This window comes from Rosa chinensis, chromosome 3 (genome assembly GCF_002994745.2).
Source record: "Rosa chinensis cultivar Old Blush chromosome 3, RchiOBHm-V2, whole genome shotgun sequence".
Lineage (NCBI taxonomy): Eukaryota > Viridiplantae > Streptophyta > Magnoliopsida > Rosales > Rosaceae > Rosa > Rosa chinensis.
Genome location: NC_037090.1, coordinates 43,379,103 through 43,444,055, shown reverse-complemented (window position 1 = coordinate 43,444,055; position 64,953 = coordinate 43,379,103). Strand labels below are relative to the sequence as shown.

General features: G+C 38.3%; 2 protein-coding genes and 1 long non-coding RNA gene across 9 annotated transcripts; 1 reads left to right on the top strand and 2 right to left on the bottom strand.

Moving 5' to 3' along the window:
- Window positions 1–15,585: 15,585 nt before the first annotated feature.
- On the bottom strand, window positions 15,586–20,533 carry LOC112191740. 5 transcript variants are annotated; one of them, XR_002933095.2, is made up of 10 exons: window positions 20,103–20,533; window positions 19,228–19,341; window positions 18,927–19,016; window positions 18,806–18,852; window positions 18,459–18,594; window positions 18,042–18,085; window positions 17,471–17,745; window positions 17,210–17,306; window positions 16,965–17,095; window positions 15,586–15,755 (listed from the first exon to the last, which is right to left on the bottom strand). It is a non-coding gene; the product is annotated as an uncharacterized LOC112191740 (long non-coding RNA). The 5 variants fall into 5 exon arrangements; XR_002933093.2 differs by lacking the exon at window positions 17,210–17,306 and adding an exon at window positions 16,588–16,693 and having other exon boundaries at window positions 20,103–20,527; XR_002933094.2 differs by lacking the exon at window positions 17,210–17,306 and having other exon boundaries at window positions 18,024–18,085; window positions 20,103–20,526.
- A 12,554-nt stretch (window positions 20,534–33,087) lies between these two features.
- On the bottom strand, window positions 33,088–41,370 carry LOC112194870 (transcription elongation factor SPT6 homolog). The gene is made up of 17 exons (XM_024335115.2): window positions 41,192–41,370; window positions 41,017–41,112; window positions 40,737–40,854; window positions 40,348–40,420; window positions 40,071–40,221; window positions 39,854–39,974; window positions 39,490–39,736; window positions 39,225–39,410; window positions 39,031–39,144; window positions 38,554–38,940; window positions 38,366–38,476; window positions 37,480–38,259; window positions 36,923–37,064; window positions 35,680–36,845; window positions 35,300–35,509; window positions 34,369–34,858; window positions 33,088–33,845 (listed from the first exon to the last, which is right to left on the bottom strand). The coding sequence occupies exons 1-17, from the start codon at window positions 41,220–41,222 to the stop codon at window positions 33,367–33,369; spliced, it is 4,902 nt and encodes a 1,633-aa protein (XP_024190883.1). The 5' UTR covers window positions 41,223–41,370; the 3' UTR covers window positions 33,088–33,366.
- Window positions 41,371–58,831: 17,461 nt separating this feature from the next.
- On the top strand, window positions 58,832–61,190 carry LOC121052127. 3 transcript variants are annotated; one of them, XM_040516188.1, is made up of 4 exons: window positions 58,832–59,201; window positions 59,323–60,247; window positions 60,347–60,397; window positions 60,754–61,190. In XM_040516188.1, the coding sequence occupies exons 1-4, from the start codon at window positions 59,194–59,196 to the stop codon at window positions 61,003–61,005; spliced, it is 1,236 nt and encodes a 411-aa protein (XP_040372122.1). In that variant the 5' UTR covers window positions 58,832–59,193; the 3' UTR covers window positions 61,006–61,190. The 3 variants fall into 3 exon arrangements, with proteins under 3 accessions (XP_040372122.1, XP_040372121.1, XP_040372123.1); XM_040516187.1 differs by having other exon boundaries at window positions 58,836–59,201; window positions 59,323–60,250; XM_040516189.1 differs by having other exon boundaries at window positions 58,838–59,205; window positions 59,323–60,250.
- The last annotated feature ends 3,763 nt before the right edge of the window (window positions 61,191–64,953 follow it).

Here is a 64,953-nt window from a genome sequence, read left to right as displayed (position 1 = left end):
CTGCATCACCCAAACCAAAATAGAGAGAGGTTTGTGCTATCGAATTTTGTGACGGGTAGAGATGGGTGATATTCAGGGAGGATAGACGCTGAAACAGGTGAGAGAGGGATCTGGGTTTTGAGCACAGTGTGGAAATTTCTACTTGGTAGGTTTCAATGTTTTCTGTTTGAATTTTGGTGGAAATTTGTGATTACATATATCATCAATATATGTGTTGGCCTCTCTGTCATTTGTGTTGAAATCTCTGTTATCGGTACCGGAATTTCTGGTCTCGGTGTTTTTGGGTTGGATTAAAAATGTGTTATTTTTGTTTTTAGGAAAAATTCACCAATGGTGTTTGGACACTTAGAAGACTTACAGAATTAAACTTACAAAGTTATCAATGTGATACCTGAACTCATTTTTCCGTATCAATGTCGTACCTACGACCAATTTCCTTCACGGAGCCGTTAAATGCGATGCACGTGAGTCACTTAATGAAGACAAAAAGACCGATTTACCCTCAAAAGTTTATTTGAAAATTTCATCAACGGTGTCTGGACACTTAGAGGACTTTCAGAATAATACCTGAACTTACAAAGTTATAAATGTGATACCTTGACTCATTTTTTCGTATCAACGTCATACATACGACCGATTTCCGTCACGGAGCCGTTAAATTTTGCACAAAGACCGATTTACCCTCAAAAGTTTTTTTTTTTCCTTTTCTTTTCTTTTCTTTCTTTCTTTATTTACTCTTCTTCTTTCTTTCTTTCTTTCTTCTTCTTTTTCGGTCTCTTTATTCTCTCCTTCTCTCCTTGCCAACACCACCGCTTTGGGAGAACTCACCATCGAATATGCAGGAAGAAAAATGGGGGAGAGCCACATGCAACAACCTCCACCACCGAGCAACGACGTCGTCCTCCGCTGCTTCTCGATTGGGTTTGGGGATAAGGACTGCTTCTTCCTCCACCGCCAGCGAAATCGTGGAGGTTGATTTTTATTCTCTCCTTAACTCCTTGCCAACACCACCGCTTTGGGAGAACCCACCATCGAATATGCAGGAAGAAAAATGGGGGAGAGCCACATGCAACAACCTCCACCACCGCGCAACGACGTCGTCCTCTGCTGCTTCTCGATTGGGTTTGGGGATAAGGACTGCTTCTTCCTCCACCGCCAGCGAAATCGTGGAGGTTGATTAACAAGAAACCAGAAAAAAAAAAAAAAAAAAAAAAAAAGGAAAGAAAGAAAGAAAGAAGATTAAAGAAAGAAAAGAAAAGGGAGGGAAAAAAAAACTTTTGAGGGTAAATCAGTCTTTTTGTCTTCATTAAGTAACTTAAGTGCATCGCACGTGCAAAATTTAACGACTCCTTGACGGAAATTGGTCGTAGTTACGACGTTGATACGAAAAAATGAGTCCAGGTATCACATTGATAACTTTGTAAGTTCAGGTATCATTCTGAAAGTCCCCTAAGTGTCCAGACACCGTTAGTAAATTTTTCCCTTTGTTTTTGGATGTTCTTAAGTTATGTTAGATTCGAATGAAACTGTTTTGCTATTATTGTTTTCTGAATTTTTATGTGGTGCAGTTTTTACGTAATTATCTGCTGTTGTTAGTTTTCAAATTATGTGATTTGTTATGTTCTCCAAATTTTGTTTGCCATTTAGTTTGATGTGTGTAGTTCATTGGAGTGGGATAGCTTTTGTTTTTAAGGATTTAAAATTTTTCATTAATTTGTATATGCTTTTCATCAATGTTTTCACTATGTAGACCTGATTAGTTTCCTACTATGCACTAATGATGTTGTCTTCAATTTTGTTCGATTAGAATCTCGGGAATATGTGATGATAATTGTTTCTTTGTGTTAGGAACTATTTATAGCAATTCTATTTGATTAGAGTTCAGTGAATCAAAATAGTATTTGATTGGTTCAGACTTACAATTTATAATATCTAAATATTTGTTGTTACCATCATATCTTTGATGGTGTTAGTCTTAGGAATATGATTTGATCTTTTCATGATATTGTTAGACCTCAGAAAGTGAATTTAGTTTAGGCTTGGCAGATTCAGTGTTCTTTTTGCTTTTGACTTGATAATTACCTTTTTGATTAAAGATGTATATTCTGTGCAGTAAATTGATTGTAAATTCATGGAAAAAAAGAGCCTTCGGTTTGTATTTCTTCAAACAACATTTAAAAGATTCAATTCTTTCTGTACAAGTATTTTCATTTGAATGGTTGGCCAATTTATCTTCTTTTAAGCATTTGATGAAGTTTGTGAGTAATCAAGATTCTTTTAACAGTATTTGAGTTTATTTAGTTCTGTTTAGTAGGTTGCTGAGTTTAAAGTTTGCAAAGTAAGTGTTTTTTTTTTGGGTGTAATGAGACTGTTTTGATTAAGGTGATTAAATTTCCTTTTTTTTTTTGTTTGATTTCAAGGGACTGTGTTTCAATTAAGTTGGCCCGTTTACTTATCAAGGAAAGGATCGATCAAGGTAATACTTGAAACTCGAAGTTCTATATCTGTTCTGATATCTTTTAGCAAGCATGTTAGACTTTTAATAGAGTGTTTTTCTATCTTGGCAAACTTTGTCCTTAAAGTTACCTCCTTGAATATTGTATATAATATACTGAATTTGTAGGGATTCAAAATCTTCAATGATAGGTAAATTCCTTCTGTGAAGAATGAAGAATAGATGTTCTTTTTTGTTGTTTCGTGTCTAAATTACATTGTGTTTTAAGTTGTTGATGAACATCACTATATATACAAATTTCTCTTCTTGTCTTTAATTTCTTGCCAACCTCAAAGTAAATATATATTTGCTTCAAAATCAAATCAATCTATATGGTATTTCTCCTCTGTCAATGTTGTTCTCTTACTGAATATTGTTATACCAGTTTCAGAAGGAGTACATTTTTATTGATTTTCTCTGTGGATATATATCGGTTTAAATAGCGGTAAACCCTTTAGGAGCAAACAATGAATCCTTTCCCTAATAACCCTTTAGTATTTGTTTCATCTTCTATGTTTGTGAAGTATCTAAAACTTCTCTTATAAAGAACAGGGTAGGAGAGCCTATAAAGGGGTAAGTGAATTTAGTTGGTCAGAATAGAATACAGTACAAAGCAATTGCTTGAGTATCTGGGTAGTTTGAAGAAAATGTTTGGGTACTTGGGATATGTGAAATTTATTACACTTTGGAGAAAATGTTAAAAGATATAGCTTTTTAGTGCAGAGTTTTATCCCTATTATATAGTTCCTTTTGCTTCCACGGAAATCTACCTCTGATGTTGTTGAACTGAGGCGACTAACATGCGACTAATATTACTGAACTGAGGCAACATGTGTGTATGATTCTATGACAGATAATAGCAACTTCCTCATAGTTTGTTTTGCTTTCTTTATGCTTTCAATAATTGGAGAGTAGTGCCTGAACCAATTTAGTTGTCCATATGAGGATAATCTCCCGACTAAATGTAGAACAGAATTTTTTGAGTGATCAGCACTATCCATAAACTTATGTATCTCTCTCCACTTCAACCAACAGATGATCTGAATTTAGTAAATTTATTTTGATAAGATAAAGTATCTTCAGTTTTGTTTGTTTTTTAGCATTGTAATTTTTTGTTTGCCTTTTTTTGGTGTTACATATTGATAATTTGTTCTGTTTAGCATTGTAATTTCTTTTTCCTTTTTTTTTAATTAATAAGTTAGATTAATGGCCCCTGGTGTTTGTTCTTAAAAAAAAAAAAACAGGGAGTTTGAATATCTAAGCTTTCTTAGAGAAGTAATAGAAGGAAAGAAGAGCAAATATAAAACATTTTGTATGTTACATTAGTCTATATCTTCATATGCATTTTGTTTATTTTTTACAGATTTGATGCGAAAAAGTTTCCATATCATTGGTTTGCCGCTGTTCCTTATTCTGCTCTTTATTGGAAATGAATTACTCATTCGGATACTTGCTTCAGATGAAATCGGAGTCGGGAGTCGCCTGTACACGCAACATGGGGTTGTATGAGTTGTGTTACGGTGTTCGAAAGGGCGGGTTTTTACTCAAAATTGTCGTTTGGTCAGTTCCTTTCTTTTATTCAATTGTTTCATCATGCGTTTACAACTTTGGCAGAGGAGGAGATACAACTCTTGGCTGCGCTACTGTGGTTGAATTGGCATGAACGGAATAATTGTTATCATAAGGGGACTGTTGTGCCTTCTGAGATTATATTTGCGAATGGAGTTGAGTTTTTAAAGAGGTATAAGGATGGCCTATGTCAACGTAAGAGAGTGGAGGTTGTACATGGTGACATGGCAGTGGGTCTGGCTAGGAGGTGGATTCCTCCAGACCGGGGTTTTTTGAAGGTTAACTGTGATGGGGCAGCAAGTGATGGTGAGAGATGTTATGGTGGTGGGGTGACTATTAGAGATGAATTTGGTATGTTACTTGCGGCAGCAGGGGAGAACTATCAGTACCAATGCTCACCTTTGGTTACTGAGCTACTTGCAATTAAGTTGGGTCTGGAAGTAGTTGTGGAAAGGAGGATGAGAAATGTGGTGGTTGAGTCTGATTGTTTGGAGGCAATTCAATCGCTTAATTCTAAAGATAGATGCTTGAGTGCTGAGGGTGGAATCATTGAGGACACCCAAAGTCTTATGGCTCTACTCAACATCCCAACCATTCACCATGTTCGTCGTGAAGGTAACAAGGCTGCTCATGCAGTAGCGAATCATGTAGGCCAAGAGCGAGGGCGTTTTATTTGGTTAGAGGATGGGCCTAATTGGCTCATGTCCATTATCAGTAGCGATATGCCTTTAGCCGGTGTTTCTATTAGGGACTCTAGTACTTCTCCTCCTGTTAGGGAGGCTCTTGGGAGTACATATATTCATTCCGATGGTTGTAATCTTGTCAATTAAGGAATAAAAGTCTTTCCCTTCTCAAAAAAAAAGGTATAACCCTTCAGTTTTTCTTATTTTGATCTTCGTTTTTTATTCAAATATAAAATTTTAGATGTTTTATTCTGCTCAAGACCTATTTTTCTTGGTGTTTAGCGGGCTGTGATCCCAGGCCGTGCTGAATATGTACCCCAGGTATATCACTTTATCACTCTAATTATTATGATGCTTGCTTACTGTTACACTTTCTTATACAATCACTATTAAACGATCCAGGTATATCTTTTTTCAATACATGATTTCAGTATCAAACAAAATAACTGAGAGTTTTTTTATACCAGTATGTGATTTCACTATTTTTACACAATCACTATTAAAGGTTCAGATCTGTCAGCTGACTGAACACATTCCAAATTCTATCCTTCTCAAGGTTTTATACTGCCACTGTAAGTATTGCAATAAGATGTTTTCATACAGAACTTTGCGATTTAATTCTCAAAGTTTTATATCTCGATATTTATGATTCTAATTGACGCAGTCGGATTGATAACTAGGTTTACCAGCAATAAACCTAAAACAAAAATTTTGGAGTCCACCAGAGATAAAAGAGAAAACTCTCAATTTTGATTGATAATATGATAAAAGATAGTTCTGCAGCCGTTTAAGGTTGCTTATATATGGGAAAGAAACCCTAGGGCGACTAACAATGAAACCCTAAAGCCCACAGATTAAAACAAAACAAGTCCAAAATAAACTAGAAAACCTAAAATAAAAAAGAATGTAAAACTAGCCTAAAAATATGAAATCACGAATCGGATAATTAAAACGATACATTTTGGCTTAAATATGATAGGGCTCACTAAAGTGAGTCTTGAAGATCTCGTCGTTCCCATTCTGGAAAGCTATCATGCATCTCAAACGGACATTCTGGCCAAAAACTAGTCAAATCTGATTCAAAATCAAAACCTGACTTTTCGCACGAGAAACCCGAAAAGTCCAAAACCAAATCTTCTTGAATATTCCAGCAGCTAGTAACCTGATTACGCGTGAGTTACCTATTTTCCAATCACTTTTCTTGATTCTATGCCGCTTCTTTACTTTTATGGTTTTTCGGCTAAACTGGGTCCATTCTCGTCCTACATCACTAATTATACCAATTTGATTCATTGCGTTACAGATAATTCCATATCAACAACATGTTCTTCACCAAGGCTAAGGGTTCAACTTTTCTCCTGCCAAACGAGATTACAGATATCAGCAAGATTCATGTAAAACATACATTCCTGATTCTACCTCTTAATTATCAATTCTTGGATCGATTAACTAAAATTTTGATCCAAAACTATTTCATTCAGTTATCTCAAATTTGGATCAACCTCTCTCTTTCCAACTTGGCTTTAACTGATGCTGAGGTCTTCTTTACCTCATTCAAGACTTCTAATTCATTAATAACACTAGATCCCGCAGCAAAGCGCGGGCAGCTATTGCTAGTCTTTCACGAAAAAGACTCATCAAACCTACCTGAGTCCCTGGTTTTGATACTTACTGCAATAGCAGATCCCAATTCCTAAATCAATCACATATACACTGATTTGAAGTAGGCCTCATCATTTATCCCTTCGGCCCTAAATCCGCCAGGCCCATAGGGCCAAATCCCTACCCGGACCTTGCTTTAGGGCGGGCCGGCCCTACCCTTTCTCAAATAGGGTAGGGTAAGGGTCATGCAAATGAAACCCGACCCTACCCTATGGCCTGGCCCGTTTGAACCCTTTAGGGCCAAGCCCTACCCGACCCTTTAAGCCCCCCCCCCCCAATTAAGCCATAATAATTTTCAATTTTTTAAATATGTTTCTCTTTAGTCTATAACATACTACTTATCTCTTTTTGGTAATCGATTTCCTAAGCTTTATTTTCTTTAATTTTTGTTTCCTTTGTTAAACAACAATTAATTTTGGGAGATTTAGAGAGATAGTTAATTGAATATAACCATCTTAACTAATATTTATAAATATTATAACTTATAAGTTAATTTCAATATATATATATATATATATTTTTTAAATATGATCAACAAAAAACAATGAGTCTTGTATTACCTATATAACCATTTAGCCACATTTTGAGATAAAAAATAAAAATAATATATTTCTTTTTGTTAAACAAATTAAGGCCCATCTAGGCCCTATTTGGAAGGCCGGCCCTTTCGGCCCTAGTGGCTCGGGCCTTTCGGGCGGGTAAGGGTTAGCATATTTAAGTTCCATCCCGACCCTAAATTTTGTTGACTTTGACTAGGCCCGGCCCATGATGACCCCTAATTTGAAGAAATCAGGTGAAGAGTTCACAGTGAGGAGAGCAAGAAAAGGGAAACAAAGGGGACTGCATGAACCAAATAGAAATTCGCAGATCAAAAGCAAGGAATGATTTGTAAAACCATATTCATGCTCACAATCATATGCATACAAGCTCGACAACAATCACACAAGGATCAAGACTTACCTTCAGCAATTACTGGCATGGATTCCATCTCTGCAGCTGCACAACAATGATCACTTGAAGATAGCCTTCTGTTACTTACCAACTTGCTTCTCAATGGACAGAACAATATGCAAAACGTGGTGGTAACAGGGACCAAGTTCATCTATTTATATAGGATAGTTAACCCTTGGATTCCTTCCATGAAGGTAATTCTTAAGGGACAAGTCTCCTAATTAGAATCCTAATGTATCACAATCATGTGGCCTTTCTTGTAGACTAAGCAATGGATTACTATCCTTAATGAATTGATACACTGCTTCATTAAGTTACTAGTATTGATTTACAGCTTGTATCCATGTTAAACTAGGATTGATATTAAGCTAATCATCATATACATTATGATAACATGTGACAAGTCCATACTTGATTCTAACAATCTCCCCCTTGGACTGACACATGCTATACTTGATGATTTGCACCAGAAAATATCAAAACTAATTTGACTTACCAAAGTGCGCGCCAGATAACAAACTTGAATCAAAAATTCATTCCAACATGGTCAGATCACAGTTACTTAAGCAGAGCAAGAAACAGTATACATTTTAACAAAATGCAGAGTCTCAAAACCACCAACACAAGCTTCTGCAATCCACAAATGTCCAACCAGAAGTGATACAATATATGTTAATGTGTATCAACAAGTAAACATATATTAGGTCCTACTTTATGTTTCTAAAACCAGAAACTCAAGCAAATTTACTGAACACTGATGGCTTAAAATTATTGCGTGAAACTTAACATCATGTTATACACGATTTAAGCCATCTGACAGCAAGTATAACTTTAAACACAAAATCAACAATTTTCATAACATTCAATAAAAGCTGCAGCAATAACCAAAGTCTGAAAAAAAATACCTCAAATTTTATTTATAATAATAAACTGTCTTTACAACCAAGTTGTGATAAATAAACTGGAAATCCACAACTCAAAGAAATACAAGAACTCAGAAACCTTAGAAATTTAAATTGCTCCAACTGGAATAACTCTCTACTAAACCTAAGCATCTAGATTAGCTAAAACTCCAATGCTTGATGTATGTTTCTGGAATGCTGCTACTGACAAGGCCTTGGTGAAGGGGTCTGCTAGTTGTGAATTCGTGTCAATGCTCAAAACAGCTATTTCACCATGTTTTACCCTTTCTCTAACACTATAATACTTTAAATCAATATGCTTGGAATTATTTGATATTTTACTGTTCTTGCTAAAGAAAATAGCTGCTTCATTATCAAAATAAATCACAAGTGTGCCTGCCACAATGTGACTTAACACTTTGGTCTGCATCAAAAAATTCCTGATCCAAAGTCCTTCACACACTGCAATAAATTCAGCTTGCATGGTGGAAGTTGAAACAAGTGTTTGTTTTATGGTCTTCCAAGCAATAGCACCTCCTGCAAGCATGAACACATATCCACAAGTCGACTTCTTGAAGTCTGGATAATTTCTTGCAAAATCAGAATCTGAAAATCCAACAAGTTTCAGATCCTCCACTTGCCTATACACTAGCATGTAATTCTTGGTTCTCTGCATGTATCTCAACACTTTCTTCCCAGCTACCCAATGCTCATGGCCTGGATTAGATTGAAACCTTGATAAAATCCCTACTACAAAAGACAAGTCTGGCCTAGTGCAGACTTGTGCATACATGAGACTTCCTACAAGTCTAGCATAAGGCTTTGACTCCATATTCTCTTTTTCAATATCACTTTTGGGACTTTGCTTCTTGGTCAGTTTATCTCCTTTGGACATGGGAACTTCTCCAGCTGCACACTTTTCCATACCAAATCTCTTTAAAATTTTGGTAACATAATTATGTTGAGACAAACCAAGTAGTCTCTGTGCCCTATCTCTTTTAATCTCAATACCTAGTACATAAGATGCTTCTCCTAAGTCTTTCATGTCAAAATTCCTTGACAGAAAGCTCTTGGTATCTTTAAGCAATCTTAGGTTACTGCTAGCCAAGAGTATATCATCCACATAGAGAACTAGGAAAATAAAATTGTTCCCAACTATCTTCAAATAAACACGCTCATCAACAAGGTTTTCTGTAAATCCAAAAGTAGAAATCACATAATCAAATTTCTTGTACCACTGTCTAGAAGCTTGTTTTAGGCCATAAATTGACTTTCTTAACTTGCATACTAAGTTTTCACTTCCATCTTGTACAAATCCTTTTGGCTACCTCATATAAATCACTTCATCTAATTCACCATTCAAAAAAGTTGTTTTAACATCCATCTGGTGCAGCTCTATATCAAAATGAGCCACTAAAGCCATGATTATCCTAAACGAGTCTTTTGTAGAAACTGGAGAAAAAGTCTCAGTAAAGTCAGTGCCCTCCTTCTGTGTAAAACCTTTGGCAACTAATCTTGCTTTATGTCTCTCTACATTGCCATTTGCATCTCTTTTGGTTTTGAAAACCCATTTACAACCTATAGGCTTTTGTTTGGGGTCAGGTTCAACTAATTCCCAAACTGCATTTTGACTCATGGAATTAATTTCTGCTTCCATTGCCAGCTGCCACTGATGTGATTCATTACTTTCAATGGCCTAATTAAATGTAGTTGGATCATTGTCCTCTGCACAGTCTATTTCGATTTCTGCCTCTTGCAGATAAACAATGTAGTCACTCTCTTCTCTCCCTCCCCCCCCCCCCCCCCCCTCTTTCTCCATAAGTTGATTTTCTTGCTCTCTGTGATCTTCTAAGCTGAGGATTTTTAGGATTAGGTTGAGGTACTTTAGAATTTTGAGGTTCTGCATCAGGGATTGGTTCAGGTAAAATTTCTGGTTCAGCTTGATGATCATCAAGATGCATTTCCTGATCAAGTGCTTGATCTTGTGCATCTTGATTTTCTGTAACAGTTTATGTTGCTAATGGTTCTTGTTCTAAAGGCAATGCTACATTTATATTCTCATCTGACACAATTTCCTCAAAATCTGAGGTTAAATCCTCAAAGTTTGTATTGTGAACTTTTTCACTTAGAAACTTTACTTGATGAGTTTCAAAAATTCTAGATGAATGATGTGCAGAATATAATTTATAGCCTTTAGATTTATCTGGATAACCTATAAAATAGCAATTAACAGTTTTGGGGTCAAGTTTATTCAAGCTTGGATTATAAATCCTAGCTTCTACATGGCATCCCCAAAGATGGCAGTGATGAAGACTAGGTTTCCTGCCACACCAAAACTCAAAAGCAGTCTTTTCTATAGCTTTGCTAGGTGTCCTGTTGCAAATATAATTTGCAGTCTTTAAAGCCTCACCCCACAGAAATTTTGACAAACCAGTTGTACACATCATGCATCTAACCATGTTCAAAAGTGTCCTATTCTTTCTCTCTGCAACACCATTCTGTTGTGGATTATAGGGTGTTGTATATTGAGCTTTAATTCCATTGTCTTGCAAAAACAAGGCAAATGGACCCTTTTGTAGGCCGGATTCAGTGTACTTACCATAGAACTCACCACCTCTATCTAATCTTACTGTTTTGATTTTCTTTTCTAGTTGATTTTCTACCTTAGACTTAAAGATTTGAAAGGCTTTCAATGCTTGTGCCTTTTCTGAGAGTAGATAAACATAACTGTATCTAGAAAAATCATCAATGAATGTGATAAAATACACATTCCCACATATAGTTTGATGCCTAAATGGACCACATATATCAGTGTTATGAGTTGTATTAAATTTTGGCTTCTATATGCAGTCTTCTTTCTTGTATTGGTTATTTTTCCCTTAAAGCATTCCACACACCTCGCCAGGAAGCAACCTTCCCGGCCTTGCCAAGTTACCTTCACAACATGCTTTCTAAGACTAGAATAATGGTTTTTCATCCCACATTGAAGAAAATGTAAAGAAGATGGGTTCCCTTACCTATAAAAGGGACCCCTCCTCACACTTAAACTCCATCTCATTACATCTCTTGTAATCCCCTTGGGTCGCAAGGCCCAAATACACTAGTTAAGCTTTCAAGTGGATGTAGTCTCCCTCTAAGGCGGGAGACAAAGCACTATACTTCTTGTGTCTCTCTTACTCTCTCTCTAATGTTAACTAGAGGCTTCAGTTGTAACATTAACAATGACTATCTACGTGTGTTTGGTTGCACATGCTTCCCTTTCTTGTGTCCTTTTAACCAAAACAAAATACAATTTAAGTCCAAGAGTTATCTGTTTCTAGGATATTCCCTTGATCATCAAGGGTATCGTTGTTTGGATCTTACTTTTGGTCGTGTTTTTGTGTCAAGGCATGTGGTTTTCAATGAACATACTTTTCCATTCCAACATGCCATGCTCACTTCTCCTCCACCTGGATCGTCCTCACCTACAGATCACCCCATTGTTATCTCATCTCCAGTTTCTCTCCCACCATCAACTATATCACCACCTCTGCAACCTTTACCATTACCAGCACCACCATCTCCGTTGCCTTCATCATCTCCACCACCTATATCTCTTACCTTGTCCTCTCCTCCCTCTATGCAGTCTCCCAATGTGGAGGTGTCTCCTCTTACATCTAGTCAAGGTACGTCCATGTTACCATCTACTGAAGATACTCGTATTATTACTCGTTCACAACATGGGATTTTCAAACCTAATCCAAAATATGCTATGCATAGTACTTTACAGACTCACACTCTTGAACCTAGTTCCTATAGACAGGCTGCACAACATCCAGAGTGGCAAGCAGCAATGGCATCTGAGTTTCACGCTTTCATTTCTTCTGGAACATGGGTGCTAGTTCCTCCTTCTCCAGCAATGAATATATTGCCAAACAAGTGGATTTTTCGTGTGAAGTGTCGTGCAGATGGTACTATTGAGCGTTTCAAGGCTCGTCTAGTTGCAAATGGCTTCCATCAACAAGAAGGTTTCAATTATTCTGAAACCTTTAGTCCAGTCGTAAAACACATGAATATTCGAGTTGTTCTTGCCTTGGTTGTCCATCATCAGTGGGCGATTCGTCAACTCGATGTACAAAATGCTTTCTTGCATGGTTATTTATCTGAGGATGTCTACATGAAGCAGCCAACAAGTTTTATTGATCCTGAACTTCCTAATCATGTTTGCAAATTACAACGTTCTTTGTATGGCCTTAAACAAGCACCCCGTGCTTGGTTTAAACGTTTTTCAGACTACTTAGAGGTGCTTGGTTTTTCTGAGTCACATGCTGATTATTCTCTCTTTATTCTTGATCGAGATGGTGTGCTTTTGGTGTTATTAATATATGTGGATGATATCCTAGTGACTGGAAATAGCTCTACTCACATCATGCAGCTTATTAAGAAATTGGGACAATTGTTCTCCATGAAGGATCTTGGCTCTCTTAACTTCTTCTTGGGCATTGAAGCTGCAACTAGTGACATTGGTCTTCACTTGACACAAACCAAATACACCACTGATCTGTTGGCCAAATTGCAAATGGAAAATGTTAGGCCTGTTGCTTCTCCTATGGCAAGTGGTAAGAGAATAAGTCTACATTATGGTGTCCCATTATCTGATCCTTCAACATATAGGAGTGTGGTTGGAGCCTTACAATACTTAACCATCACTCGTCCTGACATTTCCTTTGTTGTCAATCAAGTGTGTCAATTCATGCATTGGCCTACTATTGTCCATTGGGTAGCCGTCAAGAGGATTTTACGCTACTTGAAGTATAGTTTTGATCATAGTCATGTCTATCGCCATGGGTCCTTGCAACTAGTGGCTTATTCTGATGCAGACCATGCCGGCGATCCCGATAACCGTTATTCAATTGGTGATTATGGCATTTTTCTTGGTCCCAATTTGATTTCCTGGAGTTCGAAGAAGCAAAAGACTATCTCTCGCTCTAGCACTGAAGCCGAGTACAGACAGTTTGCTTATACAGCTGTTGAACTCTCATGGTTGCGGTCTTTGTTTCGTGATCTTAAAGTTTTCCTTACCCTGCCACGTATTTGGTGTGATAACCTTAACTCTATTGCTGTTGCATCTAATCCTATCTTTCATGGTCGAATGAAACATGTTGAAATTGATTATCATTATGTGAGAGAGAAGGTGATACGTAATGAATTAGTCATTCGTTATGTATGCACAGATGATCAGCTTGCTGATATCTTTACAAAAGGCTTGCCCATGCCTCGCTTTGCTACCTTGACACCCAAGCTGACAGTTCGCAGACGCCCTCTCAGCTTGAGGGGGGATGATAAGCATAGTCCAACAGCAAAGCTTAATCTCTCAAAGACTCCTGAACAGAGTGCAACACTATCCACCAAGCAATCTGCCGTCCGTGATCTAGCAGTCTCCTAGATAGAATGCATATCTACTGATATATATATTACTTGTTGATAGCTCATCTAGATTCACTCTGTAATTATCTAGTTTGTTAGACAATAGTGTTTGATTTCCTCTCACTTGTATATGTTTTACTTCTGCTGTACAGAGCTCTATATATAGAGTCATGTAACTAGATCATTTAATATACTGAAATCATTCTGGCCGGTTCCATTGTCTTTTAGATTCTAGGAGTTGTGGAGTCGACATTTTGAGGGTGGAGTTTTGTCATGACTAAGGTGGCGTCATAATAGTTTGGTACGTAGTTATTTTCCACGAATGGTCTTGAAATTTGTGACGTTCGCTTGGCGTTCCTGTTGTGGGTCGTCCTCCTAGCAGTAGATGCATGCATGTGGCCGGTCTTCCTCCTAGCATTAGATGCATGCGTAGATGATAGTGGCATCTTACTTGCTAATTGTCTTCATCGTGGGATTGCATGTGGTAACGTACTCTGTGCAGAGCACGGTGACTTCTCTTGGTCTTGTTCATCTATTGGTTACGCTTCATGCCTCCTAGTAGTGATAGTTGGTTAGAGCGTCTACCATGTTAGGGATTTTCTAGAGTTGAGTATAAATGTTATTTCGAAAATTATTACTTGATAATTACTCCATAATACTTTTCTTTAATGGTATATAAATGTCTCATGCACGTAGAACCTCCCCTCCCAATTTACTTGATGTTGCTGCATCCTGCATGCAACATGCAGATCGACCATTACTTGACTTCATACCTTGCCTTTGTTACAAGACCCAAAGGGTTTCCAGTGGAATTGGAATTGGAATCAAAAGCATGAACAGAAATACTGCTAAAAAACCTAAAGTTAAAAACAAACCATCTGAAAAATATAAACAGATCGAGATCGATGAAGATGGCAGTAGCTTCATCTAAATCAATCTGTCCTTCTAGATCTAGTTTTATACCATGACCTCAAAATCATCATCTTTGGAGAAGAGATGTATTTCAACTACCATGGACTCATCCACCATGTTGGCACGGATGGCAGCAGCTAATTACCACCATTTTCCTCTCCCCTACTCCAATTTCCTCAACTACCAGGCCAGTCTTGTCATGCGACTCAGGGGCCGAGTGAGAAGTTATAGGTTGGGGGGGAGCAACAAATACTCAGTTTTTTTTCGCTAAACAGCTAGCATACTTAATCTTACACATACAACTTGTCCAAAAAAAAATCTTACACGTACAAATGAAGAGAATTTTTATTTTTTATTCTTTGTCTCAACTCATAATACAAAGGGAAATTTTTGTTTAAATCATAAATAGTTTCGTGTTTTATTTTCTTTTCAAATGCTGTAGTAGTCGAATTTGATTACCCAAAAAAGAAACATTTAGTTAATTAATTGTTTTCTTCTTTCTAAAAGAGTATTTAATTTGTCGAAAAGAATACTTAATTATTATTAATTTAATTTCAGAAAAATTTTATTGTGTTCAAGTAAAACTCTAGTTTGTGTTTGGCCCAAACTCTAAGTTACTTGCTCTAGTGGTAATAGGGTTAAATTAGAAGGATTTAGATTCCTATTCAATGTACGATTACTTTCCTTGTATGATTGAGATTCTATGCATTGTAATCCTCTATATAAAGAGACCCCTATTATCAATGAGAACACACAGCAAATTCCTCTCAATTCTCGTTTCCCTAAAACACGTTATCAGCACGAAGTACGTCCTAACCCTAAAACAAATAGCCAAACCCTGAAACAAATAGCCAAACCCTGATTCAAGAAGCTAAAAACCTTGAATCCGAATACAAAACTGTCACACCCCAAATCCGAGACCAATATTATATTGAAATATGGTACCCGAATTCGTGATGTGGGTTGTTTCAAATAAAAACTTCCTCAAAGAATTAAAGTAAGAGAATTTGTAAATAAGTCTGAATAGTACTTTTATTAGGAATTGAAATTATTATTTTTACAATACTGAAATTGAACAAAAATATATTACATTATTTTTCTTGAAATAGTAGTAGAAAATAAAACATTCATTTATTTAGAGAATCACCCCACTTTCCCCAAGCGTCTACTCGTTACCTGAAAACAAGAATGTGTAGCATCATGAGCAACACAAGCCCAGTAAGTACACAACTTACATTCTTATATTAATGTGTCTTATAAGAAATCAAAACTGAACAACCAATTAAAATGTACCAAGAACCATCACTACTAAAAAAACATGATTTAAGGACATTGAAACAGTGTCCTTAAATACATACAAGGACTCTTTAAAAAAGAGTCCTCTATCTGGGAGTCATCATAAGTCCCAAATAAGGACACTGGAAATGTGTCCTCTTATCTATACGAGGACACAGTTTGTGTGTCCTAAAAACTTTAGTCTCGGTGTCCTTATATCCATAAGAGGACACCTAAATTGCATCCTCATATTATCTAATATGTATCCTCTTTTCTATACAAGGACACACAAATTGTGTCCTAAAAACTCTGAAAATGGAGTCCTTAAATCCATAGGAGGACACAGAAAATAAACTCTCATATGTGTCCTCTTTTCTATTCTAGGACACACAAATTGTGTCCTCAAAGATTTGAAAATGGAGTCCTTAAATCAATAAGAGGACACAAAATATACATTCTCATATGTCCTGTTTTCTGTACTAGGACATAGGAATGCATAATTCTGTACATTTCCATCAAATTTGCATACAAATGACATATCAACAAGTCCTTATAATATGAGAACTGATATAGAAAAAATCCAATACAAGTAATCTACAAACACCATAAGTCCATCTCATTAAAGGAGATTAAAGATCCAAAATCTCCCTACTCTATTGTTTTGACCAATTTAATTCAAAGTTGTTGCTACACTAAGTAGGCTTCAAATATATATAACTAATCTGATTCATACCAGAAGTAAACAATCTGCATATACATATGCTAACTATTTTAGTTCATCTGCACCAAAATCCATCAACCTGCTCTGCCCACTCTACTCGATAAACATCTCCATGGCACTACATCATGACCAATTTAGTACTATTAATCTAAGTACTAAGGAAACAACAGCAGTACATAACATCAAGTAAATAAGCTCATCAAAGAATTTGAACTGAAATTGAAAGACTTGAAGTCCTGACAGAGAATATCCATAAATACAACTGAGAGGTTTGAAACTATATAAGAGACACTGATATTCAATGACTGTTTTATTTTCAGGTTGAATCAAACCTAAGTACTCTCAAATCATGGAATAATTCAATTCAATAGATTTATAGATTTTCACACCTGAAGCAATCCCATTATGTCTTGTATTGGTGTCTAAGAACTTCCATTCTCCAAAAAACTGACCCAAATATAAGAGCTGATGCAATTGACATTCTTTCCTGAACTTTATTTGTGGGTCCATCACGAGAAGCCTGGTCAGTTGTTCAAAGGCCATTAGATAAAACAAGGAACTTGGATTATATTTATGGAACTACAACCTAATTCATTATGAAAAGCTACCATACTAAAATGCATATCCTCTTCACCTTTAAGTGATAAATTGTTACTTAAGAGTGTGGATGCTACTGTTCATAATGAGTTATACTGCTCTTAACCTTTGTCAGAAATGGTAAAATAAAGTGGCTGAAAATAATCAACAAATGAAAGTGAGTTAAAAAAACGTCAGAATAATTGTTTGAGATTACCAAATCTTGTCTTTCTCACATATGTACATCAGCATAAGATATTAGTAATGTTGAATTCTATTTTGATGAAAGTAACTATGAAGCATGCTAGTAAAAATTTACCTGTATCCACGCAAGCCTTAGGAGCAACCAGAATTGCCTCCACCAACCTCCCTTCTTCTGAACTCTACTCTTCCTGCTCAACCCGGTGCTGTTCTTGGAGATTTCCCTTAATGTAATCGGAGTTGCATACAGAACTAGTGATGATGTTGTGAAAATGATTCAACAAGAGCATCTTTCTTTTCTGAGAGGAGTAGACACTTTCAGTAGAGCTGTAGTCAACAGATATAAGATCAGCTAAAATCTCAGCGGGGTTCTCACGATCTGGGCAATGGTACCTATTGCAAAATCAATGATTAGTCAATACTTTCATAACTTTACAGCCCCAGGTTGAATCATGCTTGGTGGGCAACACAATTTTCCACTTAAAAGAGCAACAAAATTTTTCCAACTAGCTTCATATATATGCTACAAGATACACATTATAACTATATATAAGTTCTGAAAAGCTAAGAATACTATCAGTTAACAAACACATGATGACGCTAGCCATATATAAAACGTGATATCTAATGGCATTATGAATAAGTAAAAGCTACTGTCCAGCCGAGTAGACCTTTTAACATAATCTAACCTCCCAAACTTGGTCGGGGCATGCTGCATAAGAGGAGCAATTACCTGGACATAAAGGAAAGCATCAGCAACAAAATTACTTGGGAAACCAGAATCAGGAATTGCAAGAATGTAAGGTAGGCTGCGATGCAACATGATCCCAGTGAAAGATGCAAGAAAATGAATCTATATATGGCCTCAATGTTTTGGCTAATTAGATGAAGAGAAACAACTAATATGAGGTAACAGAAATCTTTTATACAAACTTTTTGTTGAGAAGCAAGAAACTTTATTAAATCAAACTTTTAAAAGTACAAATATCTGTAGGAATGTCTTGTTTTATTTACTCAAAACATGAAACCACCAGACCAAGGCATGATATCAAAGATCTCTTCTTTTAGATTGTAATGGAAAAGGCAACCAAGATCAGACCACATACAACAGATTCATCTAACCAAGAATCAGCTATAAGGTTCACTGAAATTGTTTGTTCAATTCACAGAAGTTTTACTGGTAACACCAAGAGCCAGCCACCATAGTCCAAATTGGAGATAACGGATAAGCTCCTGCATGTGCTGCACAGAGATTGAATTATTAAATGACTAAATTATAGTCCAGAAATGCGTACAAACCATCTGATCAAATACCACATTCAATAATGGTACAAAGTCCTACAATTCAATAGAAAAACAATCTTATGTAATCAGCAATCTATAATATTTTTTCCTATCTAACAATCTAAAAGCAAATGTGAAAAAAGAGACTTGTATACTTGAAAGTTAATACCTTTTCATGAGGTCCGCCAATTATCATAGTAGCAATTCCTATACCTCCTGCTAGCATAATAACAGCACAAATGAACCACCAATTTCCATAAATCAGGAAAAGGAAAGCAGGCAATGTATACCTTACTGCAGCCCATATAATCATCAATGATGACTAGTGGCTTTCCTTCAGACCCAACCCTTTTTTATTCTGAAAGAGGTAATTCAAAACTCTGAAAAGGAAAGAAAAAAAAAAGGTTAACTAAATACAAATTCAGATTATTGATACGATACAATTTCTGAAAGTGGTAATGTGATAACTTAATGGAGCCTAGCTATATAATCATTAATGATGACTGGTGGCTTTCCTTCAATCCAAACCCCTTTTTAATTTTAAAACAAGAAAATCCAAAATTCAAAGTACTGATAATCTGTCTTTGCTACCTCTAAGGAGGCAGATGGGAAGTAATCCTGCTGAATAGCATCAAGAAGCCCTTCCTCAGATACTTTAGGTTCCACTAAAGTTTTCACAGGTACACCATTGCCAAAGTCCACCTTCTAGAACCAGTATAAACCAAATTTAAGGTTTAGCAAGATCTAGAAGATATAATGTATAAAAATCCAAAGTATTGATACTTAAACTTATTTCCACAGTACCACACGTGGCGGCAGATGGAAAACAATCATGCTCGACAGCATCATGAAGTCCTCCCTTAGAATCAAACAGTATTTAAATCCTAAGTCTCACACATATTCAGCTTTGTGATTATGATACCATCAATTTGCCAGAAATACAATTTTGATGCTAATCATTCTATAATCGTTCACCGCATGTTAACTCAAAGAACCAGCAGGTAAATTACAGTAAGACAAGGATTCTCAATAGCCATAACTAATGACATAAGGAAAACCATTACAAAATCCATATAAATATAGGGCATTAAGATAAGCAACAATTCCATCTCTGCCTACCATACCAACTCATAGATTGAATTAAACAGCAAACGCATTGTAAAAGTTAAGAAGAACCAGAAAGTAATATACAATTAACATAAACATTGCTTCACTACTAGAAATTTGGCCAAAGGGCTCCGATAGAACCACTGGATACAAGCAACACCACATACGATGGCATAAAACCACCAACACTAGATACGATGACATGAAATCACCAACACCACAGCTTACAATAGCTGGAAGTCACCGAGTACAGAACATTCAACCCAACAATAGCAAAACAAAACAAAAAACAAAAACAAAAACAAAAACAAAACCAAAAGAAATTTGGGATCGAGCAACCTCTAATCGTGTAACCTCACCTTGTATTGAAATTCTTGCCAAAATCTGTCGACCCAGAGTATATCTCACACCGAGTAACCTCACTATGAGTTGAATCAACTCAAATAGTCACCGCCACCTCCACCGAATCGAAACAGATCGAATCTGTTTTCAGCTCCAGTTTCTTTCTATTTTTCTATTACAACTAAAAGCTGAAAAGAGAGTGGATGAAACATCTTTTCTCTAATTGGTGAGGTTTTCGATTGAAGAGGGAAGTCGAAAATGGGGAAGGAGGGAAGTGAAATTTGGGGAGGGGGAAGTGAAATTTCGGGAGGGAATCGAAAACGCCAAGTACTGCAGCTCCCCCTTTTTTATTTCAATTGGATTTCAGTTTTGGAGCCCGATGAGGACACAACATAAATGGTTTAGGGTGTCGTTAAAAACTGTCCACCCACTTAAAAATTTCAATTTGAAGCTGTGTGTCCTTAAAAACCTTCAAGGACTCCACATAAATTATGTGTCCTTGTTTGGTGTCATTGTATGTGTTTTTTCTAGTAGTGCATTTATATGTTCATACAAATTCTTAAATATGTATATATATACACACAATACATACACACATATACACAAATATATTCATTCGTGTGAATAGTTTATGAGACTGGTAATAAATCACATAGTCACATCTTCTTATCAAACCAACAAATATTGTAGTATTAATATGTGAAATAACATTAAAGCAACACATGCTTGATTTTCTTTTTACTAACACCTTCACATATTCAAAATATATCATAGATAGATATTTGATCAAAATAACACAAGTACACTTCTCTTTTTAGTGAATTTTTAGATTAACTGGTAACAAATCATAAATCCACGTGTTAGGGTCCATAATACCAAAACACGGGAAAACCAGGTTGACTGGTAACAAATCATAAATCCACGTGCTAGGGTCCATAATACCAAAGCACGGGAATCCACATACTAGGGTCCATAATACCAAAGCATGGGTAAGCCGCAGCATACCAAGGACAATACCAAAGTATGTATACTCAAAGTAAGCAACCTTCCTAAGAGTATAATAGTGCACTATCTGAAGGGACTAGGGCCCACAGCTTTAACGTCATCATAACATCAAAACACATTTACCAGTAATTCACTTAAGCACGGGGTTGTTGTAATCACCCGGCTTCACAATTGTACTTTTCAGACATAATCAAATTCACAACATACAATCTTTATGAATTATAGATCGTAAAATATGTATATGTACACACACATATAGATACATATACTTAGGAATAATCTCATATGAAAACATGTATAACATAATTGTATATCACAAATAAGTAAATTCACTAGCAAACAACATAATTAAAAAGAAGCTTGTACATAATTGAAATCAAGTAAAATAGGTAATAATAAAGCACAAGCATTAAATAACTATAAACAATTTAACAAAATTAAATTATAGTTAGTATAAACATTAAAAAGAAGCTTATACATAATTGAAATCAAGTAAAATAGGTAATAATAAAGCACAAGCATTAAATAAGTAACTATAAACAATTTAACAAAATTATATTATAGTTAGTATTTCAGTCCTTATGTCCAAATCCATTGAAGTTCATCAACCATGTTCATGTTTCTCCGATTAGAGTCATCAAACTTCAAAATGTGTTATGTTGTCCATCACAAGTCCGAATTAGTCAAATGAGTATACCAATTCAAAGGGTTTTTCACAAGGAATGCAATGGAATAAGTCATGTAGTCCAAATCAGAGTGATATAGTCCAGAAATGGTGAAGAACCATAACAGTGCAGAAACCGATATTTTTGATACTGTCCTTTGATATCTAAGTAATTACGTACTGTGTATTTTACCATTACTTCTCAAACTTTCCAGATCATAAGTAGAGGTCTTAAGCTTCAAATTGATATAAAGTTTGTAGAAAATGGATAAGAAATGAGGGAGATATGAATTTTTGAAGTTGTGATGGCTGTATGAGATTTCCAGCGAGTTTAAAAGTTGAAAACTTTGATTAGCCATAACTTCTTCATTTCTTAACCTTTTTTAGTGATTCAAAAGCCTAAATTGAAGAAATTTTGATGAGGAATTTAATACTGTAAATAGTTTTGACAAAACAGATTTTGTTATATACGAAAATACTGGTTTGCAGCAAAGCAGATCCTTTTCCATCTTATCATTGATTATGTAGTTTGATAAATCTTAAAGACAAAGAAATATAGAAATGTATTCATGTACTTACTTAAGAAACTCAGGGGTGAGGTGCAGATTTTGGTCTTGAATTCAAGCTTGGACTTCTTTAAGAAAAACAAAGGGGGCTTCTAAAGAGAAAAATGATTTGTGTGGGAATCTTGAGTTTTCTCTACAACTAAGGAGGCTTCAAATCAGTTTTGCACTTGATTTTTAAGCTTGTAGGAAATATGATAGAGTTCATATGCTTAAATAGGCTAGAAATAAGCATAAAATAAGTAAGTGACAAATTATTATAAGGTGAGTGACTAATTACTATTTATGTTAAATGATTAAAAGGATAAAATAAAATAAAATAAAAAGTAAAAAGAAAGAAAGCATAAATCCACTTGCTAAATATATATATATATATGCATATATATATATATATATATATATATATATGTATGTACACATACACATCCATATGCACATTTACCCAATTAATAAGTAAAGAACTTTAGTGCTTTCTTAAGGTAAAAAAAATTACCTATATAACTTGTAAGTATAGCATGTGGTATCATCGGTTTCTAAACGAAAAAAAAATGCTTAGAAGATACTTGAATTATTTCTAAGTTTAAGGTATCTTAGAGTACTCTACAGTTATACTAAGTTTCGGGTTATTACAAAAACCTTGAAGCCTTTTCTGCCTCCACCTCACACCTTGAAGAACTCGATCCCAGGAGTCCAGAACCGGCAGCCCCACCTCAAGAACCTGCCGGAAAACCACCGAACCGGCCACCGGAAGCTCTATACAACTAGCAGTAAATATTCCACCGGTTCACGATCTTTCGGACCTCCAATTTCCACCAAATTATGGTAGCAGAAGCCTCTCAAGCCAAAGATTCAGGAACCGGAAGAACAAGTGAGAAAACTGGCCTAAAAGTGCGTGAACCGGCCTACTAAATCTCCTACAGAAAACCGGCAGAAAAGAAAAGAAAAGAAAAGAAGAAAAAAAAGAAAAAGGAAAGGAAGCCCAGAAGCCCAAGAAGCAGAAGCCCAAGCCCATGGCAGAGGCCCACTGCCACGTCAGCATCAGTGCCACGTCATCCTGCCGGTCAACTCCCAGTCAACTCCCGGTCAACAACTTTCCGGCCACTTTCCGGCAACTTTTCCAGCCACTTTCCGACCATTTTCCGGTAACATTTTCCGACCACTTTTTCCGGTCAAATGTTTTCGTCGACCTATTTCGAGGTATTTTTTAGGGTTAATTACAGTTTACTCCCCTGAGGTTTGGGGTATCATCATTTCACCCCCTCTACTTTTAATTTTGACTTTTTACCCCCTAAACTTTCCAATTTCAATCAGCCGTGTCCAATTTCTCCTATTCCGTCCAAATTGGACGTTAAGTCTGACCCTTGAGGACTAAAATGGTCATTTCAACATAAAAAAATTAATAAAAATAAAAAATAAATAAAATAAATTTTTTTTTCTGTTTCTTTTTTTTTTTTCCTATATTTTTTTTTCCTGTATTTTTTTTTTGTTTTGGTCTTCAACCTATACACCACAAGTTATAATAGGTTTATAAAAACAAAAAAAAATACTCTAGGTGGTTGAAAGCCGCTCGCTGGTCTACGATATTTGTAATATATCTTCGATAAAGTGAAGAATTTAGGATATATATCCCTAATAAAGTGAAGAAATATCTGTAAAAAATAATTTTACACTTTATCTGTAAAAAATGATTTTACACTGATATTTCTTCACTTTATTGGGGATATACAAATATTTATTCACTTTATTGGGGATATATCCTAAAATTCTTTAATTTATTGGAGATATATCACAAATATGTAGACCAAAAATGATTTTACACAGATATTTCTTCACTTTATTAGGGATATACAGATATTTATTTACAGATAAAGTGTAAAATTATTTTTTACAAATATTTCTTCACTTTATTGGGGATATATCCTAAAATTCTTCACTTTATCGGAGATATATCACAAATATCGTAGACCAGCGAGCGGCTTTCAACCACCTAGAGTATTTTTTTTATTTTTATAAACCTATTATAACTTGTGGTGTATAGGTTGAAGACCAAAAAAAAAAAATACTCTTTAAAAAAAAAAAACGAAGAAAGAGAAAAAAAAAATTTAATTTAATTTATTTTATTTTTATTTTTTATGTTGAAATGACCATTTTAGCCCTCAAGGGTCAGACTTAATGTCCAATTTGGACGGAATAGGAGAAATTGGACACGACTGATTGAAATTGGAAAGTTTAAGGGGTAAAAAGTCAAAATTAAAACTAGAGGGGGTGAAATGATGACATCCCCAAACCTCAGGGGGTAAACTGTAATTAACTCTATTTTTTATTAAACGTTCCCGTTTTTAGAGTTTTTAAATTCAATTTCTCTTCTTTTTCGGGGACTTGTAACCTCCCTTCTTCTACCCCCCTTTCTTCATTATAAGGGAGACCAAATTAAGCCGAACTGTGGGGGTTCGTGCTCACTCCAAGCTTAGAGCTTGTTGAGATCTCCAAACTTAGAGTTTGTAGAGAATTTATGATCGACCACTTACATCATTGTTTCGATCTAATCCAATATCTCTTGGAATCGAATTTCTTGGAAGCGACTACGCTCGGAAATTCCTAATTTCTTGGAAGCGACTACGCTCGGAAATTTCATATGTTTTCGTGGTAGCCTATTTCGCTCCGAAACTAACCTTAATTTCTTGTTCTCTTTCAAGATGAGTAACCTGAACAAAGTGGACTTTGCTCCATTGGGAACGACTGGCTCTGGATATCACAGGTGGGTTTGTGATATCTGCCAGCATCTCAAGGCTGATGGAATCCTGGATATGATTCTCGAGCCTAGCCAAGACGTGCTAACTGTTGAGCAAGTTCAAGCTTTGGAAGCAAATAGAGCAGCCTTAGAGGCAAATAAGGCGAAAGCCATCATCCTAATGACTCGTCATATGGATGATTTACTCCAGTACGAGTATATGAACGAAGAAGACCCCAGAAGGCTGTGGGTCTCACTCGAAGAAAGATTTGGCAACGTCCGTGACTCCTTGCTTCCTGACCTAGAAGTGAGATGGCATAGCCTCCGCTTCTATGATTTCAAGTCAGTTCTTGACTATAACTCGGAAGCACTTCGCATTAAATCCTTAATGGAATTCTGTGGTAAAGAGATCACAGATGCGATGTTGATTAAGAAGACTCTCTCTACCTTCCCCGTCTCTGCATTGATGGTTGCTAAGAACTATCGAATCGATGTTAATGCAAGACAGATCACAAGGTTTCATGAGCTCATTGGAGCTATGAATGTCGCTGAAAAGCATGACAATATCCTTGTGAAGAACTATAATTCGAGATCCGTGGAAACAGAGCATATTCCGGAATCCAATTATAGTCGCACCTCTAAAAGAGGGCGCCAAGAGCGAAACTCTAATCTTAGGAATACTTCTGGACATTCTGATCCATATAATCACTCTACTTGGGAAGGTAACTGCCAAAATAGGCGAACACGGAACCGAAGAGGTAAACGCGGAAAGAGAGAGGGAGGTAACGTCTCTGGCCATGTTGGTGGCGCCACCAACACTAAGAGCCATCTAAATGATGCTTTCAAAGCGCCTCAATCAATGGAGTTCGAGCAAAGAGATGTATGTTCTCGATGTGGAGTGTTTGATCATTGGGCACACATTTGTAAAGCTCGTGAAGAACTTGTCACCGCCTACAAAGCATATTGTGAAGCAAGAGAAGCTCACTATATGGAACAAGAAGATCAAGAAGATGATCTAGAGTGAAGGGTTGAAGACTACAAATCTGGCTGGGATCAATAGATCGCCAATTCTGTTTGAGTCTTTATTTTTCCAAGAGAGGTAATAGGCAATTGCCATATACTTTGTAATAAATGCCAATGGTTTAGTCTTTCTTCAAAGTAGGCTCACCCAAAGTAAGTGTGATGTCTTGGAAGGTTCTGAGATTAGTGGTACTTAAGCAAGCCTTGCTCCACCGACATCTCTCTACTCACCTGGTCACATTTATTTTGAAATTACCGAAAGAAGTTAGATGACTACCATTGTTTTGCATTAGCTAGCATTTGGATTAGATTCTCATAATGGTTAAGAGACAATGATGTACTCTGTTGGCTTATGAATAAAATTTCGAGTTCTTTTCATTATGACTCCATTTTGATTCTGAGCATATGACTTTGTGACTACGATGGCTGGGCCATCAGTATTAATTCAAGGACATGGAATAGCCCAAGTTCCACTTGCCAAATAGCACCTTGATTACAGCTGTCACAAAAACTCTCTACGCTTTTAGGGAAAATCATACCCTATGAATAGCCAACGAATTCCATGCGAAAATGCATGTAGAGAACGGAAATGAGTTCCTTTGCAATATCTTTAATGATTGCGAATAAAGACGCATCTTAGAGAAGTTTATGTTACTATTCGAGCTATTAATCCAATAAAAGTTATGAGAGAAGATCTCTTGGATTTAGACACATGTTGGCTTTATCACTACAGGATAGATCATCCTAATCATGATATGATGATCCGTCTACAAAGACTTCACACGGACATCTTTTCTCTCGAGCGAAATGAAGCATGAATCAAAAGTTGATTCCTAGACTAAGTGTGACCGACGCTGTTGCCTAGGGCACCACCTCCATCCACCATCAGCCTAGGGCTGGCATAGTTCCTATCCATGATGCCATGAATGGCGTCCATCATGGTGATGGCGCCCCAGGTGATGCTGCAATCACCAACTTGCTTCAAATAGCGTTTTAGACGCTCAGGCCCAACCAAAATCCTCATTGGTTACTTCTAAAGCCTCTCACTCGTTTTTACAAAGCCCGTTCCTTAGGGAACTTAGGACTGAGACCGTCCTCTGCAAAGGTTATGAAAATACTCATTATGTTCTTACATAGAATCCTTAGGGATTCTGTGGACTAGTTCAACCAACTTGCAGACGTTTAAATATCTCATGATGTTGGTTGACACGCAAACACGCTGGTCACGTGTTGTGCCATTATCCACTTGAAATGCTGCTCATGCTACACTCCTAGCACATATCATATGACAACAGGCTCACTCCCAGATCATCCTATTCAGTCAATTGGATTTGACTGTGCTAGAGTGTTTACATCGAAGACTTTCGATGGTTATTGCATTAGGACTAATGTTGGACATTATATTCCCATGAACACACCCAATTGATCTCGCGGAAACGACTACGATGGTAGTCCGAACATTGGTAATGCGCACCAATCTTCTTACATTCGCTTGGGTGATGCAATATCACATGCAGCTATGCTAATTCGTCTACGACCTACAGCCACTCAATGTACCTCTGCGTTACAGCTAGTGACTGGGTACACGTATTTTGTACTTACGCACATTTGAGTGAGCCATTTATGTGCACCATTGCGCCGCCACATCGCACTATGATAGGTCCTTACAGACGAATAGGCCACTCAGTTGGATTTGAGACTCCAACAATCGTCCGCTACTTAATGCCCTTGCAAGGCGATCTCATTACCGCTAGATTTGCGGGTTGTCACTTTGATGAGACAGTCTTCCTGTCGTTAGGGGGAGATAAAAACACGGATGTTCAGCAGGAACGACAGAAATTGTCATGGCATGTCCCCACTATGACTCATCTTGATCCCTATTAAAGTGACGAGATCACACAAATATGCTGCAAACATGCCTGCAAGGAAGGACGGCCCTACGAGAGGACGTAGCGCCACCCTACACGGAGGTAGGCATGGCGCCAACGCCAAAGAGAGTGGCACTCTGGCGTTACAGGCCATGGCCCCAGCTAGGATGCGTGGGAAGCCCGTGGGTTCGAAGGATACCTTGGCACAAACCAATCCTTGGATCATCAGCACTCAAAATCAGTCTCATGAGTATCTTTCGGGTTATGGTTATCGTTGGGGGACGCCTCAACGTCAGAACCTATTCCTGAGAATATAGAGCTCTGTGAAACTTACACTAGTGTACATGAGACGTGGGATAGAAACTCCATCATGATTGATGATGTAGTCACGCCCTTCGTTGCACATGAGTTTGTTGAGTCCGATGATATCGAACCACACTCCGTTGATGAATGAATGCCAACGTAGAGAGATTTGGCCTAAATGGAAAGATGTGATCCAGGTTAAAATGGATTCTCTAACGAAGAGGAAGGTTTTCGAGCTAGTAATGCCAACACCTCCTAACATTAAACTTGTTGACTAATGGGTCTTCGTTAGAAAGCGTAGTGAGAAAAAGAGATGGTAATCTCACCTTGTGGCGCAAGGCTTCTCATAAAACGCCCTGAAATCGACTACGATGAGACAAATTCTCTCTTATTGGATGTCATTGCACTCCACTACCTTATCAGTTTGGTGGTTTCCGAATAACTGAACATGCAGCTTACAAATGTGGTCACTACGTATCTCTATAGGGATCTAGATACGGAATATACATGAAAGTTCATGGTGAACTTCATTTACCCAAGTCAAGTGGCTCTAGACCATGGAGAGCGTTTACAAAGAGGTTGAAACGCTCGCTAAAATGACTACTTGATTAGGAGGGGATATGCCCACGCGTTTCCATAACAAGTTTCAGATTCCATCGCGGTTCATGTTGGACATGATCTTCATTAGAAGCCCTTAAAGAGTTAAGGGAAACCGCTGAACACTTAAAATCCGAGTTTGAGATGAAGGATTTTGGGAGAACACGATTATGTCTCAGTTTGGAACTTGAGCATCGTGTTGATAAATGCTTAGGCATTTGACAAGGTCAAACCTTCAAGCACCCCCTTGATCGTTCGTAGTCTTGATCCTGAAAAGGATCCTCTTCATTCGAAGGATGATAATGAAGATGTGTTAGAGGCAGGAGTGCCTTACTTGAGTACAATAGGCGCATTATTGTACTTAGCTAAATGCACAAGACCGGACATCTCGTTTACAATGAACTTGTTAGCTAGATATAGCTCTGTGCCAACGCGACGCCATTGGATTGGTGTAAAAGATATCTTTCGATACTTGAGATGTATGATTGATATGGGCTTATTCTATCCCTACAAAGAGATGATGGATTCGGACCCATCACACACCAGGAAAGCCGCCAACGCTGGCCTGCGTTCTCTATCCCCATCCCAAAACGATATAAGTGTTTTGGAAGGTTTTGTTGATGCTGGGTACCTCTCTAACCCACACAAAGGTCGCTCCCAAACTGGTTAAGTGTTCACCATGGGAAAAGACCATGATATCTTGGAGGTCTACAGAACAAACCGTCGCTATATCTTCGAACCATGCAGAGATTATTACTCTTCACGAAGTGGTTCGTGAATGTTTATGGATTGGATCCATAATCACACATGTTCAAACAATTGTGGTTTAAAGTCTACCACAAGATGAGCCTACGAGCATTTAGGATAATGTTGTTCATTTTGAACAAATGAAGCTAGGCTACATCAAAAGCGACAACACCAAGCATAATCAGCAACAACAGACTCTCCTCAAGATCAAAGTGAATTAGGTTCAATCTGAGGAAAATATGGCAGACTTGTTTACTAAGTCATTGCCCAAATCCACGTTCGAGAAACATGTGGCAAGAATTGGCTTGTGGAAATTATATGAACTCCCATGATCGTAGTCATCAGGGGGAGACGCAGACATCAGGGGGAGATGTCTACATGTTCACCTTGAAACGCGAAGGGTGTGTTGTGCTCTTTTTCCCCTTCGACCGAGGTTATTTTTGTCCCACTGGGTTTTTGTTACTCGGCAAGGTTTTTAACTAGGCAACGAGAGAAGCACCGCGTTTGGGCAACACAAAGGGGAGTGTTCAAGTAAAATTCTAGTTTGTGTTTGGCCCAAACTTGAAGTTACTTGCTCTAGTGGTAATATGGTTAAATTAGAAGGATTCAGATTCCTATTCAATGTACGATTACTTTCCTTATATGATTGAGATTCTATGCATTGCAATCCTCTATATAAAGAGGCCCCTATTATCAATGAGATCACACAGCAAATTCCTCTCAATTGTCGTTTCCCTAAAACATATTGCTCTTTATTAGTTGGATGTGCAATAACACACAATTTCTAAGTGGGGCCATATGCTGTTCTACATACAGTCTTACATCAATTGAAGTAATTAAGGACTGCCCTATCATGTAAACTAAAATAGTTGAGGCCTTGAGGGGTGCCATGGCCATTCCAAGGCCTAACGTACCTCCGCACCTGAAGAGAGAGACTTATGTGGGGCACCCGTACCACATGGATATAAGGCTGACCAATTAAGGGTAGGGTATGAAGTCATGTAATAAAAACTTTACCCATGTATGAAACGGATCTTGATTTCTCTTCTTTGGTGAAACTGATCTTGATTTCTCTTCTTTGGTCTTTATACAGGTTAAATCACTAGCTTACTACTCGTCTATTATGGAAATGGCTTCTATGTTAGCTAGTCTTTTTCAAGTTTCAAATTAAATCTCTAGCTAGCTATGGGCTTCTATTGTTTATTCAAAAAAAAAAAAAAAAAGGCTTTTATTGTATAATTATGATTTAAAGAAGGATACTTTTACAGACCAGATCTGATCTCCAAGTATACAAAATTAATGCCCTTAATTAATTAGCATGCAGATCTTTTGAACAATGATTTCCGCAAGTATTATGCTACGTAATATGATAAATATTGATAATAATATTCACATGTCACTAATAAATGGCATAGCCATAAACTTTGTTAAGAGGGGTTAACTTTACATAGCTACAGATCTACAAATTGGATGACCTAACTATATAGAAAGAAATTTTTTTTTTATTTCTAAAATTTCTTCGTATAATAAATAATCGAGAAAAAAAAGTAACTCTCCGCCCCACCCTGATGTCAGTGAGATTTGAACCCATGACCTCCACGGTGTTAGTTAGGCTAGCTAACCAACAGGTCACGACTCACCGACTTTGTAACTAGAATAGCTGAAAAAGGTTTGAAAATGAAGCTCTAAGGAAGGAGGACCAAGTGACTGATTGTCCAAAAAACAAACTGGTTTTAGAGAAGCCTAGAGACAATTTTTTTTAGGTGGGGAAATTTGGCATCAAAGGAACAGGCTTGCATATCACCAGGTTGCCCCATCTCTAACTCAAATAATTGTAGGAGTTTTCATTGCAAATTTCTCTGTCATCAAACAAATAAAAAAAAAAGATACACAGACCCTTGGCCTGAAGCAAGGTCTAAAAATCAAAAAAATCGCAGAAATTTCAGTGAAATTTTCGCTTTTTCAAGGTCCCGATATTTCTGTTGGGTACAATTAAATTTCGCGCGATATTTACGATATTTCCCGAAATATCTCGATATTTTTCGAAAGTTCACGATATATTCGAGATTCTGAAGAATATTTCAGGAATATTCCTTCTCTCTCTACTTACCCGCCACGTGACCTTATTACTCTCATACTTAATTGCCACGTGCTCCATATCTCTCTGACTCTCTTCCACTTGTTTGAGTTATTTAATTCAAATAAAAAGGGTAAGATTCGAACCCTGTTTGGCTAAGAATCACTAAAGTGACTTAACCAAGTCTGCTAGTACCCTGCAAGGTTTAAATTTGTGAGTTATATAATAAAGGGTAAAAAATACAGACAGTACCCAAACTATGGTCGACTCCGAATTTCTGTACCCAAGTTTCCAAAACTATCACTTTGGTACCTGAAGTTTGGACCCCGACCCAACTTTAGTACCTAGAACACTATTGGCCGTTACGGAGTTAGTCAACTGTCAAACTTTGAGGGGTATTCTCGTCCTTTCACCAGATTTCTTCTTCTTCCTCAAACTCTCTTCATTTTCTTCTTCCTCCCAACTCTCCCATCATCTTGGGCACGGGTGGGCTGCGCAGGCGCGGGGCGCTGGGTGGGCTGCACAAGCGTGGGACGCGGGTACATATGTTGGGTCGGGCTAGATAACCTGGGTACCACTGTGATAGTTTTTGAAAATTTGGGTACAGAAATTCAGAGTTGGTCATAGGTTGGGTACTATTTGTATTTTTTTCCCTGGAGGTAAAGACAGATGGTCGGTTTTACCCCTAAGAAAATGCCACGTGGCATGATAGTTAACGCCGTCCATGACGGCAGGTACGAATGTTGGGTCGGGTGGGATATTTGGGGTACCATTGTGATAGTTTCGGAAGCTTGGGTATTGAAATTCGGAGTGGCCCATAAGTTGGGTACTGTTTGTAATTTTTTCCCTATAATAAAATACTTTCTCTATGACTGTCAAAACTTTTTTATTAATAAACAACTTACAATAAAAATTTAGATTTACCTACTAGTTGAAAAATGTACAACTACCTTTTAAAATTTTATTTTATAATTGAATGTGCATTGTGATATGTACAAAAATTGTATTTAAGGCGTGATTGGATTTTCAGTCATAGAAAAAAGAAAAAGAAAAAATGATATATAAGAATTGTTATTGATTCCGCATATAATATTTCATCTTAAATGACTACATCTCACTATGTAATAATGTTTATTCAAGATTTTTTATAAAAATATAGTAAATAATTGATAAAACAAACATATCCAAAAGTTTCACTTAAAATTTCCATCATTTATCTTGATTGTTTACCGATATATCCACGATATTTCCGTCGAAATTTTCGTTTTCGGGACCATCGATATTTCCTCGAAACTCGATATTTTAGTCATTGGCCTGAAGTACAGAATTCGTAACAAGGTTGATCTAATTTTATTGTTTGGGTCGACAATTCAATTGTGAAGATTGGACTTCTGATCAGGAAAAAACAAGACTCGACGACACTTGGATTTGGCGTTGGAATCGCCCCAGAGGCTTATTATGAAGAGACCACCTTAAATTAGGTAGAATTTTTAACAGCCCATTAATAGATGATAGATAAAGCAGAGTACAGAGGTGTCGTTAAACTGTTTGTGACACAGCTTCCTACTACAGTTCTCGTAACTAGGTAAATTCATGGTCAAGAGTCGGAAAAGGATCAACGGGCCTCCCCAACCATATTAGAAACAGCTTCCAAACTATATCACAGGATCGCAGTGGAAAACTGCCTAGGGTAGAGCAGAAAACAGTTACCAACCACCACCGCCACCTCCACTCTGAGAACCCCATCCTGAAGTACCATCACCCGAACCCTTCTTTTTCGAGTCAGAACCCCATCCTGAAGGCTCATTATCAGCAGCAGCATCATTTGCAGCGGCCCCACCCCATCCTCCTGAGCCACCACCACTTTCTTGACCCCAGCCACTTCCGCCACCACCAGCCCAGCTGCTGCCTCCTCCACTACCACTTCCACCTGTACCCCAGCCACCTGGGAAAGCTTCCCTGCCAGGTGAGTTTTGAACCTTGGCACCTGGAAAGTTGCCCAAGCCATCATTGCCATCCTTGGTATCTGAACCCCATGTAGGACCATCAAAACCTGAATCATGTCTCTCATTATTGCCTCGGCTATCGTTATATGTTCCTCGACCTCGACCGCGCCCCCCATATGGTCTAGGTAGGCCACTTGGATGTCCATCTCGACCGCCACCATTTCTGTAATCATTTCTGCCTGTAAAACCAAACATAAAAACGTCACTGACAACTTACTTTCATACGCTTTTTGACACTGAGGAAAATCATAGGACCAACATGCTACTACGTCAAGCAAATAAATACAACAGACTTGCACCAATAAAGACAAACAAAATTTCATTTAATAAAGATAAAGAGAAATTAAGTGAAAACAAAACCATCCATAAAATGAAGAGGAGAAATGTAGGGAAATCTTAACTAATAGTTTGTAATTGACCCTTTCATAACAAGAAATAAAGATCTAGCCTAGCAACTTTTAATCAAGTTAGCCAACTTGTGCAAAAAGAAGTTCTACACCACATATTCCAAGGGTAGGGCAGAAAATGAACTGCTGTTTGTTAATCAGTTGATTGAATTTTTTTTATGTCTACTGTTGTTCTACTTGAAGAGCAAGTACAGCCCAGAAATTTAGAACCTACAGCAAGTGCCAAGCTAAATATAGTAGTCCCTAGTTTACACTCCATTAGATAGCATATATTTCAATTGGGGATAAACTTCACCTGTTCGCGAACTCGGTGTAGAAGACCTATCCCTGTCAAACGACTGGCCTCTCCAACCACCCTCATTGTTTGAACCACCCCATCCTGCGGATGCACCCGAAGAACCCCCAGTGGCAGGGCTTCGCATGGGCACCATAGCAGCAACTGATCTAATTGATGGTCCGGACTCATGTTGAGGCTCATCAATATACTTCTGAAAATGTGCTACAAGCCGATCAATGCTCTCAAACATCCTTTTTCTGAACTTGAACCCCTTAGGATACAGCCCAACATACTCATGGTGTGGATTTGTACTCCGTATATAGGTCAGTATGAAAGTCCCTGGATGTTCATGTGATATCCCGAAACAATAAACAATCCTCATAGGAAACTCCAATTTTTCAATCTTCAACAGTTCATCAACCTCTGCTTTTGTGCCCCGTCGGAATTTGCGATAATTTAGCATTGCCTTCAAGTGAGACACCAGGGGATCAACATAACGATCCATTACCTGCATTTATGTTTGCCAATAAGTAAATCAGTCTTCTGTGCCATCAGACTTCTATCTCTCAACATCATGATGCAGAAATGCATCATGAGGCACCACTTTTAATATCCAAGTATAACAAGCATATTATAAGAACAAATAGCCAATAAGAACTGCCCTCAAAAATTGATACTCTGTGTGTGTGTGTGTGTGAGAGTGAGAGAGAGAGAGAGTATAGATTGGTGCCATCTTATACTAAATATAAAACTCAATAATAATTGCTTTTCCCATAATTCTATCCATCCACAATAGTAGCACTATCATAACGTACATAGGCCAATTACATTGGTACAAATTGACAATTCGTTAGTACTTGACAATTAAGATTGATCAATACAATGACCGAAAGGTAAGACAATTAATATAGTATTACTTTCAAAAACAAATTGTATTTAAAATACTGACCTCATCTAAATCTTCAAAAGTGTCCTCTCCAATTTTCAGAGTCTTTCCAATACGGAGTAAGCTAGTGATATCCTTGTGTTCCTTTCCACCTTCAACTACGTCTTTGTGAGCATAAACTCCATCGTAAACTTTCAGAGTTAAGGTCAAATACGAAGGCCCACGGGAACTAGGACGAATAATACTTTCCCCAGGATCTTTATCAGATAAGAACTGTAAAACAAGTAGATGATAATATCTGTAAGAAGATGGTTTGGAATAATATACATATACATGTATATATATTTATATAGTATGTACTGATTTTAAGAAAAGTAAGGACCAGAAAGGCCCACTCACAGATGTAGTCGAATTATCAATAATAAAACTTACAGACAGCATACCTTCATTGCTTCATCAGCCGTAATATTCTGGAAGCGAGGATGAACAATCATCCTTGGCTTGAAATGTTTTTTCGCAAGCTCTTTCTCCTTACGAGCTTTTTCTTGCTCTGTCTGTAAACTTCTCCTGTCTTCATGGTAATAGGAATCGAGAGGCTGAATATTTTGATTTCGATTATTTCTCATTTCACTCTCTCTACAAACTAGGAACACCTGATACCTATTCTTTTGAATAGATTTGATCTTGCACGTGAGAATGTCACCCTCATTCAGTCTCTCAGATAAGTCAGAAATATCCCTTGAATCATCTGAATAGTCTTCTTTCATAAGCATACCAGTCAGTCCAGATTCAAGTGCACATATTGCCCTTTGACCTTGTACCCTGCGAACTGTGGCCAGCACAATTCTTCCTTCAGCAAGGGTATCTTCAGTTTCACCTGAAATCATATAGAATTCATCATCTTGACTTAGTTCTTCATATTTCTTACGCCAATCCTGAAAACCCTGTATTAATTCTCTCCTGATGTCACAAAATGTTTGTATCTTATTCTCACGCTCTTTGCTTTTAGCATACGCTTCAACATCAAGATTTTTTAGATAAGCAGGCCGATCCCTAACATGTTCTATAGCCATCTCCATAGCATCCTCATCATCATTGCCACCATCAACTTCAAAAACATCTTTGGCCAATTCTTGTGCAAGAATATAGGATTCTGGATGAATTCTTGTATCATCCAACAGATCAATAAATTGGCTGCTGCTAGCAGCCAGCCCACTGCGCCGAACACGCAAGAAACCAACTGCATTAACAAACACCTTTTTACTTAACCCATGTGCTGTCAAAAAGTCCTTCCGAGTAAATATTGCACCAGATCTTACCAACGATCGCTGCAAAAATGCTGCTTTTCTAGGTCCGAGCCCAGAAATGAATTGCAAAGGTGCAAATAACCATTCGTGGCTTATAGCCAAATTTATGTCAAGGCCTACTTGGTTTGTAACATCTACCATGACTTGTTCAATCATTCCATACTTCTCATCTGGGGTGAGAAAGTTCTCCAAAGGATTGAGTTTCCAAGATAAGATTTCTCTTCCTGGCCCACAAAGAGTGGCGACCATTGCCAATGGATTTTGAAGGTAACGCCCCAGAGCAACAGCACGCTTCACAATGCCTGACAACACAGATCGTATAATCAACAAGCAATTTAATATGAAGACATAAGATTTCAAAGATCGGGGATATTGGTACCTGATTGTGCAGGTAGCTGATCAGATGAAATGCGAGAGTTTTCATACAGGCGAGCCAAAGATTCATCTCCATAGACAATGCTTAACCCATCCATATCATGTCCAACATCTCTAGGATTCTCCTCCACCATCTTAAAGATTATCTAGACAATTGCAAGAAGCAAAGAAATAAGCATCAGGTGTGCAAAAGATGGCTTTTTAAAATATGGGATGCACATACTCTACTCTATACATGCTATGAGAAAATCCCCACAAAACCAGATAAAGTAAGGACATATGAAAAAGACATCACCTCATCTCATCAGATTGTTTCCATTAAGACTTTCCAATACACTATCTTGTTCTACCAAGAAAGAGTTATATTAAGAAGATACTGCAGAAATGATGAACAAGACTTCCATTTCAATTTCCAAAATTATTTCACTATCACCCCCCACCCAAATATATATATATATATATATATATATATATATATAAAACTACAAAAATCAATTGAATATGCCACTACATTGAAAAATAACCACAAATCAATCACCAGCATGAAAACTGTAGTCTCACCTCGTAAATATCTTCTTTCAGGCGAACACAAGACAAATTAACAGCTCCTAGAACAGCCACATGTGGTTGGTGATCAGTCATGAACTTCAAAACACGTTCTTGGTCATTTTTCTTCCGTTGCTGATCGTTAACGTTCTGGGAGCGTAAGGTGAGAGATCCCGTGTAAAGCACATCTAGCACCTCCCCCGATGAATCTAACATAACAAAAGTGGTTGCTGGCTTCCCAGGGCCCCAACAGCAAGCCATGACCCTGGGTGCAGCTTCATCGTCTGAACTAATGTCATTCTCTTTCCGTTGATATGGTCCCACAGAGACTTTATTCCACAAAACCTTTCCGTATTCCATCAATAACCAGTTTTTTGCCCTACTAGTCAACAAGGATCTTGCTTCTTTCTCCATTGAAGGTAGAAGAAAATTGAAAAGAGCATCCTGCAATATCAACTTCCGCTGCTCATTCCACAGTTGTGCAGATTTACTAACACCATCACTAAGATAGTACTCATTAAAGTCGCTCATCAACTTGTTTAGTCTGTCTTCCGGTAGCTTAATAGTAACTTGAAGAAGCTTCTCCTCTTCAGCCTTCTGGATAAGCAGCCATTGTGCATCCCCAAATCTATTTAATGGCTTTCTTTGCAACCACTTCACCCCTGCAAACTGATGAAAAGCTTCAATTGCAGTATTTCCGTCTGGTGTTGGGCTGGTGGACAACTCAACCATATCCAAGTAGTTGCTCCTAACATACTTCCTGACACATGGCTCACAGCTTATCTCAACAGCAGCCTGAAACAAGTCACGAAAGACCATCATTCCACATTGTACCTGAGCTTATGAACTTATGATCAGGCAAGCTATAAAAGAGAATATACTGAACTCATTTAAGGCCTACCATATGCCTGGCTCCTTTGAGCACTTCCTGAGGTGTCTCAAACATTGCACATGTGAAGTTTGAAGCCAATTCCTCTGGCGTCTCTTTCGCATCCTCCAGCTCATCCATTCTCTAACATCAAATAAAGTGGGAAACTTATATCTCTTGTAAGGAAAAACATATGAATGAGCAAGAAAAGACAAACTTACCATTTTCTCTAGTGACAATTGCAAACCAAACTGTTCAGAGGTGTAACCAAACTTGCTGGCAACCTCCCACAAGCCAGCCTTACTGCAGATACTATAAAGGGACTTCCTCTTAGGCCTCTTATATTGGCCCTCATCCACACCTATCTCACCAGCAGGGAAATGCAAGTTAAACTTGGTGTCCACATCATCAACTTCTCTCTCTGATTCTGCAGCCTTTAGTGACTTCATAATTGATTCAAAAAGTTGCTGATTTAAAGTTAGTCTGGTCTCATCATATATGCGTCGAGATTCTTCATCAAACCGCTTTTCGTAATAAGATTGCAGAGCACTTTTCCTCTTCTGAAGCAGCAACCATTTTCTATGCAAGTCCTGAATGGACCAAAGTACCTAGACAAAAAACAAAAACAAAAAGCTTTTCAATATATTTCTTGTTCATACTTAAACTGCATGCCATCTCAAGTGTTTGACGACAAGTACCTTGTGCCACTTTAGTGTGGATGCTTTCTCATTTTGATCATCCATGTCCATGTGTTCAGGATCTTTCAATACACTAAGGCACTCCTCTTTCCGATACATCGCAATAAAAGGAACCTGAAAAGAGAGAATGACAGATTAATAAAATAAATATCAGATAAACTAAAGAGTATATTGACATTAACAAGAATACTAACATCCAATTTCTGCACATGGTGCAAGTTCAAGAATCCAATGATGTCGTCCCTGCTTATGGAATTCCCCAGGCCTGTCTTGCCAAAAAAAGGAACTGTACCACTTGCAAGTTGATTGAATATCCAGGTACTCTCATCATCTATGCTCTTTTCATCAAGTGGAGGAAAACCAGTGCTTTCCTCATATACCTAAAAAGAAAAGAATATAAAAGTCATGAAAACTGAAATCTTGAATTACAGGATATTATTCACAGGAAACTAAAAGGACCTGAATTCTTTCTGGGACATCAATCTCCCGAATCTGGTCATCCTTCTCTGTCATATACTTTTCCGAAAGAACAATTGGTTCAAATTCATCTTCAAGCCTCCTTTCCTTCCATTCACTAGAATCCAAACCTTGCTTACGCAGCTGCAGTAATTCATCAACATCACCGAATATGTCATGGGCTTCCTGCAGAGCAGATGAAGATACTCCTGGTGCCTGCCTGGATTTCTTTTTCTTAAGCTTCTTCTGTCTAGCCAAGGATTAAGAAAAAAAAAAAAGCCAATGATTAATCAACTATTAGAAAATTAAGTTCAAAACAAAACCAAGTCAAATTCGTGAGATGACATGCACACACTGCAGAATATACCTGACAGGAACACCAGCCTCATCAAATTCTTCGTCGACTATAAAGTCTGCCATTTCATCTTCTCCGTCATCTTCCGCTTCTGCTGGTTCCTCCTCTTCAGCAATGTCCTCAAGTGGAGGGCCTACATTGTCACATAGTATGACCAATCAAGAATAAACCAGATTCATATATTGATCATTTTACAAGTCAAGTTATACATATATCTAGATGGATATACCTTCATCATCACCACCAAATAATGAGAACTTAAGCTTCTCCTCTGCAGTTCTTCCCCCTTTACCAGTACCAAGAAACTCCTCCTCATCAGATAATCCACCAAGGTCCCCCTGAGCATGCCTCTGAGCTTTTTTCAGCCGCTTAAATTTTCCCTGAAAGTTTGGCCAAAGAAAGAAGAGAAAACCCTTGAAATCTTCATCATGCACACACACACACACATGTACAAATGCGTTTATAATTCAACAGGAACTGGAATGGGTATGGGCGGTGTTCACAACCTTTCTGCGCGGGGCAATCACATTATTGTCCTCCAGGAGCTCGTAGTCATCTTCATCAAGAACATACTCCTCTCTACAAAAAGAGGCAAAGGAAAAGTTATATGAAGAACAGCCCCTAATTAATTTCTAGAAGACTTGAAAGATACAAAGATTTTCATTGACATTGCATTGGCTTCATCTAAAGGACAAGACTAAAACAGCTTCCAAACTATTGGAATGCAGTTTTCTTTACTGGGTTTTCAATGGTTCCATGGGGCCAAATACAATACACTGAATTTTCATTCAAGCTCTTGAAACCTAAAAAACCAGGTTAGGTTTTAGCCTTATAATATCACTCTAAATCCTGCGATATCTTAAATTGAAAACAGCTCAGGGAATAGATAATTTACTTTTTCTTTCTTTTCTTCTTCTTCTGCCTCTCCTCATCACTGTCGGCCCGCTCTTCCTCATCTTCTTCATCAACATCATCTACGATAAAATCATCCTTCTCATATTCATCTGGCCCTTCTGCAAAATCCATAATAAAACCAATCAGCATTATTCAAAGCCAATCTTTGCAAACAAATAAAAGCCCTAGTTTAAAGTAACCAAACCCTAACCCTAACCCTAGATGGATCCTTAAACCCCAAAAATTCACAAATTTTAAATCTCGAAAATAAAGGGGCGTACCGTCTTCTTCGTCCTCATCTTCGTCGCCGCCGCCGCCCTGGTCGACTGTGTCCCCGTCGAGGGGTTCCCTATCGTCCTCGTCGAGCTCGACCTCATCTGAGCACAATAATGCAAAACCATTTTTAAGCAGAGAGAGGGCGGAGAGAGAGAGACAGAGACGGAGACAGAGATTTACCCTCGTCGTCGGAGATGACAGCTTTGCCCATGATTTGGTGGCGAAGGGGATTTTAGGGCAGCAAAGGTCGATTCGCGAAAACACCAGGGACTTGTGTGGCGCTCTCAAATTTCACCAGTACGAGCGAGAGACAAAGTTGGTGCCCCTCTCTAGACGGAAGAGACTGATATTTCATTCAACCTGCGTTTGTACTAACAAACCGACATTTATGTTATTCGCCTCGTCAGCGCCCGGCCCGGCCCGGTCCATTCATAGCGGGCTTGGGCCGAGCCTTATTATATTTTTAAATAATGGTGGGCCGGGTCAAGTCGGGCTTTATTATAAATCGAAAGATCCAAACCCGTTCATATAAAGCGGGCCTTGCGGACTTTTTCGGGCCAGGCTGAGCCTTGCGGGCTTTTTCAGGACGGGCCTTGTGGGCTTTATTTATAATAAATATTTAAAGACACTAATTTTTTATAAATCTATAGGGGAAAAACTTATAAACAGTACCTGAATTACGGGCCACTAATAACTTTCGTACCTCAACTTCAAAAACTATCACAATAGTACCCAGATTATCTAACACGACCTAACATTCATACATGCCGTCCACTTTGCCGTTAACGGTGTTAAATTTACAAGGGTAAATCTGTCATTTCACTGTTCATCTCTCTTACCATGGCACTGTTCATTTTTTAAAAAAAAATTAAAAAATTTTTCTCTCCTCAGGAAGAAAAAATTAAAAAAATTTTTAAAAATGAACAGTGCCATGGTAAGAGAGATGAACAGTGAAATGACAGATTTACCCTTGTAAATTTAACACCGTTAACGGCAAAATGGATCCCAGGTATGAATCTTGGGTCGGGGTGAAAAGTAGGGCTGTCAATGGGTCGTGTCGGGTTGGGTTCGTGTCGGGTCAATGTATTTATCGTGTTGCAAGATACAAACCCAAACCCAACCCATTTAATAATTGTGTCAAAAATTTAAACCCAAACCCAACCCATTTATTAAACGGATTATCCGTTTCCAACCCGCTTAACCCATTTAATAAATAGGTTGTGTTGTGTTTGACAAAATGACTCATTTAAGGGTTAACAATGCGACCCATTTAACTAAAAAAATGCATAAATTGATTAAATTCACTAAAAACTCTACAAGACGAAGAATATAAATAATTATATATAATTCATAAATAATTCAATCCAATAATTATAAGGAAAAATATTTCAAATTGTCTAATCCTATGATCAAATACTCCAAACGTCTAAAATTTCAGGATAAAATATAGCATAATCGGGTTATACGGGTTCACTTCGTGTTGGCGGGTTGACCCGTGGCCGACCCATTTATTAAATGGGTCATGGCGGGTTGACCCACGGCTGACCCGCTTTTTAATCGTGCGGGTTCAACCCGTTTTATTTCGTGCGGGTTTCGAGTCGTGTTATCGGGTCATGTCGGAATTGACAGCCCTAGTGAAAAGTTCAGGTACCAAAATGATAGTTTTTGAAGTTGAGGTACGAAAGTTACTAGTGGCCCATAGTTTGGGTACTATTTATATTGTTTTCCCAAATCTATATTTATATATCATACATTCCAAATAACAATCTCTATCAATTCAAATAAAATGGGAAAACCGACCGTTAGATGTGATTATTACAATAAATTATGCGTGTGGTTAAAAATTTAGTCAATTTCACCATAGTTTCAAACCCGATCGGATTAGTCAACCGTAGTCATTTGTATGCTTTCTTTGTTGACCAATGGCATAACGACCGCAAAACGTGCTTATTTTTTTACATCACGTTTGTAAATATTTCATCAATGGATGTGCGTGGACATAAGATAAAAATTTCAATTTTAATTACAAACACATTGGTCTATACCAATTTGCCTCCTAAAGTTGTAAAACTTATACATTGCATTTAAATTGTTGAGATTCATTCTAAAGCAAACATGGAGTGGAAAATGAATTTGGAGAAATCAACCGCTCGATTGAGAGATTGTAATGTTTTATGGTGGTTGTAAAAATTTCAGCCAATTTGGTTCTCGTTTCGAATTCGATCAACTAAGTCAAACTTAGTTACTCTTATAAACTTATATTTATATATCATATACTCTAAAGAGCAACCTCTATCAATTCAAATAAAATGGAAAAACCAACCGTTGGATATGATTATTACAATAAATTATGAGTGTGGTAAAAAATTTAGCCAATTTCACCATATTTTCGAATCCGATCGAATTGGTCAACCATCATCACTTGTATGTTTTCTTAGTTGACCGATGACACAACGACCGCGAAACGTGCTTATTTTTTCACATCACGTATGTAAATATTCCATAAATAGATGTGCGTGAACATAAAATAAAAACTTCAATTTTAATTACAAAGACATTGGCCTATACCAATTTGCCTCCTAAAGTTGTATAACTATACATTGCATTTAAATTGTTGAGGTTTATTCTAAAGCAAACATGAAGTGAAAAATGAATTTGGAGAAATCAACCACTCGATGGAGAGATTGTAATGTTTTATGGTGGTTGTAAAAATTTCAGCCAATTTAGTTCTCGTTTCGAATTCGATCAACTAATTCAAACTTAATTACTTTTATAAACATATATTTATATATCATACACTCCAAAGGGTAACCTCTATCAATTCAAATAAAATGGAAAAACCGACCATTAGATGAGATTATTATAATAAATTATAAGTGCGGTAAAAAATTTAGCTAATTTCACCATATTTTTGAATCCGATCGAATCGGTCAACCGTAGCCATGACATCTAAAATATATATGCACATATTCTATATAGAAGTATGAGAACGTTTAATTTCACCATAAGCCAAATTACAACAAATTCACACTCACACAAAGAGACACACACACACACACACACACACACATATAATGATGAGGTGGCACACTGAATATTTCCAAATATATGTGCTGGGCCTTCTAGATTCCCGTCAAAGCTGAACTGTTTTCACTTAAATTGTCATAACTCATTCTAGAAAAGTCCGAATCGCAAACCGTAAAATTTTTCAGAAACTAGACACATCGGGCTTTCCGTGCATATATGGTACAGCTCCTAATTCTATCCAAGAGGCTCCCAATAATTCAGCGAAGTTTGGTTCTAGACATGAACTTATAAAAGATGTTGCAGATTCCCATTGAAGCAGAACTACATTCACTTAAATTGCCATAACTCCTTCTAAAAAAGTCAGAATCGCAAACCGTAAAATTTCTCAGAAACTAGAAACATGGGGCTTTCCATGCATATAGGGTACAGCTCTTAATTCCATCTCAGCAGTTCCCAGTAATTCAGCGAAGTTAGGTGTTCTGCACAATAGTTTCTGTGTTGCAGATTCTTGTTCAAGCTGAACTTCCTTCACTTAAATTGCCATAAATCCTTCTAGAAAAGTCAGAATTGCAAACCGTAAAATTCCTCAAAAACTAGACACATGGGGCTTTCCATGCATATAGGGACAGCTCCTAATTCCATTTGAGCAGTTCCCAGTAATTCAGCGAAGTTAGGTATTTTGCACAACAGTTTCTGTGTTATTTATATAATATTTTTTGTTTGGGGGTTTTTACAAGCCATGCCTAATGGGCTTTTATTGGCCGGGCCGGGCCGGGTTTTTGTGGGCTTTTGACTGGCCAGCCCACTACCCACCAAGGCGGGTTTTTGCTGGCTTTTTGACAGGCCAGGCCGAGCTTTTGGCCCGCAGGGCCGGCGAGCCTCCATCTGCCCACTTGATCCGCGGGTTTTTTGATGAGGCCTATTTATGTATTTCTTTCTGATTTCATTGTTCACAAAATAGACGCAGAATTGTTTTTTTCCCCCCTGTTAAAGTAAAAATGAATTGGAATTGGTCTACTCATTTCATTTCATAGCCCCTTTATATGGGGAGAGAATTACAATGATGACATTAAACGCTAATTGATCTGTAATTGTGCTTATTGATGGTAATCACTGATTCCTTGATTCCCTCTCCGTCAGTCGCTTTGACGAAGGCACATAATGTGTTTTTCCTTTAACACTCCCCTTTGTGCCAAGTCAAAGACTAAATGGTGCATGAGTTGTTGCCTCACTAAAAACCTTGCCAAGTAACAATAAAAACCATGTGGGACAAAAAATACACCTTGGTCTAAGGAAAAGAGCACAACGCATCTTTTACATTTGAGTATGACATGTGTGTGTTAGACTCCCCCTGACGTCTACACCTCCCCCCTGATACTTACATTAATCAAGGGAGCTTGGAAAGTCTTCGCATTCCTATGTTTTTCACATGTTTCTCAAATGTGTCCTTAGGCAGTGATTTGGTGAACAAATCTGTCACATTCTCCTCAGACCTTACTTGATTTGCTTGAATCTTGAGGAGAACCTGTTGTTGCTGATTGTAGAACAACTTTGGCGATATGTGTTTTGTATTATCACCCTTGATATATCCTAGCTTCATCTGTTCGTTGCAAGCTGCATTATCTTTATAAATGCAAGTAGACTCTTTAGTGGTAGAACTCAAACCACTAGTCCCTCGAATATGTGTAATGATAGCTCTTAACCATATACACTCACGAACCGCCTCATGTAGAGCAATGATCTTTGGGTGGTTCGAGGAGGTAGCCTCAAGGGTTTGCTTGGTTGATCTCCAAGATATCGTCGTGTTCCCAATGGTAAATACATAACCAGTTTGGAAACGACTTTTATGTGGGTCAGAGAGGTACCTAGTATGAGCAAAACCAACCGAAACATTATTTTGCGTTTCGGTGTAGTGAGTGGCGCTTTCGCCATCAACATTTCCTTTAGGGATTGCAGTTCCATCTGCGGTCCTTCTTGTCTCTCTATAGGGAAAGAACAGTCACAAGTCAATGGTTTCTTTTAGGTATCGAAAAATGTTTTTGATACTATTCTAGTGACGCTGCGTTGGCGCTGAGCTAAATCTAGCTAACAAGTTCACTGAGAATGCAATCTCTGGTCAAGTACATTGGGCTAAGTATAATAATGCACCTATTGCACTTAGATAGGGAATTTCAGCTCCCAACACCTCTTCGTCATCCTCCTTTGGATGAAATGGATCTTTCCTCGCATCCAAACTTTGACCGATCATGGGAGTGCTAGCAGGATGCGCTTTGTCCATGTTGAATTGCCTGACTTTTGGACATACGCAGACTGGTGGATTAGTATTCTACAAACTCGGTGTTCTAGTTCTAGGCCTAGACAGAATCAAGTTTTTCCAAGATCCTTCATCTCAAATTTGGATTTCAAGTAGCCCGCGGTTTCTCTTATTTCATCAAGAGTACCTATTATGTTCATATCATCGACATATGCTGCTACAATTGCAAATCCGGAACTTGTTTAATTTCTTTATGAATACGCAGGGGCATAATTCATCGTTCTTATATCCCTTCCCAATCAAGCAGTCACTTAGACGGGTATACCACATCCGCCCTGATTGTTTCAATCCGTAAAGTGAGCGTTTCAACCTAATTGCAAATGCACTCCGTGGTTTAGAGTCACTTGACTTGGGTAATGTAAGGCCATCAGGCACTTTCATATATATCTCTAAATCTAGATCCCCATAGAGATATGCAGTGACCACATCTATGAGCTGCATTTCCAGTCCTTTGGAAACTACTAAGCTAACTAAGTAGCGGAACGTTATAACGTCCATTTTGGGAGAGAATGTCTCCTCGTAGTCAATTCCAGGGCGTTGTGAGAAACCTTGCGCCACAAGGCGAGCCTTGTACCTTAGGACTTCATTCTTCTCATTACGCTTTCTGACAAAGGTTCATTTATGTCCTACAGGCTTTATACTTGGTGGGGTTAGCACTACCGGACCAAATACCTGTCTCTTTGTCAGAGAATCTAATTCTACCTGGATTGTTTCATTTCATTTAGGCCAATCTGCTATTTGTTGACATTTTTCAACAGAGCGTGGTTCGATATCATCGTGCTTTATGATTCCTTGAGCAACAGTATATATCATCAATGTGTATGGAAGATCTTTCTATCAACTCATACGCACTCTCATAATCCTTTGAGATTTCTTTGTTCTCTGGAATCATTTCAAACATCGGAGCGTCCTCCAGTATTGATTCATGGACATAACTATAATCAGAGACAATCTCATGAGAGGGATTCTATACATTGATGATTGGTTTGTGCCTTACTCGCCCTCTTCTTCCTTGGGTGAGTGTCAATCGAACCAAGTGACCTCCCCTTCTTCCTTGGGGAGCCACGGCCTCAACCACACCTCCACTAAGTGCGGTTGCAGTGCCTCTATCTGTGGCACCGTGCCCCTTATTGGGGACTTCTAACCTTGCAGGCACATTTGCAGCTGATATATGTGATCTCATCACTTTTACGATATCAGTAAACGCATCAGGCATCGAATCTGCTACGTTCTGAAGATCGATTATTCTTTTCACTTCACTTTCACTTTGTGAAGTGCGGGGATCAAAATGAGACGAAGTGGGTACAAACCACGACAATTCCTGTCGTTCCCTTGGAAAATCTTTTTTCCTATCTCCCCCTAACGACGGGAAGACTGTCTCATCAAAGTGACAATCCGCAAATCTAGCGGTAGAGAGATCACCTGTCAAGGGTTCCAAATAGCGAATAATTGTTGGGGATTCGTATCCAACATAAATACTCAATCGTCTCTGAGGACTCATTGTAGTGCGCTGTGGGGGCACAATAGGCACATATACTGCGCAACCAAATATGCGTACGTGTGAAATGTCAGGCTCATATCCAGTTACCAACTGATACGCAGAAAATGGTTGGCTAGCAGTGGGTCTGAAACGAATGAGTAAAGCTGCGTGCAATATTGCATAACCTCTATGCAGATATAGGCAGGTTAGTGCGCATAACCAATGCCCTAGCCACCATCTGTAGCCTTTTGATGGTGGCTTCTGCGAGACCATTTTGTGTATGTACATGGGGTACAAGATGCTCTAGATTGATCCAAATAGATATGCAATAATCATCAAATGCTTTTGATGTAAACTCTCCAGCATTATCAAGCCTTATAGACTTGATAGGGTGATACGGGTGGTGAGCCCTTAAACGTATAATATGTGCTATGAGTATTGCAGCATTTCTTGTGGACAATAAAACGACATGTGACCAGATTGTCGAAGCATCCACCAGAACCATAAAGTACTTGAATGGTCCGCATTCTGGATGGATAGGTCCATAGATATCTCCTTGTATCCTTTGTAAGAATGGAATGTTTTATTTTATATCTTTAGCATAGGAAGGTCTCGATCCTGTTTTTTTCTAAAGAGCATGCTTTGCAAAATGAGTGATGTGCCTTTGAAATAGTCATGAGGCATAATGGGAGAGTGGTAGTGCTTCTGGTACTTCAGAAGGCAATGACTGCATTTGAGCAGTACTAGGACCGACACCGTGCAATGTGAAGGATTTTTCTCTCATTTAATTTTTCACTCGAAAGAAGGGATGTCCATATGAGTTTTTTAAAATACGGATCATCATGTCACGACCGAGGTGCCCTGGGCGGTCATGCCAAAGCCTATATGAGTCAGTGTCCCACATTTCACTGTTGGTGACAATATAGGATTCAATGATCCGAATCGTAGTGAGATACAGTCCACTAAATTAACTCATAAGTTTCTCTAAAATGTGTTTCCTTCCACATTCATTAGAGGTAATATTCAGTTCCATTCTCACGGTGTGTTTTTTACATGATAACCGTTGGCACGAATATCTTTGATACTTAACAAGGTTCAATTAACTCTTGGTGCATATAGAGCATATCTCATATTCTTTAGAGTATTTCTATTTTAGTAGAATGATAATCTTTGCATTCTAATAATATTGCTTTACATCTATATAATGTTATTTCAAACCATGTAAATATGTGTATAGAAAATAAATTTGAATAAATTCAATGCTTCAGAATAAAATTCGAAATTTATTAATAAGCCAACGATAATTAAATCAAGGTCTTTGTTCAAAAATCTAATTCATCAAACCATTCTTTAAGACCAAATAATAGTCTAATTAAAAATGAGGCATTATGCCTTCACAACTATCTTTGGAAAATAAAATGAATAAAGCAGATCAGTCAAGATTGAGAGCATCCATTGACTTAGCAAGTTCCTCTTTGCCATTGAAGTCTGCAATTGAAAGGTTGACATTTAGGTCATGACCTCCTTCTTCCATATAGTGATCCTCTTGTTCTTTAGACTCTCTATATCTCTTGTAATTGGCTGCTACTCTGTTGTTTGCTTGACAGTTCTTGTACCAATGGCCAATGAATCCACACCTATAGCATGGTTCATTGTCAACTCTTTCCTTTTGCATCTTGTTTCCATGATCCTCATGTCCCTTTCCACGTGGCGCATGGTTGCCACGTGGGTAGGGATCAGCACGTCTAAACCCCTTTGCATTGGAGTTTTTTTCACCTTTCATTTTTCCATAATGAGCCTCAGGAATTTTCTTTGTCCCAGTGGGCCTGGCATTGTTGTTCAAGAGAATCTCATTATGTCTCTCAGCCTCTTGCAGTAGGCTTATCAACTTATTGAAGGTTGTGTTTCTTTTGTTGTCATACTCCAACTTATACTGGTTCGCTAGTATAAACGCTGAAGTAGGAAATGTGGTAAGAGTCTTGTAGATCATATCATCTTCTGTGATTTCCCCTCCACAGAAATTGAGATGTGCCTTTAAGCGCAACATGTCCTTGTTGAAGTCATTGACCCTTTTGTAGTCTAGCAAGCGGATTCCATTCCACTGAACGGCCAGTTCTGGGAGCAAGTTGTCATGAATGTTCCCAAAACATCCCTTAAGGGCATCCCACAGTTCTTTGGGTGTCTTCAACTAAAGGTACTCCCAGCGTAAGCTAGGATCAATATGTCGCCTCAGAAACATTAAGGCATCTGCTTTCACCTTATTAGATAGCTCATCATCTTTGGGGTCAGTAATTGTGATGCCCCGGAAATTTCGTAATTATTTTCTGAGGAACTTCCAGAATCTAAATTATGGTTATTCGACGGTTTCGTGGCTTGTGGATGGAGCGGAAGTGTTTCGGACGAATTTTTATTCGGAAAATGTGACTTTAGGGGTGGCGCAAAGGTTGACTTTTTATACGTTGGGATTCTCCAAAAACTTCCTTCATGAAAGTTGTAGAGCGCGTCGATACGAGTTCGTGGACATGTGGAATGCGAGAATCGGAGTTCGTATGAGAAAGTTATGAGCGTTTGAAGTTTTGGGAAAGTTCTATAAATAGGAGTTTCCATTTTCGGAAACTTACTATTTCCATTTTTGCATTTTCCTTTTCTGGAAACCAGAAACGCTCCGTTCTCTCTCATCACCCACGCTCGACCCGACCCGAACCCGGTGACCCGACCAGGCTTTTCAGGCGAGCTCCGGCCATCTCCGGCGACGAGACTTTCCAGATCAGCTCGACTCCTCCTTGCGCTCCTCCCTGTGGTGTCCTCTAGTACCGATTCTCGGTGGTAGCGGCGGTAGAAGGCGGTGCAGGTTGGTGTTTTCAGACCCGGCCGGAAAACACAACTTCGGCGACTTCGTGGCTTCGTGTTTCCTTGGTTGAGTTCAGAATAGGCTTGCTGATCGATCTATGTGGTTTGTTTTGATCGGTTTACGTGGAAATCGGTTCAACTCAGTTGGGATTACTGTTCACGGCTTGTGAGGTAGTTTTCGATCCCTTAAGCTTGTTTTCTGACTTCAAGCTAGTTATGAGAATTCACAAGCATGCTTAGATGAAGAACTTTGATGTTGGGAGTTTTGTGAAATATTGAGTTTTGGCCGGTGGCGGTGTTCCGGTGGCGTTCCGGCCACTTAAGGAACTTTTTTTAGTATTATATATGTTCTACTCGTTGATATGAGCGTTTCGATATGTAATATGCAAATTTTGGAGTTCGTATGGAATTGTTATGATTTTTGCAGTTTCATACCGATCGATTATTCTATCCGTGAGGATTTGAGCGTCCGATCGACTTGTGGTTTGGTCACATCGATCGTGGACGTATTCCAGAGACTTTGGGAGGTCTCGGATGTGGTTTTGCCTCGATTGGCGCCACTTTGGGGATTTTAGTTCAAAACAGGGGTTTCGGACTTAGATTGGTTGTGAATCGTTACTGATTTGAGATCATTGGTGATTAGGTGCTTCGAAAGGTGAATTGGACGAGTTGTTGGTGATAGTGTTAGTTTGGTTCTGTATTGAAGACGCAGCGGGATTCTGAGGTGAGTAATCTCAAGAAGTTCATTCACGAACGGGAATACCTAATTGTTTTGAGAGTTATTAGTTAACTGCAAACTATAGTTGGTATTAGTAGGCATTCCTGAGCGGATGACTACATATAGATATATATTTGCGTGAAATATATATGCTTTGGGTGGTTTGTGGATTTATGAAAACAATATGCATGAAATGATGCTTTTTATTGTTTTGGGGTGTGGCTTTTGGAAAACAAATGATTTGTGGAAATGATTGATTTCGATTTGTTTTGAAAAGCATTGAGATTTGAGAAAAGTGTTGAGATTTGGGTATGAAAACAATAGGCATGAAATGATGCTTTTTATTGTTTTGTGTTATGGCTTTTTCAGAAAACAATGATTATGGAAATGTTGATTTCGATTGTTTTCAAAAGCGTTGCAATTTGTGTAACATTTTGGGTCCAATGCAACTCCTTTAATGATTTGCTCCAAGGGACAGTGCGGCCCGAGGATCGAAGGTCTAAGACCTTGGGCAGAATATCAGGTGACCACGTCTTTGGCCGGACGAGTGGTTACGTTTTCAGTTAGAGCTCTAATCTGTCTGCCATATAGGTAATTCATGGGGTAACAGGAATTGGTTATTGACAACTCATGACATTACGTATTTTTAGGGAACAAGGTGTGAGTTGCTTCCTTATTAATGGTTTTTAAGGGGACAAGGTATGAGTTGTTTTCCTTATTAACGTTTTGATAGAAATTAAGGTGTGAGTTGCTTTCTATGGTACGATTATGGTACATTTAATAGAAATCAAGGTGTGAGTTGCTTTCTATGGTACGATTATGGTACATTTGATAGGAAACAAGGTGTGAGTTGTTTTCTATGTTTTACTGATAGAAATCAAGGTGTGAGTTGCTTTCTATGGTACGCTTATGGTATAACTGATAGAATTCAAGGTGTGAGTTGTTTTCTATGTTTTATTGATAGAATTCAAGATGTGAGTTGTTTTCTATGTTTTGATTTGAAAGGAAATTAAAGTGTGAGTTGTTCTCCTTTATTTCGTGTTTTTAAGGAATCAAAGTATGAGTTGTTTTCCTCTTTTTGGCGTGAGTTGTGCATGTGTGTTTTGAGTTACTCATACGGGCTTGCAAAAGCTTACCGGGTTTGTTGTGTGGCAACCCGGTACACTATTCAAACGGTGTAAGGGTTAATCCTGCAGGTTAGGATAATCGAGGTTGAGGCAGCGAGCTAGCAGCTTTACGGTAGGAAACCATCTTTATGACTTTACCGTTATTTGGACTTCCGTGGTAGTGAGCTCTGAGGAGCATTTACGTTTTATTTTGTTGTTGACAAATTTAATTCGTAAGCTTGTGTAATATATAACTCTATGGAGCGAGTATATATTAACTTTGAGGGTTCAGGGCATCAATAAGTGTGTAAGTTAAAGGGAAAAAGATTCCAGATATTTTGTATTGATGACTGAACGTTCACGCATGTATAATTATGGGATTATATATATCGATTTTCATGTGTGTAAAATCAGGGGCGTGACAGTAATGGTGGTAGTGTAGTCTTGTGCCACAAAGGCAGTTTCCATATCGGAAACTCAACGGTGGTACTCAAGTCCTTCTGAGTCCAAAATGTCAAACTCAGGTCGAGTTGGATCAGCCATCTACATAAAACAAGAGGGAAGATATAAATTACGCAGTCATAAAGACATCCACGTGAATTATTTTCCAAAAAATATGAATTAGATTTCAAGACCAAGATTCGTAATGGTCACATTTTTTCGATGCCATGTGAAAATACTTTATCACAGTAAGTGTGTATTTATAATGCGCATGAACTTTTATTATCATGGCAAAACGCAATTCTTTTTGTATAGCATTCTAAACAAGTAATAATCATAGCACGTAATAAATAATAAAAACATAGCATATATTAAAATAAATTACATGGCATGCTCAAATTTCACAAATGTATACCAAAATATATATGTTACACATAATAATAGTAATAATATATCATGCGTAAAATAAAATACAAACGACAGCATAATATAAAGACATGCTTAGGAATAATTATATAGGCGTAAATAAAAAAATTCACAAAACATGCTCAAAATTGCATAAGTAATATATAACAATATATATAGATATATATGGCACGCTCAAAAATAAAATATATAATCATGCTTAAAGATAATTATATAAAGCATAAATGACAAAGCATGCTTAAAATGATTAATATAATCTAACTAAACATGTTCGAAAATTTTATAATAAAAGCATATATAATAAAATCTAAAGCATGCTTAAAAATAGAAAAGATAAATCAAATTCACATGCTTGGTTAAAAAAATAAAATAAAGAAAACATACTTGATTTCGAGAAAATAAAACAATCCTAGCGCACGCGCGTGTTGATGCAGGCGTGTGTAGCGATGTTTTTGGACTTGAGAAAAACTTGGCCGCTTCCTCTCTCTTTTTAGCAATGGGCCACAACGCCTTGTTGTTTTTTTTCTTTTTATTTTCTGGGCCGCAGGGCCTGTTTCCTTTTTTTCTTTGTTTTTTTTTCTTTCAGGGCTGCAGGGCCTGTTTCTTTTTTTTTTCTGGGCCTTAGGCCAACTTCTTTTTTTTTTTTACAATTGGGCCGGCTCTTTTCTTTGGGCCGGGTCAGCTCTTTTTTGTTTTGTTTTTTTTTTTCTTTTCTGCTCTCTTCTTCTCCCGTCTTCTTTCCTCTGGTGTTCTATATATTTTTTTTTTTCAGAGCTGTTCGAGTGGAGCAGCAAGATGCAGGTGAGAGATGGGGCAAGCGAGTGGGTGGGCGCCGCTGCAAGTGGAGGCTGGCTGGGCTCTCAGGGCGTGGGACGGAGGATCTATGCGTGAAAGCTGGTTGAGGCCGGCCTGGCCGGCTGTGGAACGGGCGCTGGAGGCCGCTAGGGAGCAGGCTGCTCATGCGGGTTGTGGGTCTGGTGCTGGGTTGCAGGGATCTACCCTGCTGTGCCGGGATGGGGCCGGTAGGGTGAGACCGGTGAGGTGATCTGTGCGCGCGGAGGCTGGATCGAAGGCTAGATCGTGCTGCTGGCGCGGGGGTACTGCAGGTGGGTGGAGGTGAGCGACTGGGCTGGTGATGCAGGGATCGGTGTTGGGATCAGTGAAGGGGAGCAGGTGAGGCTCCAAAGTGCTTGACGGGGCAGTGGGCTAGAGGCTAGAGGCTACCAGGTGCTCGGTGAGGCCCGTGTGGGCTGGCTGAGCAACGCTGCAGGTCTGCTAGGCTTGAGGCTGGCTGGGCAGCGAGGTCTGGCCGGCTGCTGCAAGACGCGTCGAATCGAGATCCGTGGGAGGGGTTTTTTTTTTTTCGGCAGAGAAGTTCTCTGTTTTGGTTTCTTTTTTTTTTTCGACAGAAAGAAGAAAGAAACTGGAAAATTAGGGTTTTTTTCTTGGATATTTGCTCTGAGCGTGCTGATAACGTGTTAAAGTAAAAATGGATTGGAATTGGTCTACTCATTTCATTTCATAGCCCCATTATATAGGGAGAGAATTACAATGGAAAGAACAATTACAATGATGACATTAAACGCTAATTGATCCATAATTGTGCTTATTGATGGTAATCACTGATTCCTTGATTCCCTCTCCGTCAGTCGCTTTGACGAAGGCACATAATGTGCTTTTCTTTTAACACCCCCTTCTTTTTTGCACTTTCTGTATGGACCAAAATTATTAATTTGACCTCCTTTCATATTTGGGCACACTAGATTTCCAATTTTGCCCAATAATTTTTATTTTTTCTCTCTACACCTCCTGGTCTTCCATCTTTTCCACAACTCTCTCTCCCTCTCTCTCTTTCTCTAAATTCATGGAGTGCTATAATATTAGGGTTTGGGATTAGGAAGCCATAATCTAAACACAAATAAGTCATAATCATATAATTGAGCACACTTGAAGACCTCAATACAATGAAGTTGTTATAACCAAACAAACTGAGCAATAACAATTATCATAAACCAAACACAAATCAATAGCATCCTAAATTTATACAAACTTATCAAACAATTGATTAATTCGCTAGTTTTCAATTAACTAATTGATCCAATATACATGTGTCATAAACTTAATTTTCTGACTACAAAACTTAGCCATCTAGGTGAAAGCCAAGAACAATTTGAGGAGCTTATGGATGTTATTTTGATCTAGGTGAGACTAGAACTGGTTTTTATTTTTATTTTCTTTGCCGAAAACAAAAACTTGGTTGGGATGAGTTTTTATTTTTTATTTTTTTTTGGAGAAAAATTCAGGTACCGTCCCCAAACTATTCTGCCAAGGCCAAAATGATACCCGAACTCTCAAAAATATCAATGTGATACCCAAAGTCTTATATTGGCATCAACGTGATACTTCCGTTAAAAATCTCTAACATCTCCTTTTGTTTAGTGACGTGGCAAGCACGTGGGCCCCAAAGAAAAGGGCATAATGAACTTTTTACGTAATAGTTAACCCTAATCGAACAAAACCACATTTCGCTCCCTTTTCGTCATTTTCGATACTTCCCTCTTCTTAGTCTTCTGAACTTGATCCAAAACATACCCAATGCCTCCCAAAATAAAGATTTGACCTTTATCTCCAAAAGATTCGAAAAGTGAGAATTCCACAGTAACAGTCCGATCAAAGCAGGTCATGGACTTGATTCTCGAATCTACGATAGTGGAGGATCACTATCATGGCGAAGATGTGGGGGATATTTAGGGAGTATGGACCACCAGCCAAAAGTGAGTCCTCCAATCTATATCTTCTGTTCTATATTCGTATCCTATGTAAACGCACTTTGTCCAAAAGTTGAAAACGAGTTTGTCTGTATTCTAGGTTTCACTGATGAACATATTAAAATGGGTTTCATTGTGCTACTTTAATAAAGAAAAGAGAATAAAGCTTCCACCGATGAACATATTAAAATGGGTTTCACTGTGCTACTTTAACAAAGAAAAGAGAAGAAAGCAAGTTGATTGAAGATATTAAAAGAGAAGAAAGCTTCCACCGATGAACATATTAAAATGGGTTTCATTGTGCTAGTTTAATAAAGAAAAGAGAAGAAAGCAAATTGATTTGTCTGTTATGAGTTTTTAAACAGTGCTTTGGACTGTAGTTGAATCATTGAACATAAACTGGGGTTTTTAAATGTTGAAATCCCCATCTGTTTTCCAAAAAATTAAATGTTGAATATTTTAAGTTATCTGAAATTTGAGTTGAAGGCACATGAAATTGCACCTCCATAGTCTGTTTTGTTGCGTGATGAAGTCATCCTTGAACATGTAACTAATGATTGAACAATGGGTTTCCAAAACTGAAGATAGGTGTTGACTTTTGTTCTTGTTTTTTTTTTTCTTCTAGTTCCAGAAAACTTGTATACAATGGAGATTTTTCATGGTGGTTATTTTGACAAGAAGTTGGATGGCACATGGAAGTATAAGGTTCCTAGGTTTAACAAGTTGGGGGGGGGGGAGAGATATACCTTGATGGTCTAGATCCTGATTTGATCTCATGGGTGGAGATGAATAATATTGCTCATGCATTGGGGTACAGGGAGAAGCCAATCTCTTACCACTTCAAGATACCTCGGACACCACCCAATGAAGGATTCATACAGATCAAGAGTGATGGAGATGCCATAGAGATGGTGAAGATGATGCCATTGAAGAAGAGGCAAATAACTGTGTACATTACGGGTGTGGGTCCTAGGAAAAAGAAGAAGCATATGCTGAGTTTGCATTGCCACCCGATGAAGATTTTGTCAATCCTTTGAACAATCAGACTTTAAGAGAGAAGGAAAGGGCTTTTTTTGAAGCAAACTTGATGGCTAGCCAGTTATATAGTGAACGATATGGAGTAAATGTAGTTGGTGGCTCAGCTAGAGTAAATGCAGAAGTAGAGGCAGAAATTATTGATCTTGCAAATGATAGTGGTTCTGCTGGCAATATTGTGGGTGAGGATGGGAGTGGAGTAAATGTGGAAGGTGGACCAAGTCAGTCCACTTTTGCTGGTTTATCTGATAATGTACCAGACATCATGGGTTCACAAGCATGTGTCGGCCAAGGTGAGGTGGGGCAGGGTGGTAATACAGCAACAAGACATGGGCATATGGGTAACTTGCAGCCCCCTAAAGCCAAACCTAGAAGGGTGAAACACACTGCTAAAAGATTATGGCCTACATCTGCCAGGGATGCTTTGAACAAAAAACTAGAGGATATAGAGAAGAGGGCTAGAGAGGACGGTGAGAAAAGGGAAAGAGAGGAGTTTGAGAGAGCTAAGAGAGAGGCTGCCGAATTCAGAGAGAGTCAAGCTTCTGCTGCAGTTAGTGTTGAAGAAGTTGAGCAAAAGGAAAGAGAAAAAGCAGAAAAAAAGAAAGAAAGGGAGGCTGCTGAGCAGAAGGCAAGGGAAGAAGCAAAGCTAAGAGAAAGGGAGGCTTCTGAGAAGAGAGCAAGAGATGCATTGGCTGTGAGGCAATAGTTGGTTGCTGAATTAGAGAAGAGGTAAGCAGAGAAGCAAAAATCTAAGGCTGTTGGGAAGCAAACATCTAAGGCTGCACAAAACAAGGGGAAGGAGCCCATTCATCACAAGGCTAAGGCAAACAGAAAGGGGAAGAAGCCTAGAGAGCCAAGATATAACACAAGGCATAAAGGGCAGAAGAAGTTTGAAGCACAAGTTGAGGAGGATGAGGATAGCAGTGATGGGTCTGACTTCTATGTTGATTCAGACTATGACATTGAGAATGATGAGTGTGATGATGTTCAATTTGAAGAAAATGTCACAAAGCCGAGAGTTGTACCAGAGTATGAAGAGATGGGTTTCACTGGCTACTGTTCTGAAGAAACTGTAGATTCAGATGACTTGCAGAGCTTGAGTGGGAGTGAATCAGAAGAGGATGAAGATGGGAATCCAATTCCTAAGAGGAGGAAGAAGGGGTTGAGGGTTAGACCTTGGATTAGGTCAGTAGATCTGAAAAATCCAAAGTTCAGGTTAGGTCTTGCATTTCCAAATTCTGCACAATTAAAGGAAGCTGTTAGGGAGTGTGCCATTAGAAACCAACTTGGGTTGTGGTTTGAGAAAAATTCCAAGAAGAAGATAGAGGTGAACTGTCAATGGGACTGCCCTTTTAGGTTGTATGCTAGCACTTCCAAGGGTGAGGGTGATACACTCATAATCAAGACACTGAACAACAAGCATACCTGCTCTCCAGTTGAAACAAGTCATTTCTTGACTTACAGAAGAATAGCTCAAGAGGTTGCTGAGGATCTTATGGTTGATGAGAATTGGTCCAGGAAAGGGATCCACAATCATATTGAAAAGAAGTACAAGTTAGACATTGGTGTGCAGACAATCACAAGAGCAAAACGGGCAGCAAAGAGGATGAATGAAGGACACTATATTGATCAATACAACATGTTAGCTGTATACAAGAAGGAATTGCTTAGGAGCAATCTTGGATCCACAATTGATATAAAGACACAAATAGATGGTCCTGTAAGGAGGTTCCACATGATGTACATCTGTTTTGCAGCATGCAAGGAGGGCTGGATGAGGGGTTGCATGCCTATTATTTGTTTGGATGGTTGTCATGTCAAAGGGCAGCATCCTGGACAGCTTCTAACTGCAGTTGGTATAGATGCAAATAATAGGATGTTCCCAGTTGCATATGCCTTGTGTGAGGTTGAGAACCAAGAGACATGGACCTGGTTCCTTGACTATCTAAATGTGATCTAAGAATGGAAAGGGATAGTAGCTATGTGTTTATGACAGATAAACAGAAGGGGCTGGGAAATGCAATTGTTAGTAAGTTGGTTTCGAAAAAACTTCTTTCATTCATGTGTTTTACATTATTTCAATAACTTTTTTTTTGGTAAGTTAACTAACTGTTTCTTAATGCATTTGGACAAATTTGTTCCCCAGTGCTAAGCATAGGCACTGTGTTAGGCATCTCTACAATAATTTCAAGTCAAAACATCCAGGAGAAGGCCTCAAGCAGTTGGTTTGGAATGCAGCTCGTTCTAGTACTCAAGTTTGGTATAACAAACACATGGATGCCTTGAGGGAGCTAGATGAGGATGCCTGGCTGTGGTTTCAAGACAAGAGTCCAGCACAATGGTCAAGGGCCTTTTTCAGAGATGAATCTAAGTGTGACATTTTGCTGAACAATATGTGTGAGTCTTTTAATTCAGCTATTCTACCTGCTAGGGATAAGCCTATATTGACTATGTTGGAGAAGATTAGGATGGACATGATGGTTAAGAATGCAAATAGAAGGGTGGTATGTGAGAAGTGGAAGGACTTCGTTGGTCCTAGGATAAAGAAGATAATTGATAAGATAGGGCAGAGAGCTACACAATATCGAGCACATAGAAGTGGGGAGTTTATTTTTCAAATAATTGGAACTGGTGAGGGAGGCAGCAAGCATGCTGTGGATTTGGGACTCCACACTTGCACATGTAAGAGGTGGCAGCTTAGTGGGATCCCTTGTGTGCATGCAATTTGTGCAATCAGATTCAAGAAACAAGAAGCAGCCTTGTATTGTGATGATTTCCTCATGCCTAGCTCATATATGGAGGCCTATAACCCCATCATCTATCCCATTGCAAGGGAGGATAATTGGGAACTTGTTGACTATTCCATTGCACCTCCACCTTACAAGCAGCAAGCTGGAAGACCTAAGATGAAAAGGCATAAAAAACCAGGAGAGAAAGAAAATCACCCACCACCACCTACTCCTAAAGAAGGGAAACTCTCTAAAGCTGGGATTAAGATGTTCTGCAAAATATGTGGCCAGCAAGGACACAACAAATTGGGTTGTCCTATAACAAAGGCCAAAAAAGCAGCAGCAGTAAGTTGTTTTCATCAACATTCTCTTCTTATTATCATCCAATTCATGTTCACAAGTTATGCTTTGTTATACTAATCCAACCAACTAATGGAATAGGGAGAAGGAACATCAAGTGGAGCAGCTCCAAACAAGAGGCAGAGAAATGAGGTTTGTGTGGTTTGAACTGCTTATGCACATGCCTAGTACTTGGTTGTGTGAATTAGGTGTTTTTGTTGACTGAAATGTTGCAATGGTTGTCTGAAATTGGTATATGTGGCAATTGGTATTGAAATTGGTTGGTTGTGTTGGCTGTGTGAAATTGGTATTAAAATTGGTTGGTTCTGTTGGTTGTGTCAAATTAGTTCGTTGTAATTGGTTCTGTTGGTTGTGTCAAATTGGTTGGTTGTAATGGGTTGTGTGCAAAAGCTACTGTGCTAAAGTCAACTGAACTTGCAGCATTGTTGGTTGTGTTGTTGAAATGAGGCAAAGTAAGTAATTTGGTCCTTTCTTTTATTCATTTGTAGGTCAACAGAGCAGCTGCACCAAAGGGGTCTACTAACGTCAAGGACCAAGTTATCAGGTCTAGGAAAACATGGAAGAAAATCAAGCAAACTGTGGAGAGTACTTCGGGTCCCAATGTTGGTGCCTCAACATCACAATCAAATCAGCAGCCTCCCACTCAAAGTAGCCAGAATCCGGCAGCTGGGAGTGCTCAATGGAAAGAATCAGAGCCTATGCAACCAAGCCAAGCTTCATCTGAATATGCAGCATTTTAATCCAATTTGAACTATTTGGTTTTTGTTATTGCTTAATGCTTACATTTTGCTAAACTATCAGTCAACATTAAGCACTTGTTGCTTATGCATTTTGCTGGACAAATTATGTATGAGTCATTTGTCAATGGATGATTCAATTCTTATGATCTTTTTCATATTAAAGTGATTGATTGAATTAGCTTTTATGTTCATATTTGTTGTTGCTTGTTCAATTTGAATTTATGTATACTGATCTTGATGGACACAGAAATAGATGGTGTGAATTAGGCCTCATCATATGGCCCTTGGGCCCTAAACCCGCCCGGCCCGGCCCTTCCATTAGGGCGGGCCGGCCCGACCCTTTTTTATTTAGGGTAGGGTATGGGTCACACAAATAAAGCCCGGCCATACCCTACGGCCCTGCCCGATTGAGCCCATAAGGGCTAGGCCCGGCCCGGCCCTAACCCGGCCCTAAAATTTATATTTTATTTTTGTTATTTTCTATTACATGTGTTATATGTATAAAACTATGGAAGTGTAGAAAATTATTTCAATCTACCATATTAGGAAATTAGTCTTTTAAATTGAGCCATATTTTGAGAAGAAAAAAATAATTTTTTTTAAAGAATTAACCGTTAATTCGGCAAAAACGCCGCCGTTTTAATATAATCTCATGGGTATTTTAATATTTACCAATAATTACTGTTAACTAATTAACTGTAATAATTACAAAGCTATTATTTCAAATTGGACAATATATTCATGTAATACCAATTTTGAAATAAATCAAGTAATCAACGTAACTAAAAATAATCAATTGGTCAAGTTAAAACCTTTTTACCAATGTAATGTTAACTTCTTAATGAGCAAAATGGGGGACGAAATGGAATTTTTTAAAATGAACCGCTGGATGTTGTTTGCATATGAATATATGTTAGTGGTAGAAATTTCAACAATTTCCGCATTCGGTTGGACCTCGATCTACCCGGTCAACTCAATACCCTAAATAGAACATAAAACAAATATGCTCTTAACCAGTCCTTGGCAATTCACTTTTTTCGATCTTTCAGCTCCCACACTCTCATGGGTAGGGGGTCTACTTATGGATGTCAAAATTCCGCAACGTTTGTCCGCGCATGGTGCCGCTACCCTTAGGAAAGTTTGCTTGTGCAAAGCGTTAACTGCTCCGTTAGGTGCCTTATTCACGGCGGATCGGCCTAATTTCTTTACACAATACCTATCACTATTGTATAAACATATAAGAATTTTCCGATTGATCGATTTTCATTTCAAAATTTTTGGATCGCACATAATCCTTATATGTCTTGTAATGTAGTATAACTAGTTTATTAGGCTTGTTACCCTCCATGAGCAAAATGGGGGACGAAATGGAATTTTTTAAAATGAACCGCTGGATGTTGTTTTCATATGAATATATGTTAGTGGTAGAAATTTCAACAATTTCCGCATTCGGTTGGACCTCGATCTACCCTGTCAACTCAATACCCTAAATAGAACATAAAACAAATATGCTCTTAACCGGTCCTTGGCAATTCACTTTTTTCGATCTTTCAGCTCCCACACTCTCATGGGTAAGGGGTCTACTTATGGATATCAAAATTCCGCAACATTTGTCCGCGCATGGTGCCGCTCCCCTTAGGGAAGTTTGCTTGTGCAAAGCGTTGACCGCTCCGTTAGGTGCCTTATTCACGGCGGATCGGCCTAATTTCTTTACACAATACCTATCACTATTGTATAAACATATAAGAATTTTCCGATTGATCGATTTTCATTTCAAAATTTTTGGATCGCACATAATCCTTATATGTCTTGTAATGTAGTATAACTAGTTTATTAGGCTTGTTACCCTCCATGAGCAAAATGGGGGACGAAATGGAATTTTTTAAAATGAACCGCTGGATGTTGTTTTCATATGAATATATGTTAGTGGTAGAAATTTCAACAATTTCCGCATTCGGTTGGACCTCGATCTACCCGGTCAACTCAATACCCTTAATAGAACATAAAACAAATATGCTCTTAACCGGTCCTTGGCAATTCACTTTTTTCGATCTTTCAGCTCCCACACTCTCATGGGTAGGGGGTCTACTTATGGATGTCAAAATTCCGCAACGTTTGTCAGCGCATGGTGCCGCTCCCCTTAGGAAAGTTTGCTTGTGCAAAGCGTTGACCGCTCCGTTAGGTGCCTTATTCACGGCGGATCGGCCTAATTTCTTTACACAATATCTATCACTATTGTATAAACACATAAGAATTTTCCGATTGATCGATTTTCTTTTCAAAATTTTTGGATCGCACATAATCTTTATATGTCTTGTAATGTAGTACAACTAGTTTATTAGGCTAGTTACCCTCCATGAGCAAAATGGGGGACTAAATGGAATTTTTTAAAATGAACCGCTGGATGTTGTTTTCATATGAATATATGTTAGTGGTAGAAATTTCAACAATTTCCGCATTCGGTTGGACCTCGATCTACCCGGTCAACTCAATACTCTAAATAGAACATAAAACAAATATGCCCTTAACCAGTCCTTGGCAATTCACTTTTTTCGATCTTTCAGCTCCCACACTCTCATGGGTAGGGGGTCTACTTACGTATGTCAGAATTCCGTAACGTTTGTCCGCGCATGGTGCTGCTCCCCTTAGGGAAGTTTGCTTGTGCAAAGCGTTGACCGCTACGTTGGGCGCCTTATTCATGGCAGATCGGCCTAATTTTTTTACACAATACCTAATTACCTATCAATGTTGTATAAACATATGAGAATTTCAGATTGGTCGATTTCCATTTCAGAATTTTTGGATCACATATAATCCTTATATGCCTATTAATGTAGTATAACTCGTTTATTAGGCTTGTTATCCTCCATGAGCAAAATGGGGGACGAAATGGAATTTTTTAAAATGCACCGTTGGATGTCGTCCGTATATGAATATATGGTAGTGGTAAAAATTTCAGTGACTTCCACCTTCGGTTGGGTCTCTATCGACCCGGTCAACTCCATACCCTAAATAAAACCTAACACAAATATGCTTATAACCGAGAATTTGCAATTTATTTTTTTTGATCTATCAGCTCCCACACTCTCATGGGGAGGGGGTCTATCACCTGCTGTCAAAATACGGGGATGTTTGTCCGCAAAAGGTGTCGCTCCCCTTACGGAAGTTTGCTTATACAAAGTGTTGACCGCTCCGTTTGGTGCCTTATTTAATGCAGATCGGCATAATTTTTTTACACAATACCTACTATTGTTGTATATGCATATGAGCATTGTCATGTTATAAGTTACAAGTGTGTGTATTAAATATGTTCAATAAAAACAATGAGTCTTTTATTTTTTGTTAAACAAAATAAGGCCCTTTTTTGGCCCATTTCGGCCCTATTTGACCCTATTCGAGGGCCGGCCCGACCCGGCCCTTTCGGCCCTAACGGATCGGGCTTTTCGGGCGGGTAAGGGTTAGCATATTTAAGCCCTGACCCGACCCTACCCGGCCCTAAATTTTGTTGACTTTGACTAGGCCCGGCCTGGCCCGACCCTAAGCCCTAAAATTTAGGGTAGGGCCGGCCCTAGCCCGGCCCATGATGACCCCTAGTGTGAATTGAGTTTGTTATAATGGTCAACATCGAGTCAAATTAGGTATAGTCATTTTGCTTCAATTTGGAGGCAAAACGGTTAAGGAACAGCAAAAAAATGGAGGGAAGAGGTATGGGACCGGTCAAATAGGGAGGCAAAGGTACGGTTGACCGAACTGAGGGTTGTTTATGGTATTTGCCCTTTTCTTTGGGGCCCACGTGCTTGCCACGTCACTAAACAAACGGAGATGTTAGAGATTTTTAACGAAAGTATCACATTGATGCCAATATAAGACTTTGGGTATCACATTGATACTTTTGAGAGTTCGGGTATCATTTTGGCCTTGGCAGAATAGTTTGGGGACTGTACCTGA

Excerpts from the sequence above, each read along its gene's own strand:
- LOC112194870 (XM_024335115.2), bottom strand. The coding sequence starts at position 41,222 with ATGGGCAAAGCTGTCATCTCCGACGACGAGG. Across the intron at positions 40,222-40,347 it reads TGATTGCCCCGCGCAGAAAG|GGAAAATTTAAGCGGCTGAA; the intron begins GTTGTGAACACC and ends CCAAACTTTCAG. Across the intron at positions 38,260-38,365 it reads TCAAAGGAGCCAGGCATATG|GCTGCTGTTGAGATAAGCTG; the intron begins GTAGGCCTTAAA and ends GACTTGTTTCAG.
- LOC121052127 (XM_040516187.1), top strand. Across the intron at positions 60,251-60,346 it reads AGGCCAAAAAAGCAGCAGCA|GGAGAAGGAACATCAAGTGG; the intron begins GTAAGTTGTTTT and ends CTAATGGAATAG. Across the intron at positions 60,398-60,753 it reads ACAAGAGGCAGAGAAATGAG|GTCAACAGAGCAGCTGCACC; the intron begins GTTTGTGTGGTT and ends ATTCATTTGTAG.